This window comes from Fulmarus glacialis, unplaced genomic scaffold (assembly GCF_000690835.1).
Source record: "Fulmarus glacialis isolate BGI_N327 unplaced genomic scaffold, ASM69083v1 scaffold10657, whole genome shotgun sequence".
Taxonomy (NCBI): domain Eukaryota; kingdom Metazoa; phylum Chordata; class Aves; order Procellariiformes; family Procellariidae; genus Fulmarus; species Fulmarus glacialis.
In genome coordinates, this window is record NW_009222640.1 from 1 (window position 1) to 62,295 (window position 62,295).

The following is a 62,295-nucleotide window of genomic DNA, read 5'->3' on the forward strand; positions in this document are numbered from 1 at the left end:
AAGTTCTCTCTGGGGCTTAAAGCAGCCCTAAAGTGCTGACTGTCCTCAGCAGCAGCTATTGGCATTTTAAAAGCGACTTCTTTCTAGTGCTGGGCCTGTAGAAAGCAACAAGCATCTCCCAACGAAGTCTCTAACTCCTTGGAGCCACCTTAAATTCGCTGCTGCCTGCCCCACCTGTCCTCCTTGGGTAACACGGGTGGGGAAAAAACCCCATGATTTCTGGACACCCCTGACTCCCCAGTCTGCAAAGCAAGATGCTCCTTACCTCGATAAACTGTGCCATGGCAGCTCTCGAGCAGGAGAAGAAGAGGGAGGAAGACCTCACCCAGGAGAGAGGATGCTGCAAGGGTGGATCCCACGCCATCTTCTCTTCCCGGTATATCTCTGACTTCTGCGCTGTAGCCCAAAGCAGGGGAGGTTATGAATAACCCAGCCAGCTCTCAGCAGCGTTCAGCATTTACCAGAAGCGGTCGCGTGCTGTCCTGGCCCTTCTTTACTGCCTTCCTTTCTAACCCAGCAGCCACAGAGCTGACGCCGGGGAGTCATTAATTAATTAGACTGGTGTCGCTTACAGAGTGCTCTGCTGCTCCTCAAGCCGGGCTTCACGAAGGGGGGGACGCGGGGAGCAAAGTAGCGCTCAGAGCTCTCGCTGCTCCCCCAGAGGAAGGTGATTCACTCATTAAGACCCTGGCTTTGCTTTTTTTTTTTTTTTACAGCTGCCTGACTGATTCCAGCTCTCTTGTTCTTGTTTTTCTCCTGGCCTGTTGAGAGAATTCTCTTCCCCTAATGAAAAAGGGCTGTAAGCCAAGCTGATGCATCATCAGCATCATAGCTACCCTATGTTAGCAGAGTCCAGTGTTACTAGAGATGAGTATTTGACATCTCGGTATTTTAAAAGCATCTTTTATCCCTGAAGGATCTTGTGGATGTGTTGCTACAGTCTGCAACTTCACCCAGACTTGATCTCTGAAGGGAGCTGAAGGCAACTGGGAAGAGCATGTGCATAGCAGGCTGTAGAAGCTAAAGCTGCAGGGCCACCATCTCCAGCTCAGCCTCGCTCGAGGGGCTCAAGAAAATTATCTGAATCAGATGGGTAGGGAAAACACAGCTTGAGGGGTTTGAGGAGGCATGGAACTCTCAGCTGGACTGTCCTTCCACCAAGAAGCCAAACAAAACCTTCAGGCACAGAGTGAAAAAGAAAGTCAGGAGGAGAGTGACAGGATGAACCAGGTTTACTGTATTCTCCCATACTCATAATTTCTTGTAGTATTCTTTACTGGGAGAAGCCTGGGATTTTAGGCAAGAAAACAAGCAATGAGATCGGGGAGGATCTAGTCACTTCTGCTACTGTGTTCTAGCACTTTTAGAGACATAAGCACAATTTCAGGAAAAATAGCTCCATAGCAAATTAATATTTTACAAGCTCAAACAGGCAGGCCAGCTTTAAGGTTTGCATTACTGATTAGATTGTGAAGATTAGAGGAGGGTGGAATGATGCCAACATGTGCATTGCTTCGGATGAAAAGCAGCCGTTTGGTTCTCTGCTGCATTTGTGCTCGCTGCAGACTTACACGGTGACTGTTAGCTGCCGTGTTCCCACGCCTGGGACGGTGGGAAACTGTGTGCTCAGAAAATCGGTGTAAGAATTAGGTGCCGTGGAAAGGGAACGCAGGATGCTGTGTTATGAGGTCTCATCAGCAGACAACAGACGGTGGCAGCATCGAGGCAGGGAATTATGCATATGCCTCAGAAGTTGTGCAGCTTGGTCCTCCTTTCCCAGATGAAAATCCAGTCTGGGCCGCTGAGATCCTAAGCAGTGGTTCGCCGAGCTGGTTTTAATGTTTTTCAACTTGTTTTCTTAAGGAAATGGGGCTTTTGGACATGATGCTTGCTTGCCTGTCTCCTCCTCCCTTCGCCCTACCTTCCCTCCTCTGGAGTTCTAAAACTTTGCTGTTGTTTTAATTCAGCTGAAATTGGCTGAGGGATAATGGTCTGGGAGATACTGAATTTCTGTGTATTTCATTTAAAAAAAAGTATGCCACTGGGTAAAAAGTTAAATCAGTTGTGGTCCCCGTGGAAGGAAGAAGGACAGTATGTGGACAATTTCTGCTGGACACCGGGGGATGGACGCTGGGCAGAGACCAGCTGGGCTGACCAGCAAAGCTATGGGGAGCTTTGGTTTGTGCCTGCACCTTGCTAGACACCAGCAAATGCAACCACAGGACATAAATCCACAGCAAACTGGGCTGCCAATCCTGCTGCTTATGGGATTGCTCCCTTTTAGAAAACGTTGTCTAAGCACCAGCCTGCTTAAGAGGAACTTGTGGAAATGCACCTGCCATGCCCTGGGTCAAACATAGTATGAGCTCCCTAAGCCTCTGGGTTGCTATTTCCAGAGTGCAGTTTATTATTAATGCTTCGCCCATGGGATGGAATTCAACACTGCTCCCATCCTTTTGTTTGCAGGTTCTCAAGAAGTGTAGTTTTTTGGTGTTTTATTTTGTTTTTTAATGCAGTGAGCAAGTTAGACTGTGACTTTCCTGCAGCTGACGGGGAGCTATCTCCTCTGCGTGTGCTCATGAACCGGGTCGTGGCATCAAACCACTGCTGGAAAACATTTGTGCCAAGAGCTATGCGAAAATAGCACAAACAAACCTGATCAGGTTTTGTTTTGCAACCTCCAGATTTCTTATTCTATATATGGGTCACTGAAGCAGAGTGCCTCCTTTAGTTTTCAGGGAAAAAAAATGTGGATTTCTGCAGACTCCAGACCTTTCAGCACTTTGTAACTTCATTTCAGCTTCTTTCCTTGGGACAATTTGAAAATACTTGGAGTAGGTCGGAGCAGAATCTCCTGCTGGGATTTTAAATGATAAGATTTCATGTTATTCCTTTGAGCTTTCAGACTTCTTTTTTATTTATGTTTTTAAATTTTCTTTCGTGACAAGGAGGACAAACAAACTCTTTATATGCAAGCATCTACTTCTAATTTGATGACCTGACCCCTTGAGCTGGATATTTTGTAGGGAGGAGAAAAAGAAGTGTTGCAAAAATTCTGAATTTAGCAACAGTGAGGAAGTGGGCTTTGCAGAGAGAGGGGAAATAGTTGTCCTCTCCCATATACAGCCCTTACCAGCAATGACCCCTCACCGGATAAGGTTACTCATAGCCCACATTGCACATGCTGTTATGCACTCACCGATTAGTGGATGACCACCAATCTCCTAGCGAAACCACAGGCGCTGTTAAACTTGTCAGCTTCCCATTTATAGCTTGTGCCTTTTGCATCCTCTTGGGAAATAAATGAAATGTGGCTCTTGCTAAACATGTCACCTCGCCAATTGCTGCGGCGCTGGCGTTGTTGCTACGCAAAAGCACGACAATGCCGTTTGGGAGAACGCCGCGGTCCTGAACCTCGTGAGTTTGCTCAGCATGGCAGCAAGAGCCCCAAGGGTCAAACCACTGAAAGGGGATGTGGCTCTTGCCTGCCTCATCTTCTCCCCCACCCTTTGCTGTCTGCCCACATTTGGGCTGATGGGCAAATGGGACAACGAGCCGTGGGGGACTCGAGGTCTGGTGGAAATGCACCGAGCACGTAAGAAGAGAGCAGGGAAGTGAGTTTCCCTGCTTTATTCTGGCTTTATTGATATCTATATTTGCCAAGTAGCTGGGATTTCTTAACAGAGATTTCTAATGCAAATGTCTTTTGTGAGAAGGCTGCTGAAGACAGAAGTTGTGTGTCCTGCGTGTGCTTGTGCTCGCTTACATGTCGTAGAACTGTTTGCAGGTGCTGTTGATGGAAATCCAAGACTGACCCACTGCATGTCACAGCTCTGTTACACTGCTTGTTCTGCTGGGTGCACATTGATTCCTTTCCTCCATGTGCTTCGAAGCACCTTGGAGCAGTGGTGATGGGCACTGTGTAGGGTTACAGCGTTTGGAGAGAAATAACCCTTTGCCATGCAGAATACACATTCCTGAATGAGTGGGAATAAGGGATTTGGGGGAAGATGTAGGGTCTCCTTTCCTGCCCAAGTGTGGCATCATCTCTGTCCAACCACCCCCAGAGCCCCCATGCCCTCCAGCAATCACTTCCAGGCTTTCTCTGCTCTCCTCACTCTTCCCCTAGAGCAGCGAGGTCCCAAGCCCATGTGCCTGCCTGGTCTCCTGGGTGTTTGGAGATTTCCAGGGAAACCAGGTTCCCAGTTCCCCATCACTCTTCAGCCCAACCTGAGCAAAGAGCAAAGAGGAGGCAGCCCCAGGGCAGGGGAGGAGAGCTGGGAGCCAGGAGAAGGGAGAAGCCAGGAGAAGGGCGGAATGGATCCTCTTAAATACCTTTAGCTGCAGTTTAATCCCCAGAGCATCATGAAATGTTTTTCCCTTCATCTTCACAGCTCCCCTTTAGGTGTTTGAAGGTTGCCGTCAGTCCCTGAAGACTGTGGCTAGGAAACCTCCTTTGTAGAAGAAGTGCGGAGGCTGCGTTTGTTTTCAGATGGCTCCGTCATAACTTGCCTGCCCTGTGCACTGTGGAAGCATGACAAGTTTCCCCACAGAGCTGAAGGCAAACTCAGGAACACCCCTAACGCTTGCCTACGGGGAGCGGCAGCCACATCGCCCGTCAGCAGCTGTCATTTCCCTTTAAATTCTCTAAAAGCCATTCAAGTATTGAGTTGCTTGCTGAAATGTTAACGTGGAGACTGGCCAAGCGACGGCAGCCTGCCAGGGGTTTCCATGTCTACCAAGAATGTTTTGCAGTGCACCTTGGGAGAGGAACATTACTTCCTTGAATTTTTTTTTTTTCTTTTTTTTTTTTTTTCCCCTCCCCTTAAAGTGAGTAAATAAAGTAGCTGAGAAGTTAGGCAGCTTTCATCACCGGCTCTTTCCATTCACATGGCGACATATCCTGGCTGACAGCTCAACTCATGGTAAGACGGACTTTTTGCTCAGGTGGCGTTCGGCTGCCAGGAGATGCTACTAAACTGCTGTTGAAGTGGTCTTGTGGGAGATTGTGGTCCTATTGCAAAAGATTTGTCTCTGTGCCATGATGAAGACCAGGGGGTTACAGCTTTGGAAATGGGGTGATGTCCAGTGCATGACAGTGTCTCTCTCCAAAGTTTATGGCTTGGGTATTTTGTAGGGTTAGGAAAGGATGCATCCGTGTTTAAGATGCAAGACAGTTTGGGGAGGCTGTGAATTCAGCCAAATCCTACCATCTCTGCCTCCATAAAACAAGAATGCTGCTCATTTCCTAGTTGCATTGAGGCAGATATTCACAAAACCCCTGCCAGTGCTGATAGGGTGTGTGCTGCAGGAGCGGGATATAATGGTGCAATTCACTGCAACGCTGTGGGACAAGGTGCCTTTGTTTCTCCAGCACCATGTCTCCAGGCAGTTGGACCTCTTATGTAGCCGATGTGCCTTGCGGTTGCAGGTGGCTTCCAGCCCAGTGGGACAGGGCTATCCCCATTCAGCCGATAAAGGGAGAAGTTGGATACGGGCAATGTGGTGCCGTGGGAAGGTCGATCAAAGGCAAGGAGAGGGCCACGGATCTCATGTGGCTGCAGAAGGAAGGTCACCTCCTCCTGGTTTGCTGTGTCTCCAGGGTCAGTGTTGCAGTCGCTCATCATTGCTTTTACAGCAAAGGTGGTTTGCTGATGAGCTGTCTGGTCGATGCTGCCATCTCAATGGGGGATTTGGGAACTGGGAGGGATAAGAACAGGGGGAAGACTGGGCCAAGGCTTGCTCTGCTCTTCAGAGTTGCTCCTGTGCTGACTGGCCCTCGTCGTCATCTCCCACGCTGCCTGTGTTTGAGGAGAGCCTTTCCCAGCCCTCTCAAATCAAATGGTGGCTTTGTCAGGAGATACCCATCTGGATGATGGGGATGCGGGGGGGGACTGGTCTTGGCCACAAAAATGTCTCATGCATTAAGAAAGAAAATCTAGTTGACTTCTACTCTCCATCCTTCTTCAGTGAGTCTCTCACCTATCTGTAGCTCTGCATCCTTGCTATCTTTCATGCCTCCATGTGCCAGATGCCTCTGGCTATCGGTTTCCTCTGATCCACCGACTGGATGCATCTGACATAGCTTGCCAAGGAGTGGGAAGAAGGCCCCGACATTGCAGCTGGGGTTGTGCCACCCTGCTTGGAGTGTTTGGAAGAACCCTGGTAAAAGTCACTGTCCTCCTGCAGTCAAGCACTATGGACCTCTGTGCAGTTCCCCAGCTGGGCTGTTCTGCAGCCCAAAAGACTCATGCAATTAAGTACTTGCTTATCTCACTGGTACCACTTCTCTGCTCCAACTTAGACAAATTTTCATGTCATTTTTGGAGCCAGAAGGGTTGTAATCATTCTGCTACGAAAGCAGTACAATACTTTTTAATTATTACATAGTTTTCTGGAAACTTATCCATCCAACTAACTACAGAAAGGCTCATGGCATCAGATAACTTTGCAGAGTGGAAGAAGCTGTTCTGAGCTGAAAGATGACAGCCTGGTGCTGACATAGGAAAGTGGGTTTTTTTGGTCTGTTTTCCTGTTTTCTGGTTATCTGCATGTATAGCAGCTCCTATGAAATTAGGACTGACTGCCAGAGGCTAGCGTTTGTTTTCCTCTTTAGCAAGGCCTTTAGTTAGACAAGTTACCACAGAGCAATAAATAGTTTGGAATCATGAGTCATGATTCATTCTTGTAACTAAGTGGGCATCATGGGTTTATTTAAAAAAGGCTTCTTTGTTTCTGTGTTTGTTGTTACAGAAAAGTAATCCTCAAATATAGTCCCTATGCCTCTCTCGGACTGGCCAGCTGTCACTGTCGAACGTAGCTGCGCTAAGGACTGGTATTTCTATCTGTTTTGTTCTGTGGAGTAAGAATTAGAATTGCTTTACTGAGCAGCAAGCACATTAGTTGTGTAATGCCATGTGGTATGATGTCCCAAGTGAGCTTGTGTCTTTGGATATGACATGGGGCTTGGTGCGATTGCAGAGGTGCTTGGTATCTTCCCAAAGTGTCTGTAAACCATCGGGGCTTTGCAAAGTTCACCCTGACTTTTGGATGGCAGCTATGGCCATATGGATGGGCATCCTGACTTGCCCCTCTGACCTTAGGGTAGAAGCAAGTACCACAGGTCACACGGAGGGGGACACACCTTGAAATGGTGACCATCCCCACCATGACCACCTAGTTCTCCTGCCTTGGCAGCCTAATCTTCTGTGCTGTGTAGGACAGGGGGAGGATGGGACCAGTTGGTGCAGCTCATGATGCACAGTTTCAGCACCACCTCGTTGCAGCTGGAGTTTATCCAACAGGCTAAGGAACTGGTACAGCTTGATTAACAGGCACAAGGAGACATGTTACTCTTGGGTACTTTTTGGTCCTTGGATCAGGACCATGTTTTGTCCCTTATGCTGGTGGCCAGTATGCTCCTGTTTGGTTTTGCCCCCTTCCAGCTCTTCCTTACTCTAAAGACAACCAGGTCCTACCTGGTGAAGGCCATCAGCCAACAGCTGCTGTCTGTCCAGGGTCTTGTCAATGCCTTGGATGACCTTGCAGTTCTACAACTTCTACAACTTCAAGTTGTAGTGAGTCCCTGCCGGTGATGGACCTTTGGCCATGCTGGTGCTAAGAACTGGGTCTGCCATAGACCAGGCACTGCACGGATGTGTCATCAGAGACAGTACCAAGACCAACTGCTGTCTAACAGAGGAGAGCACAGGTGGAATGGACTTGCCAAAGGTCATGTAAACAGCTGGGGAAATGGTATTTAGGTCATCTGGCTGCTCAACTAAGGCTGAAATGTCTAGACTGTGCACACTTCCAGGGATTAACTCTTGACTCTTCAAGCTGAGAGCCTGTGTGGGATCAATACTGTGACATTCAGTTTGCATCTGAGCTCTCTGTCTAGCAGACACTGAGACTGGAGGTTGTAGGAAGAGTCAGTCTCTTAACTTTGTATGGGGCTTTCCTACATAAGGAAATGAGCGTGGTAAGGAAAGATGTCGAGTACATATCAGTATCTTTTGCTGCAATCTGTCCCTGGTCTTGTCTGACTGTCATCTCCGTCTCTGATGAACAGGAATACAGATGCAGACACACGACTATTTGCAATGCCTGTTACCTAATTCTTCTGTGCATCCTGACACAAGTCTGGAGAATTTCTGGAAGCGTTTGATTTCTGTACTGGTTTATTGCTGAATGGTAGCTCAGATGTAGAAAACATGTCTGTACCCATTGTCGATCCCAGTTTCTTGTTCTTGTTTTCTAATCACTCCTGCCTTGCATGCCTCTCATACCCTTTAGGGAAAAGGCTTGTGTTGCTTCAGTGAAAAGAACCTGGACAAGTTTGATTCTCAAGAAGATTGTGAAACTTCTTTTGCATGAGATATGAATAATTGCACACTTAGCTCCTGCTTCCATGCATAGTTTCCCAATGGCATGCACAAATACTGTGCTTCTGGGCTTGCAAGGCACATGAGTTAAAGAATACGTGCTTGGATCAGACATCCACTTCTGTGTTAGACTCCCCTGGGCGAGTGAATCTTGAGTACTTCAGCTCATTGCTCCTCTCTGGGGTGGGTGCTGTGTCAGATCCTTAGCTGGCTAAAGCAAAACAAATCCAATGAGGTCCCAGCTGCCCTATTCCTTGCCAAAGCCTCAGATGGTCCTGTGGCATGCCTGTAGCAAAGCAGCAGAAATATCAAGTTGGTGCTAGCTGCGATTATGGGCCTGGTGCCATCTTAGATTTGCATTGCCTCCTCCATCTCCCAGCTCAGTTCTCTTTTACTTGACGCCGATGTGCTTCTGAAACTCTTGGGATGTCTTGAAGGGTAAATGAAGCTGCTGATTTTTTAAAATAGCTTTTTGGAAGGAAAAGAAAGCTATACGATACTGGGATTTGTGCTAGGAGGAACTGTCATTTGTTGGAGGAAAAAAAATAGTTTCTTTTTCTCACATCTTCAAACAGCCTCTACCCAGGGGTAAGCAGGAGCTGAGGTTTCATTGAGTGCTGCTGTGGGAATGAGAAGCTGCAGGCTGTTTCCTGCTGCTCTGGGGCATGCTTCAGTAACCCTGTATCGCAGCTGGTATAGTCAAGGATATTCTTGTAACTGAGTGAGTCATAAAGCAGCTATTTCCAGAATTGTTGGTTCTTGTAACATGGGGTGGTATTGCCCTGGTGATTGAAAGATGTGCTGGCCAACAGAGCTGACACAGCATCACTGGCCCCAGAACTCAGGAATTTGCCTGGGACCTAGTTTCAGCAGAGGAACCTGGACTATAAATAGGCTTTGGTTAAAAAAAACAATCCAAAACAAAAAATCCTTGATGGAAAAGGCAACTTGTTTCAGGTAAGCTGTATTTGGAGGAAATTAGGAGGGTGGTGAGATACTCAAACAGGTTTCCCAGAGAAGTTGTAGATGCCTCATCATTGGAAGTGTTCAAAGTCAGGTTGGTGGGGGCTTTGAGCAACCTGATCTAGCAAAAGATGCCCCTGCCCATGGCAAGGGGGTTGGATTAGATGATCTTTAAAGATCCCTTCCAACCCAAACCATTCTATGATTCTATGAAAGGAGATATTTCCTCATGAGGTACAAACTGGGGTGAGATTTGGCGGATGTTGCTGTTCTTATGGCTAAAAACCCTAAGCAGGAGGAGCAAGGTGAACTTCTCTTAGAGTTTTCTTGATCAAACCTGGTTTGGTATTTCTAGAGGGGTAAATGCTTCTAATTGCCATAGGTGGTTGAAGGCCAATTTGCTGTGTCATCTATTTAAGGGCAGACCTCTTGGAAACAGTACGTCTGTTGGTGCCACTGCAACTGCCTCTCCCCGATCCCTCGAGTAGATGTCTCTAGTGATGGCATTAAGCCTAGCTTTGAACCACGTTTCCCAGAGTGACATAGGCAAGCATAGGAAACAAAGATTTAAAACTGAGGTCAAGCAGGAGAGCGAAATACAAAGCCTGAACCACCTGCTATTGCTGTCTGTAGAGAAATGAATGCTAGCAGCATCCCCTAAGCTCCTGGCTAGAAGTGATATCATGTGCCCTATGTTTAAGATCTGTGGCTGCAGATAGCCAGCGACAATTTCATTAAAAATGATCTGGTCAGATAATGGGAGAGAGGCCTAGAGCTGATAGGGAAGATTTCTAAAGACTTCTGTAGAAAAACACTGTGTTTATTTAATAAAAACTGTTAGTGGAAGCAGCTTAGTTCTGACAAAACTCTGGTGTAGACTCCTTTTTTCAAAAAGAAAAGCTGCATCTGTCAATGTGTCCCTGATTTTCTTTGTTGTTTCTTTTTTACAGTTGAAAGCCTCTCAGGTCTACTTTTTTTTTTTCGCTTCAAATTTTGAAACCAACAAGTTCCCAAGACCAAAACAGGGCTTTTTGTCATCAGGTTGATCAGGACTAAAACTTAGCTATTTGCAAAATATGTCTTTGGGTATGTTTTTTTTTTTTTTTCCCCTTTTTCCCCCTGAATCAAAGCGGGACGGGGAAGCAATTGCTGTATTACATTTACAAGATGAGAAGCATGTCTCATACACAGCCTTAGATGCTCTTGAAACATCTGTGTCCTCATCACTGTCCTGTCTACTGCAGAAATGTTCTGGACAGCAGAGCATTATTGGCACTTACCCTTTATTGGTCTTTATCTTAAGAAATACTGTCTATACAATATAGGTGATGGACCATGCTGTGTCTCACCCTCCATATCCAACCCAGACCTAAACTGGTCTTGAAGGCTGGAGGTAAAGGTGTCCACAGTGTGTTGAAGGTTCCCATCGTGGATGCAGAGGAGTCCGAGTGGTCCTAGCTCTAGCATGGCTCAGTGGTTGCTCAAGTAGCAGTCATTTTTCATCCAGTGTTTTAAGGCAAAGCAATGAGAATTCATGCTGTAACTTGTGGCCATCTGGTAGCTGCTGCAGAATCAGCTGAGTTGTCCATGCAGTGGGGACAGGTTAGCTCAGGGTGGGAAATATCCTGGTCTGGAAGCTGGAGGTCTTATCTCTGTTGAGGACAGCATCTAGGGGACAGATGTCTTTATCCTCCTGTTCAGAGGAAGATAAAGAAAAATCCTGGCTGGCTGATTTGCTGTCGGAGGCATCCAAAGGAGCAAGGGTGATTAGGGCTGGGGAGAAGTGGAAGAGAAGGAAAAGCAGCAAATGAGTAGGAGCATACCGAGAACTGGGTTGCACAGATCATGACTTGCCTTGTCACATCCAGGAGGAATGTCTCAGACTGAAATGCAGAGGTGCAAACGTCAGGACTTGGGGCTTCTGCTGCTGCTCATTAGGGTTAAGGCTGAGAAGCAGCCTGGAGGTCTCAGACCGAACATGACATTTGTGCAAATTCTGAGCATTTCGGGAAAACTAGCTGAATGACTGGAAACAGAATTCTGCTGAGGAAACACAAGCAAAACCCAAACCGAACTGTTACACCCCTCTGTGTCAGCACAGTTTCAACACAGCTTTACCAGACTGGAGTTAAAAACGGGGGAAAAACATGAATCCAAAGCACGCACAACAAGCCACTTGACCAAAACTGCACAGAAACAAGCCGCAAAGCTGAGCTTGAGGCCCAGACCCAAATGCACTCAAGTAGGTTGAACCAGAAGACCTTAGATGTAAGGTGGGCTTCCCAGTGTCCACCTCCCCCAGCGTGGAGCAGAGCTCCTAGGCCTTTCACGCAATGCTGCAGGGGAGCTGGAGATCCCCAAATCTTCGTGCTCAATAGGGAAATGCTCAGCACTGGGATCTCTGAAACCCTCCCCTCTTTCTGGAGGGTAGGCGCTATCATAAGCTCTGCCAGGCAGCAATCTCCATCTGTATAGGGTCTGGAGGCTGGAAAGCCCTCCTGGGCTCAAGCACCTATGCAAAGACTTTGAAAAGACTTGAGGCACCTGTCTGCCATCTAGTCCCTTGTGGGTGAGCGCTTCCTCAGGATGTGGAAAATCTGATTTCATTCCAAATTTTGGACTGGAAGAAAAAGGTCTGTAATTGTGCCGAAGTCCTGATCACCAGCTCTTTGACTTCACAGCTTGCGGAGCAGGTAGGAGCCCAGCAGTGAGCTCATTGCTCACTCATCCTTTCCATTCCCCGGCTGCATCCTTCCTTGGTATTGTTCCCTGCTGTGTACAAAGATTGCTGCTCTGCCTGCCCATGTGGTGTAAACCATTGTGTTGAGGCAGACAGTGAGTTATGGGCACATCCCTTTCTGAAAAGACCCCAGGAGTCCGGGAAAGTGGGAAGGAAGTCAACACAATAGAAGAACCTCTCCGAACAAAAGGTGATTGAGGCATCTCTTGTCTCCTGTTACACCCTGAGCATCCTCGCTATAGAAACCGACTTGTCCTGATCCCTCAGCCCACAGTAAGTTCCTGTAGTTTGTAAAAGTCCTTGAAATCATATAGCTGGGGAGGAGGCAAGCCGCTGAGTCGTAACATGTCGGAGCGCCTGGCAAAGAATGGGGCTTTGTTAGTGCTCTTCAGCACGCTCTGAAGCAGAAGCGGAGGGCATGGGGCTTTTGTCGGGCAGCGTATCGACTTTTTCTGATGTGGAAAGCGAGTGCATGGTGGCGGCTGCTGCTTTGATAAAATGCTTGTGGGGATTTGCTGTAATTGGGGATCAACTGGAAAAATGCTTTTGGAGGTGGGGTGGTGGCTGAGCTCCAGTAGACGGGCTGGGGAGGACTCTGGGTCCTGCTGATAGATGGACTTGGGGGTTTGGGGTTTGTTTTTAGGTTTTTTTAGAAGGAGGGGAAATAGTTACTGCTGGCTGAGGTGTAGCAGAGGACAGACTTTGCATGCATCACGTGCAGGCTGTCACACGCTCTCAGCAGCAGGCTCTGAATAGCAGGAAACGTCCCGTTTCCCAGGGTTTCCGTCTGCGAGCTACAGCAAGCGCAGAAGTCGGACGAAGGGGAGAGACTGGCAGAACAAGGAGAAAAAGCACAGGAGCTCCATTGGGCAAACTGCTACGGGAATGCACTGTAGGTGAAAAGGAATTAGAGCTGAGAAATGCCACTGCCCAGAGAAAAACACGTCCTGTCCTTTTCCCTTTTGGTTTCCTGTATTTTAAGTTTCCCCAATACATGAGCTGCAAGAGCAGAGATCACAAAATTTCTTGTCCTTTTAAAAAGGCAAATAACAAGCAATTGCTTTAGAAACCCTATTTGTACGGGTTTCGTAACTGTCTCTCTGGGCTCTGTGGGTGTCTCATCTAATGAACAGGCCCAGAGCTGTGTTTCAGCAAACGAGGCGGCTGGTCGTGGGAGGGAGAGGTGGGAGGGGAGAGCGACGGCTCTGGGAGCACCGAGTATTTCAGGACTCGGAAGCTCGGAGGAGCTGCCGCTGTAGCATTTACCACGGGGGAATTTTAATTGGCCGCCTTATGCAAGGTACGTTGCTCTACGCGCTGGTTATTTTTGGGTTTCATGACCAGTGTTCGTTGGTTGGTTGTTTCCCCATTGATCCTGAGGCTCAGTTTTCTGTTTAGACATGTACTGTAGGAGGGGTGTAAGATCAGCCTTAGCACGCTGAAGGGACTGTTGAAGGTAATGTGCTATGGGTAAAAGTCCGGAGGCAGAGTAAAGTTTGGGAGTGTTTTCTACAGGTAGAACTTTTACCTGTGGAAGTGACCAAAGGTGTGGAGTGCGTTTTCCTGGAGTGTAAAATGTACTTTCATGCACCCCTGTGCTTCATCTAGACAACGCGTTGGCCTTGCATAAAGGAGGTATGTTGTCTTTAAGGTATTTAATTCCCAGTATGGTCCAGACTTGTGGCATTAAATCCTCTGCTCGCTCTCACCTTGTGTTTCCCAGAAAGGGATGCTGGAGAAGCACGTGCACGCGCGGTCCCTCTCCTGCAGGCAGCTGCCTGATCCTGTGTGTGTTGGGGCTTGCTCCTGTTATGAGGGAGGGATTTTCCACCCGTGCCAGGCAAGCAGGCAGCCTCACCCGGCAATACGAGCCTGGTGAAGTAAGGCTGGAAACCGTGCATTCACGCTGGGGTTGCACAGCTTGCCTGGCAGAGTAAAGAAACCAATACCCAACTAATTAGTCAGGGCGAGAGAAGCTGATAAGCTCGCCTGGGTTTCTGCAAGAGAGGGAAGCGGTCAAAAGCTTGCAGGTGTCTTAGGTGTTAAGTGAAAAGCCTGGGTCGAAGGCCCAATTGTAGGGGAACAGTAACGCTGAAGACTCTTAAAAACTAACAAACAACTATGTGTTTAGAGCCAGAAGAGGTGGAGCTGCAGTTCACAGGAGGCACTGTTTTTAAACTTTAGCTTAGTTTAATTTGGACCTGAACCAAAGCTGTGTCTCTTTGTCTGTGGAAATTTCCTACGGCCTGGAAGCTTCCTAGACCTTGTAGCTGCTCCCTGAGCTTGGTAGTTTCATTACTGCCACTGCAATGACTTCAATTCCCAATGAGCTGCAAGACAAGATTTTTGAGGATCTTCAAGGAAACCAGGCAGAATTGTCTGTCAAGACCCTGCCTTCTATTTGGTAATGCATTTTGGAAGCAAGCAATATCAGCAAGTTCAAGAGGGATCAGATAAATTCAGGGACAACAGCTCCATAGGCAAATACTAGGAATAGGGTTGCATCCTTTGAGATCTCTAATGCAACAGTTGGTTGTTGGGGGAATACAAGAGGAATGGACCTCAGAAAGTGGCCAAGCTTATGTTTGTTCGCTAAATAACAGCTCTTATTCTTACTGCCAGACTAGCTAGACCACTGGCCTGACCTGGTTGGGTATTGTTTACATTCCTGTTGAATTGGAAAGGGCTCATGCAAAGTACTCTGTGGGCTCAACAAACAGGAATTTTCTTATGAAACAGTTTTGTCAGAGCTTTGACCAGCTCTTCAGGTCATCAAAAGACCTGGGTTTTGGCACTCAAAGCACCTCAGTGAACTGTGGCATCTTGGAATGATGATCAGAGGTTAGCAAGCACCGGCGACTCTTTGCAGCTCTGTCCTGCCTTCAGTAGCTTGTAATTTGTCCTCCAAGAGCACCTCAAGGGTTTAATGAAACACTAGAGGCTTCCTACTACACTCAGTCTTTGGTAAAAGCCTTGGGCACCGGAGGAGAGAGAAGGAAAAATTTGGCAGTTCTTCAGTCAGGATTGTTGTTAATGTTCCTGGCCATGACTGAGTTTAAGGGACCCAAACAGAAAGCAGAGAAAGGCTGGGTGTAGGGATTGAACTAATGCAAGTCTTTTTTTTTTTTTTTTTTTTTCCTCCTCCATTCCTGTTGCTTTGTTGGGACTTCAGCCCTGCCCTATTTCTGGCAGGTATTGGGGATGCCATGCTAAAGGCTGCGAAGTGCTTAGGCTTTGCTTAGGCTCTGCTTGGCAGAGCAGATCTGGGTGGTTTTGTAAGTGGCATTTCATAGTGACACTTCATTAGATTTTGGACATTACCTCTAGCATAAGTAAACATCTGTGAGATGGGGGGAGAGGCAAGTAGTGGTATAAACAGGCAGGGAAGCTAGAGGATGGACCCAGAGCCTCACTTGCGAATATTTGGTGGAGCCAGCCATCTCAAAAGTGGCTATTGTCAGTTGTATGATGATTTTCTGTCTTTTAGCACAAAGGAAGTGAAATCCTCTCTGGTCCTACTCAAGTTCTGGAGGTCCTGAGTGGAGAGGATAGTTCAGGGGGATGACTTTACTGTACATTGAACTCCATCTCATATGTGACTAAGTTCAGCTACCAGCTCTCCCATTGTCCCAAGGGACGCTCCTCTGATATTTTTTGTGCCTCTGGGTTGGTTTCTAGGCTGTAATTCAGACTGATACTCAGACTCAAAACTGCTTCAATGTAGGTGGTAACACTTATTCTAAACCCCAGATGTGTAGCGCTCTGTCATTTTTCTTGCTTTTTGAGGCCATGCTGAAATCCCATTTGCTTTGGAAAAGCAGAGTAGGCATATTGGGAGTATGAAGGAGAAGAGTGGGAGAGGAGCTCCGGCTCCCAAAGCTCCACCAGAGCTGTGACACAAAAATTGTCCCTAGCTGTGGTTGTCTGGCTTTCCCATGTTTCTACGCCAAAGGAGAATTGTTGAGTCCCCTCTTCTCACAATCTCCTTTCCTTTGCTGCCTCCAGACAAATGGTCGTCTGGCTTTCCCATGTTTCTACTCCAATGGAGAATTGTTGAGTCCCCTCTTCTCACAATCTCCTTTCCTTTGCTGCCTCCAGACAACCTGTAGTTTTTTCAGGTTTAGTTTGGAGTTTCATCCAGTCATCCCAAGTCATTTTGTGTCGCGTATGAGTTGCTGGGTCAAAATAGTTATGCTTCTACATGCATAAGCTGCTTACAAGTGATAACGATAATGATAGTGGGAGCTACAAGGCCATGAGGGATTAAAACTCTAAGTAAACATCACCTCACCTGTGGGCCTTATCGTACTTGCCTTGTTATTTGCAAAGGCTGAGCGATATCCTTAATTGTGGTGAGAGTGATCTTCTCTAACCTTAGTTGTCAACAAGTAAAGGGTCTTATTTGAGCTGTTTAATTCTGTAGCTAGTGGAAAGAGACCACGTATGCCCAAAGGCCCGCTCATCTCACTTACGCTGGATTAAATTGAGCTTCTCATGTGCCCCTTTGGGGGTTACAAAGGGAGTCTGGGGTGGGTAGTTCAGCCTTCAGACACCCAGAAAGGGCAGATGGGTTTTGTCCTTTTGAAGTCACCTAGAGGTTTATGGTTGTTTTTGTTGGGCTCAGGAGTGAACTTCCTAGGGAAGGGACATGACCTTCCAATTTGTGTTTGGGGAAGAAGAAAAAAGCTGGGTTGGATAAGATTTGTGTAAAGTTTTTGCATTCCCTGTTTTTGCAAAAAAAAAAAAAAGAGAAAAACACACTCCCCTCCCCCACACATAGCTTCCTGTTTTTCCTGTTTTTCTGTGTTGAAGACAGAAGAAGAAAAAATCTGAAAAAAAAAAAAAAAGAAAGAGGTTCTCCTTGGGCTGAAAAATTAATTATACAGCCTCAGTGCTTTCTGAAGAGAGTACTGAATGCTTGTTTGACCCTTCTTAAGCTCCTGGACACACACTGCTATCCTAAATTTGCTGAGATTTTACTGTGGTCAATATTTTGACAACCTTGCATTGCCTCTTCTTTCAGTGCTTGAGGTCCTACCATGCAGGTGACCAACAAAGTCAGTTTTATGAACGATGCATAAAATCAGCAATATCAAGCCAGGCTATCTCACCTCTCATAATGCAGAAGAACATGCCTGGAGAAGAACACCACAAAAACTGGGAAGGGTTGTAGTAATACTTCCTCCATATGTGCTTCTTGCCTCCTCGGGGAATTCCTGAGCTGGAGTTGATGCCTTTGTTTTTATTAGCTTTTAATTGATTTTTCCTCCACGGATTCGTCCAGCTGCTTTTGAATGCATATAGTATATATATTATACTATATGCATATATGTGTATAGTATATACTATAGCATAGTATTCTCATAGCAACGACAGACTCTTGTGGCAGTGAGTTCCATGGTTTAATTAGACGTGGTGAGGTCAAATGTCCTGCTGTTCATCGTGAGCTGGCCCCATTGCTTGAGGGTAGAGGTGGTTGTGCTCTGCCCCAAATGTTTGCTGTGTGGCCTCGTCTGCATATGAACCTGGACCGACTGAAAGCCTGAGGGTCTTGTGTTCAGGGTGAGAGTTTTGATGGGTTTGTTCATTCTCTCATGTTTTTAAACTACGTGGTGCACTGTGCCTACCTACGTTCATTGCTGAACTGCTCAGCAATTTCCCCTGGTAAAGAAAATGTTGAACCAGATCTTGCCTAGTTCCTTCACATGGCTGTCATCAGCACACTCCCTGTATCCCATGCTAAAGCCTAATCCAAGTAAGTGCTACCTCTGTTGTTCTCTTCCTCCTTTTTATGCCGCTAAGGGCTGTCTTGGGATTCAGGGTTTTATTGTCTTTTTGCCCTGTTTATTTGCAATTACCTCTTAACTCGCACATTGTGTGTTTCTGTCTGCTTATGAGGCAACTCATCCCGACTCATGACCATCTGAGGCTTGACAAGAGCAGAATCTGAATGGGAGAATTTGCTCCAGCATGTTGGTGTTGGTTAAACAAAGCCTGGAATTGTTTTTCCACATGACAGAATGGTCTTTGTGCCAGCCTGAATGCAGACTCAGCTGGAGCGTGACGGGGGATGTCGTTTGGAAACACAATTAGGATGCATGAGGATACTTGGCCCCTAGAGAAAAGCAGCAAAGGTTGGGACAGAAAGAGGAGCAATGTCTTGGCGTTGGCCACCAGAGTTTGCCCCCATGGCCTCCTGAGTTTATGGACTCAGGAGCTCCTGAGTTTATGGACCCTGAGCTGGCACTACTAATTGAATGAGGAGGTCCCATCCTGCTCATGGGCATGTTTATGTGATGGTACATTAAAATATGCTGGGGAACGGATCCAGGTTAAAAAATAATCTGGGAAAGAAGGCTAGGGTCCATGGTCCAAGCTCAAACACATCTTTCCTCTCCCCCCTCCACCCCTTAAGACCGACCCTTAATGTTAATCCATTTTTTCCAAAAAAAACCCCTTATTTTGGGTCATATTAATCATGACTATACAGATGTTGAACTGACCAAGGGGAGGAAATAGTTAGGTCTATGTTCATTCTGGTTTAAGGTCCCAAGATTTGTCTTTTATGTCACACATCACACAGTGATGTGACGTAAAGTGCTGATCTGTATTGACCCAGTCGAACAATAAACTTTTAATAAGTTTATCTGCTAATTTCTGAGGGAGAAACTCCCTAATGGCAGGTTTTATGCAGAACTGTATATTATTCTGCCCTGTAATGTGCATCCTTTAGAGCTATACGCTGCTTGGGGAAAGACATAATACTCATGCAAAGGGTGACTGAGTGGTTAACAGCAGGGGAGGACTTGTGTGTCCTCCTGGGAATCTAGAAGACAGTCTGGCAAGAAGAGAGTTTTAGCTTTCAAATGCCTTAGACTGCATCCTGTTTCAGTGGAGAGGCATTTACCGGTCCAAGCGTAAGTGCCCATGCTCTATATTCCATTCTTAGATGGTTTTAGTTGCTTTAGTTAGAAGCAACACCATTACTGGCATGAGAGAAAGTGGCCTGGAGAGAGAAAAGCAATATCTGAGGAAGAGTTTCAGGTTTACTGTGACAGAGAAGTATCTTTAGTACTTCTTGGCTTCAATTTGGAATGCTTTTATTTTACTTCTGAACTAGAGCTTGAATTAAAGCAGCTTTATCCCTGCCTCTGCAAACATGGCACTTGACATGGGCTGTAGCAGGAAGGTACCTCTTCAGCTCCATGGCAGCAATAACTTGACTGCCTCTCAAAGGGCAGGGAAGGGAAAACTTGGCCTGTTTGAGGACTGTATGTGACAGAGTGATGGACTGGCCTCATTTCTGAGGCAGTCGGTAGTAAAAAGATCATGAACTACAAGGATGGATGAGATTGGAAGGGCTGCAAAGGCACAAAGCCCTTTAAGATGGCTGATGCAGGGGAAGAGAGGAATTTGCTACAGCAAACATGGTCGTGGCATTTACATCCCAGGTGGTTTAGTATTAAAATGCTCTGAGCACTGCCTAAATCTGGTATTGGTCACAGCTGGTTTCTCCCATCTGAGAAGCGCTTTTGTTGACCGATAATCTTAACTTCAGCACAGAGGGGGATTCAGAAGAGGAAGGTGGAAAATGAATAGTCCTTCTGTGGATGTCCAGTTTGTTCCTTAACGTCCAGGAGCTGATAAGATTGTTTGACTAGATGAGTGTTTCCATGAGAAATTTTGTGACACATCTGAAATCTATGGGGCTTTCCAGACATTTTCCTGGTGGAACAGCTGCCTCAGAGCTACGGACTCCAAAGTAGAAAGAGGTTCTATGCAAACCTGACAATGAGGCTCAGCATTTCACCAAAATGTCTCTTTGCTTGGTTTCCTATTTGTTCCACCCACCCTTCTGGCAATTTCCTGAAACTGGAACAACAGTTATGGCTCCTCAAGACATGTATTTTCTTGCTGAAATGTGCATTTAACAGCTTTGGACAAACCCTACTGAGAATGAATGTTTCTCCAGATGATGCAGGCTGCTCCCATCTGTTGGATGCTCAGCAATTCCTTAGGTTGGTATTAGCTGCTGCATCACCCTTTTTTCTGCTCTCATTGTCATGCTCAGTGGACAGGCCAAGAACATGATGAGCCACAGAGATCCAGCGACTCCTACAAAAGTTGTTTCTCAAGGTCTTTTTCCTGTTTCTACATGAATACTATTATGTGACCCTTCTCTAATTACAGACCTGTGCTGTACGGCTTTCTTGTACCTTCATTTAAGGAGAATAAACAGATATGTCTCATACTTTGGAAAATGTTCTCCTAGGGAGATGTCATCATTCCTCATGGGAGCCTGAAGCAGGCTGGTGGCTGTTTTGTTTTGCCGGTGGAAGTCTCCATCCTCAAAGGTCGTAGACTTTCTGATTTTGCACAGAAAACCAGGCACTGTCCTGCTACGTGCAGCTAGTGGACCCTTCCTTGGAGGTGCACCTCCTTCAGTTCTGGCCATCAGCAGTGCACCATCTTCAAAGGTCTTGACTCCTTAGCAGCAGAGCCATGCATGAAGAGCAGACTAAAACCTTGTGAACAGGCTTCAGCGTGGCTTTGCTCAAGCTTGCCTTGCCCTTCATGGAGCAAACACAGAATTAGAAAACCACTGAGTCACGTGAAAGCTGTGTCCAAGCTGGGGGAAGACAGCATGTGACAGCCCCAGGTTTCTGCTCGGTGTTCCCATCACCCAGCGGCACTGCAGTTTGCATTCAGTTTTTCACTCGTGTGAATGCACAACATGACCTCCACGTGCCCTTAGACAGTCCCGATTGTTTCTTTTGCCCTCTATGGCTGAGCCAGCGTTGGTTTTGTTCACTGGGTGACGAACTTCAAATTTGCTTTGCCTGACTGGGCTAGAATAAGTGTGCAAATGCTGTTCTCACAGAACTGACGGGGAAAGCCGGGAAATGGTGGCTGAAACTCATGCTTACCTTATTGGGTGATGTGATGTGATGTGGCAACTTAGGTCTTTTTGTGGTGCCGGAAGAGCTGTTTTGAAAGCTGACTGGTGCTGTTTGCCCATTCAGCAAATGATCCCTGACTGTCATGTTCAGACTGGGAGTAGCCCACAAATTTTCCCAGGCAGGATGAGAACATGATTGCTAAAAAGAAAAAAAAAACACAACACCAAACGCAAAACAAAACACTGTGTTAAATCTGTATCAGGTTATAATGGAAAAGAGCATCCAAATGCTTCTGGTTTTTTGCAGAGTTAGCTTGGGTGTCTGTACAGTGTTGCTGCTGCAGGGGTTTCTCAACCACGTACTGCACCATGGGAATGTTTTGGGGTCATCCCCATAAGGTCTGATCTCAGGTCTTCATGGGTAATAGACCTTCAATGAACCAGGATTGCAGATGGGCAGGAGGCAGAGTGTGGGACCAACTGATGGTTGGAAGGGGCAATGCCACATCCAGATCAGTAGGTCCACCTTGGACATACATAGCTGTTCTTCCAGGTGACCGTTACAGAAGTAACCAAATAACACTTTGGCTGGGGCAGTGATGTTCCTGTGGTGTTGCATGTGTGTTCATTGCCCTGAGGAGGCTCCTCAGCCTCCTGCCTCTGCTTGTGGACTATCATGGTCCTGTGGAGCAAAGCTGTGGGTATCTGCATCCTTGGTTTGAGTCATTCAGTTTACATTAAGCCATCCGTATGTAATGAATGGGTGGCTCCTCTGGTTGTTTTGATAGGAGGAGAGTTTGGGGAAGACTTTCTAAGTTTGGCATCTGGCACCTATTCTTTTTGTTTTGCACAGATAAAATATTTTCCTGCAGAATTAAATAAGGACCAGGTGGAGAACAAGCCCCTCTCATAGCACAGCAATCTGAAATGATGGAATTGTCTTCCCTTCTTCTCCAAAAATAGACAAAATAGTCACACTTAAAAAATATAAATAAACCCCACCAGACTGTTACCCAGTGAGCCTAATACGACCCCACTGACTACCTGCTGTTCTGTTGAAGCATTTGAAAATGAAACGCTGTCACATACCCACCCTGATTTTACTCACTGATTAAGCAAGCTACTTATGCTTAGAAATTTCTAACAAGCTTGAGTGCTCTCTAGGACCTGTGAGAAACAACTTTATCTTTGTGTCTACAAGACAGGGGATTAAGTGGTGGCAAAAAATAAACTTTTAGATCTGTCCTGTCCTCTTGGTGCTCTGGGGTGAGAGATGGCTGGCTGCTGTTTTGTTTTGCTTTTTTTTCTGGCTCCGTTGCCCTCCCTGGGAGGGGCCAGGAAGAGTTTGGATTCCAGCTTTTTGACCTGTTTGCATGCCTAGAGCTTTCCTCTGGGACGAATCGCCAGTGTTCCTGCAAAAAATAGCCTTACGGTCATGCAGACCTTGATGTATGAAAACTTGCAAACAAATGAGATTATGGAATTTTTTAATGCTTCCCATTTTCTCAGACAAATGAAATTTAAGAGGAAGTGGTTACTAGGGAGAAAACATTGTCATTCATCTGTGCAGTCAGTTGTGGCTGGATCTGAACAACCACTTAAAACCAGGCCAGCTAACCATTCAAACTGCAAAGCGTCCCTTGTTCTATGACACCATTTCAGCCCAAGCTCCAGGATGACTTGGAAAGGGAGTTCCTAAGCAGAGTTTGGTGACTTTAGGAAGCTCAAATTCTTATTTAGCAAGGAATCCACCCATGTGTGAAGCTTAAAAATGAGATGTTCCCACCTAACTTAGTCACCCCACCCGAGTGACCTTTTTATAGTCCACGCTGAGATGCTCGAGGTATTTTTTCCCATGAAGTATAAAGCAGGGTTAGGCTTCTTTGTCTAACTTCCCGACATCTCAACACAAGGAGAATGAATTTCACCTATTTTTTGTAGCAATCAGGGTAGAGGTTCTGGATGTCTTAGAGTATGCCACCAGCAGATAGCTTGAGTTCAGCTCTTCCTGGAAACAGTGCAAAGACTCTAGATACGTCTGCATTAGTAAATAAATTATTCTAGCCCCATAGCCAAGTGGTTATTGCATAACCTATACATAGCTAATTTCTCCTTACCCCCCAAAACAGCATGACTATGTGCAAGCAACCTGTTTCAAATGGTCCCTGGACCATACCTGAGAATTGTCTGGGAGAGGCTTACATCAAAACTGCCGAAGTCTCCGCCACCAATTTAGCAATGTAAATCTTTGCAGCATAATGCCATATCCTCGTTTGCTTACTGTTGTGAACGTAGCCTTTGAGCGTGCACTACAACCCGGCTAAGGATAAATGTGGACTGACCATATTCAGTCCCTTGAGTTTGCTGCTTTGCTTCACACAAAGTTAAAAGAATCTCAGAGCTTTGTATTTTTATCACCATGAGTAATATCAGCTGATTATGCCCATAGTATCTTCACCACCCGGCCTTTTTCCAGAGCAGTCTCTTATGACATGCTATTAGCTGGCTGGGGTCACTTCCTCTGATCCATTTCTTTTGGGAGGTAAGGCTGGGAAGGAGGAAGCTACTGGAGCCTGCTCATATGGGTTTGCTGCCTTTTTTTTTTTAAGTGCTGCCCACTTCCACTTTAGGCAAGCTTTCCTGGTTGATGCAGCAGTTGTGACATATAACCAGCAGTGCAGGGTCCTACTCAGAAAGGAGTAACACCAGACCTCTGTTCCTCTGGAGGGCTGGATGTTTGGGCATGGCTGGCGCAGCTCTGCAGCTCCGTACAATAGCTTGTAATGCCAAAAGGTGCAGACTGAGGCACCCGGGCAGAAAACTGGTGAGAGATATGGGAGGAGATGTTCTGCTTCATCCTTTGTACTTCAGAGATTTTCTTCTGGGAAAACGAATCTGGCACTAAGCAGGATTAACACATATCAAGATATTTAGGGGTTTTCCAGTCATGTAGAAGAGGCATTGTGGCCCACCTGAGAAGATCTTCTATTGGGGCATCAGGAAAATGGGCTGTAGCCTCGGTGGTTCTTCTGAGACAGCAGCTTATGTTGAGCTATCGGGTTTCCATTTCCTCTTCTAACATTTTCAAATGCTTTTTGGGGACGGCAATGACGCCTGTGTGTGCTGTCAAGAGCCGGAAAGGCTGATGGTTTGCAATAAGCACTGAAGCCTTGGCAGATGGATACTCTTGCAAGGAAGTTTATGTGTGCCTTCTGTGTTGTGTCCAGGACATGTGCACGGCTGAAGTAACTGCATCTCTGCTCCAAGTGGAAGAAACCTTCTCAGCATGCCTGGCACGGATAGATGCCCTCATCCTCAAGCCTCTGCTCCAGGCAGGTAGGTCAGAGCAGACTACTATTTTGTCGCTAGTTCTAGCCTTGAGTCACTGGCACACCTATGAAGGGAATTATAATTGAAACTCCATGGCTGAGGACTTTGCTGGGGGCTGGTTTGCTGGAGTAAGTGGTATATAGAGTTGTTTCATTTAAGATAGTGAGCTCTTAAAGATGCCTATGGCTTTTCATTCAAGCCTTGGACTGTGGTTCCTGTTGTTTTTAGAGGTTAATCCAGATTCTAACCAGTACACCTGCTCTGAGGCTTGTTTCCAGCATGGTGCGTGGAAATCCAAAATGCATCTCACGTATACACGACCCCTAAACTGTGCCCATTCTACCTCCCTGCTCTCTGTCCATGGTCATGCCCATCTTTGAAGGTAAAACTTGTGGGTGCAGGTTCTGAGCTGGCAGTATATCAGAGCAGCTCCACTGAAATAACAAATCCATATAAATATTCACAAGCCCGTCTGGCCAAAAGTGGTGCGACTGGATTAGATCCGTAGGTGGTTCCCTCTCATGTCACCACCTTTTTGGTCTAGCCTCCAAGGAGATCGGGAACAGCCCTTTGAGCCAGGGGCAGAAAATTTTCCTCTGGTGCTCGCGTCTGAGCTGGGGCTGAGCCTCGCAGGCTGCCCTGGCCACATGTCCCACAAGAATGGGAAGGACAAAGCCTTAGCATGGAAAGCCCATGCAGTTATTCATAGGGACCTAATTAATCACCATCTCCTTCCTCCCTGCCATTGTTTTCCTATAAGAATATATGTGCTTTACACTGAAATTTGGGCTGAGTATTAAATACAGGCAATGTTTTCCACAAGATTTCTTGGCATCAAGGCTTTCTGATAGCCTTTTTTCCCCCATCTTTTCCTCAAAGAGCCTAGTGACCAGAAGGGAAAGGAGAACTTTAAGCTCTTCCTACTCCTGAATGATCGATTTCAAGCTCTCTGGAACCTCACAGAAGAAAATTACCGGATACTGAAACAAAAATGCAGCACCTCTGAGTCGTTCTGCATCCAGGACATTTATACTGTCTGGAAAGGAGACCTATTTCTAAGCCTCTACATCCAGTAAGTACAGAAGCATTTTGGAGCAGTGTAAGGGACCAAATTTATCAACTAACTGGTAGGTTGGTGTGATTAATTTATGCATTTAATTTGTTCAGTCCTGTCCACTAGTCTTCAGTCATTACGTCAGGGAAGTGATTGCATTCAGTGCTCACAAGTGCTACAGAATACAGTGCCTGTGGAGACAGAATAATAAGTAGCCTTTTTTGTAGCTGTGAGTATGCTTGTAAGAGGCAGAATTTTCTTCTTGCAAGTAAAGTTTTTTTAATGCATCTTAAAAATGGGAAGGGGGGGTTAGAATTTGTGCCTGGGTAATTTATGAGAGCGAAGCTTGAGCTGTCATCAGGAACAGAAATGTACGCACAAGCAGGTTTAAAGGACTCATAGGGATGAGGAGAGGAAAATGTCACCAGACACAGTTCATATTACATGTTTCTGCCATGTTTTTATGCTTTTAGCAAGGGATATGATAGCAAGTGATGGATGTAGCGTGCTGTGAAAAACATACTGCCCCATTGCTGTTTCTATAATTAATTACATCTGCTCCCCATCTGTCTGCAACGCAAAATAAAATGTTTACCAAAAGCACTGTAGCATGTGTTGATGTCCTAGCATGAAAAATGGTTTATAGACATTTAAGATGACATAAAGATCAGATGGTGTTCAATCCTTCATTCATCACATTGGCCATAAATGTGGCCAAGCCTTTGCCAGATGGGCTTGTACCGTCTGTGCAGTTTGGCACCCGCACAGGAATGGGAGATGGGCACACTGGCTCCTGGATGTTGCTGTTCATCTAGTCTTGGTCTTGGTGGTTGTTATGACTGTGGAGGAAGGAGGAAGGAAGGACTGCTTTTTGTTTTGTTTTTACTTGGACGGCATCATTTTAAAAAGTGATGCACAACAAATTTTGCCTTTATGTGAATGGAGTTTGGAGCAGTGTGTGTTGTTCTTTTGGGAACTGATTCAGCGAATTAAAATCGGTTTGCTTTAAAAAAGCGTATAAAAGATGAAAACTTGTGCTGAGGTTTCAGATGACACAAAAGAGAAGTTTATCTTAAGATCTGATTTCCTCTCATTTTGAAATTAAAACCTGTTTTTGTTGGGCGTCATGCAAAAAAAAGAGCTGGTTCCTACCAACCTCTGCTGACTCAGCCTGTGCAGTCCTGATCCTACGTCGTCTCAGGCTTATTGGAGTGATATAGGAGGAAGCAAAGTCCCTGTTCAGGGGCCTGCAAATCAGCAGTAAACACATGTCCCAGAAAGATGTAATAAATGATAATTAGTCTGGGCATTACACATGACTTATCTGAAAACACTACTGGAAGAAAGCGTGGTATTTGCTGACAAAATATGGCTCGATCTCCCTCTAGTGTGAGATGAGATACATTGGCGTGGGACACCTTGACTTGAATTTACCACCAGTAATACAGACCTGATACTTTTACTTCAACCAGCAGAATTTCGTACATCCGAAGCTGGTATTTTAAGCTCAGCCTTTGTAGATTTGCTTTCCAGGACAGTTGCACAAGTTTAGTTCAGCTTATGCTAAATGCCAGGACGACTTAAACTTCCTGTAACGATGCTAGTGCAAAAGTCAACGAGGCAGTTAAACCAAGGAGCTAGCGAAGGGGACAAAAGGGGAGTGAGCCAAGGTGAGAGGTAGCTACGTCTCTCTCTGCCTCCCTTGGAAAGGTGGACCTGACCTGACATTTTCAAATGAGCTTCTTCCCTCTATCGCTTAAACCTCGTAGCTAACGTGCATCTCTAACTCAGCTCGTGCTTGTGTGTGTTTGGTTTTTTTTCTTGCCAACAGGTATTTCGTCACTTTTGCGAACTACATTGTAGTCCACGGCTTCGAACATGCCGCGAAGAGCAAAAGGTTAGTGGGCTGAAAAATGCTTACTGAAGGGGCTGATAGGAACACAGTGACATTGTGTGGGTTAAGACACTAAACCGGAGTGACCAGCACCTCGCAGCGATCTCCTTTTCATGGCCCACCTCCCTCTCCTCTGAACCGGCCATACTGGCTGCTCCTGCCATCTTCTGAGACCACAGCAGCAGCTGTTGAAAGGTTTTCTCTACAGAGGAAAGCCATGCACAACTCCTTTTGTAGGAGAGGAAGCCTGTAAATTTGGAATTTGGGGGTTCAGGTGAGGGGTGGGACCTGAGAAAGGACGATGTGGGAATCTGGCAGGAAATTTCCACTGCTCGTCCCAGATGTTGTCAGAGTCTCATGGAAATACCAGATGCAAACATGAGCGCTAGACATGAGCAGATTCATAGCCACTTTATCTGAGTCACCCTCTTGGTGTGCAAACCATCACGACAGTCATACTATATTCTGGATATCTGTGGGTGTGGTTCCTATTTGCAAAGACCGCTGAGCCAGAGGCGGGATGGATGCAGCTCTTGTTTGCCTCACTGCCTTATTTCTGTGTGTTCAGTGTGCAAATATATTTGCACTATGTTATCTCCTGCTTTTTCACATCTTTCTATACCCTCTCTGGGAGTGAGGTAGCATATGAAGTTTGGACGGCAGAAGAGTGGCAATTTGCAGAAAAACTAATTAATGAACCTTTGTCTTAATTCACCATCTTGCAGTGAAGCCTGGAAGCACCATAAGACAGTGCTGAAACAGTTTCTCACAGACTTCACCTCTGAGACCTCCATGTCACTGGCCTTATACACTGTTCTTCACAAACCTATCCGGGATCACATCGAGCAATATATACTGCTCCTTACCAAGCTGAATGAGGTTCTCAAAGAGGTAGGAAGCTTTATGTGATGTTACTTGACTGCCTTATGCTAAAATCTTACGCAGGGCTTGTGGGGCTTTGTGGTGGTGTCATTGAATCCAAAGTTGGCTGGAAGTAAATGATTTCTAGTGGACAGCTGGGGTGGTAGAAAGGAGCACTGGTGGAGTGCAGCCCACCTGAAGGTCTCGAAGCAATGAACAGTGGCCACTCCAGCATAGTGCAAGCTATTCGTCATATAGAGGAGCTGCAAAGGGTCAAGTAACTCTTGCCTAAGGTTGCACACTTCTGCTGGTGGCAGAGCTAATGCTAGATTTGGGGGGCTTTCCTTGGAAATGGGGTTGGAGGGTTAACTTTCATTAGAGCTTTGGATTCAGAACTGCTGAGGCTTTTCTGCAGGTGTGGCCTAGAGAGTGGATGTCCTGCACAGCCGTGCCTAAAGGTTGCTCAAGCCCTGCCTTCTTTTATCAGGGCTCTGAAAAGGATGTGGTTACCAGCGCCATCAAGGAATATGTGAAGCTGGAGTCTTTCATCAGCCAAGTCCTGGATGAAGCTTGTTTTACCAAGTCTTTATGGAAATCCTTGGGCTACAAATTCACAGTGAGTCATGGATGTAGAAAGTGGCTTGATGGGGAGCTTTTTTGAAGGTCTTGCACTTCTGCTTACACATGGAGGAAATTTAATACAGATCAAGCATTTGAGGCTTGGTTTGGAAGCCAACAGAGCAGGGCAGCGTGGAAGCCTTGGAGAAACGTATGGACGCTGGGTGCTTTAGAAGTTGAGCCCTGTGTCCAGTTCTGCTGTCGCTGTCAGCTTGTGCCACGAGTCAGATAGTCTCTGGAGGAACTGTTGGCTTGAGTTGTATGTCCTCTCCCAAATCCTGATGTTTCCTGATGCTTTTGATCCACCATCTTGTCCCTCTGCAGGACATGCTCTGTGTACCTGAAAGGAGGCTGCTGGAAGATAGCAAAAATCTTCCCATTTCTGCCAGCACAAATCGATCAGACCGGATCTTGCTCTTCGATGATGTCCTTGTGCTAATTCAGGTGAGTCTTCAGTCTTTCAGAGGGATTGGAAGGGCAGCACAGATAAATGACAGTAAAATTCAGATTCCTTTGATGTTGAAAATGCAGCAGAGCTTGGCTGTTGGCAAAACCTTGTCTCAGATCCCTGCACCTGTGGTTTGCACTGGAGAATAAAAGAAAGCCTAGTGAAGAAGGAACAGAGGAGCATCCACATAACTTTTTCCCCAGTAAATATGTACTATCCAATCACCACAGGCACCTTTTTAGTAACCCAAGCCCATGCCTGCATATCAATCTGTTGATTTCTGTCCTTGCTTACTCAAGGGGGGCCTGATGGGTCAAAGGTATTACACTGTAAACACTCACGCATAGCACTAAATAAGATCTTTCATGGTTGACTCTGCTAGGGGTATGGGAGAAGAAGAAGGTGTTCTTGGGGCTATTTCATGTATTTAGGGCCTGGGTGTGGGGCAGACAGGGAGTGTCTGCAGCCGTGGATAGCTAGATGAATAATATGTGTTCAAAGCTGTTCTGCAGCATGTTAACGAAGTCCAGCTTGGCTTGCTCTGACTGACAGCTCCTACAATCTAGCACAGCTCTCTTCATGTGCACCTCTCTCTGCTTGCTCTTTAGTCATGTGCCAGCCCCTCAGGTGTCCAAACACGACTGCCTCGTCAGCTGATAGATCTTACGGCTCTTCCAAACATGAGCCTTTATGGTAACGCTGGGCAGTCCTACGCAGCTTGCAGGGTCTAGGCCTGAGGAAATAGGGTGGTGATTATCTCATCCAACTTTACATTGTAGATTTCTCAGCACCGTAGTGATCCTGCTGTGAGCAAGTGCCCCCAGGCTCCCTTTATAGTCAGGGGAGAGAAACATGCACTGTCTGGGTGTGGTTCATCTGACCTATTTTAGATGCCAAAATTAGGATTAGTTGAATCACGTCCTCCACTCCATTGACTAGGACGAGAGCACAGGGTAGCCAGCTCACACGGCGATATCTACATTGTAGACATCTCTGTTCAGCCAACGGTTCCCACCCACTATGTCTCATCTGCTGCTATGACTGTTATTGAGGCTTGTGGAGATATAACTGGACTGGGATTGAACTGGTTAGCTTGGGCTGCTAGCAGGGGACTGCCGATGAGGGCTCTGGTGCTGGGAATCTGAATCTCCCTCCCTTCCCTATTCCCCTCAAATCTGGTAGATACATGGGTGATTAACTCGTGGTGGACTCCATAGTGCTAGTACTTAACCTTGGTCAGCTACACCCTTACAGACAGCAGCTCTGTAGTGTGGGCACCTGGACTTTAGACAGGGAAAGGAGATGTGATATTAAATGCAGTCTTTACTTAATATTTCAACCATTTTAGCTTCTTCTGTTTGATGTGCTATTGATCACAATAGTGACTCCTTAAACGTTGTACTTGTGGGCCACTATTGGCTGTGCCATCTGGAGTCCAAATCTTAGATAGATCATAAGCAAAACTAGGGCATACTGGGTGCCAGGGATGATTTGGGAGTGTTGTCATGTGATAGGGAAGAAACTCTTGTGGAGGTAAGTGTCGTCTAAGAAGGTCTGTCACCGTTAGTTGTAGCCATGGCATTACGGAACATCACTTATAAGTGGTAAACTAAGAACTTTTTTCCTTCTCCTACATTTCTTCAGTCCCCGAGGTCTGTCATCATCATGTGGGATAAGTGTGTGGACCACAAAAGAGGGAATTTAGAGTGCTGCCAGTCTTGCTCTGCTGTTCAATGGAGTGACAGAGCGGGGGCAAAGTGTGATGTTTACATCAATAACAGGAACATCTCGTCCCTTTTGTTCCAGGGGAACAGCTTTCAGAGTTTTGATCTGAAGCTTGTCTGGGTAGATGAAAACTGCAGGGAGAAATCAGCTCCAGGACTGTAAGTGAAAAATTTCCACTTGGAGGGGAAAATAAAAGTGTTCAACTTGATTGTGAAACTGAGACAACAATTTAGATCTTTGTCTCATCTCCTTTCCACCCGGTGGCATGGGTTCTGGGCTACGGGTAATTGCAACACCTCTTCGATGGGATCACAGCAGCTTGGACTTACGTTGCTTGCATTTGCTGACATCTTGAAATCAATCAGTAATAGAATGGTTTTGTCTGCAGTCTTAGAGAACAAAGATGAGTTGACTAGTTGAGTACTTCTTCAGAAGGAAAAACTGACTGCAAAAGCACCGTTATCTTCTGAAGAGGAATGGGAAGAGCAGGAACTGCTATTTCACTGAGAAATGTGTTTTTCGTAGTCTCTCTAATGTCTTCTGCTTCACAGGTATGGACTCCGCATTATAACCCCAGAAGAAACGTTCTTTCTCTCTGCCAAAGACCCGCAGATGAAGGTTAGCAGTGGGCAGGGTGTTTCTGTTCCACTGAAATACCATGTACTGAGCCTTGAAATAGAGGAATGGCATAGAGGGGATGGCAGCTCTGTGTAATGGGGGCGAAACATTGACTACAGAGTAGAAGTTGAAATCTCATTAAGCATCAGGATTTTACCTTTCTAATCAGAATACAGATGCATGGGATCTGCACCTGCTTAAATAATGCAGCCGAGGCATTTCCTCTGTGATTTTTGCCATTTTTTTATTAATTAAAGCAGAATAACAAGCAGTGTGGCCTTTTTTTTTTTTTAACTCTGTGGAGCCAATACTTGATGAGATGGCCAGAGGTGGCTTAGACACTTGATGGTAGATGAAAAATACCTAGGTGCTGGAAGTGGTCTGCCCTGGGCAGTAACGTATGCTGCAGAGCTTGGGACAGTACTGCCCCATTAGCATCATCCTGTGCCAAGACCAATTAGTGGTGGTGAGAGTCAGACTTAAATGACATGGAAGTGTTGTGCATTGGTGCAGTATCCAACTTGCAGGACCCAAGATAACACCTCCTGTTGATGCTCTAGATGGGCCATAACTCACCAGCCCAGCCAGCTGAATGGCACAGAAGTGATGGGAACCCAACAGCTTCTTGCTGCTTCTCCTGAAGTATCTCTTGTTGGGAGCTGTTTTGCTTTCTTCACTTGTTAGTCCAGCACTCCTCTTCCTCTGCCCCCAGGCTGTTTGGCAGTGGAAGCTGAACCAGGCTGTCCGCCAGGCACTGAACGGGAAGCGAGATTTCCCATTGTGGGGCAAGACTGGTGAAGGCACCGAGCCCCCGTCCTGCCGCTTCTTCACCTACGTCTTCAGGCTGGAGGGCAAGTTCAAGAGCGCATCCTACGAGGGCGAGTGGCACTGGGGAAAGCCGCATGGCAAGTAAGGAGCCTTTTTTGCCCCTTTCCTAAGCAAGAAGATGCAAGGATAGCCCTGCTGTCTTTATATAGCACTGCCTGGATCCAGTGGATGCACAGGTGGAGGTATAGATGCCACAGGGTGGCTGTGGACATGGGATGATTCATCCCATGCTGAGGGCCAGGACCACAGACTCTGGGCTGGTGATCTCCCAGGGTGTGCCAGCCTCTCTGGTTCCTGCCTCACTTGTCTCCAGAGGGAAATCCGGTACTGAGGACAGGTTCAGGGGGCAGTTGGGACACATTTGCTTGCTTTCAGGGCTTGGTCAAAGCATGAGTTGTGCCACTCTTGTATTGTAGATGTCTCGCTAGTGATACTGGTTTGTGCAGTAAATTGTAGAGGTTGCCCCTAATAATGTGGTAATGATCATATTGAAGATGCTGCATTGGCTTATACCTGTAATTAGGACTTAGACTTGAGCTAATGTTTATTTTCAAGATCTCAGCCTAAGGCATATAATCTTACCGTCATGATGACAAAAAAAACCCAACAAAAAGCCTTTGCTTGCAAGTGAAGGAAAAGTTTTATCCTATGCTATCAAAGTATATTTTAATATCCAAACTATTATCAAAGGAATTAAAAAAAAAAAAAAAAAAGAGAAGTCAATAAATACAAAAGGTGCTCAAATGCGTTTCTTGGGAACACGAGACCTGTTCACTAAATCCAACTGAAGTTTGAGTGAGCTCTGCCAAAAGGGAATGGTCTGTAAATCAAGGTTAAATGGTTCCAACCGAAATCTCTTTGACATAGGATGGGGCACAGTCTCTGTTTTTGTGAAGAAACATGAAATATGACCAACGTCCTCAGACACCAAAACAGGCTGATTTGGAAGTTTTATACAGTTTGTTTACAGTTGCTATTGAAGCAAAAAGGATGTAGAGACTTGGTTTGAAAGAACCTTAAAATAATCTCAATTTCCAAAATCAAAAGCTTAATCCTGAATCTTCTGTGGAAGAGATTGTGCCTTGCCTCATAATAGCATTAAATAAGTGTTTGGAGTAGAGCTATGCCTGAGGCAGTCCTTTACATCATCCCCACCTTCCCCAGCACCTGCACTCCTAACAGAAATCTGAAAATTACTGTGTGCAGACACAGAGGGACAAGCACCTCTCCTCGCTCTTTGTCTCCTCCTGTCTTAGGGATGGAGAAATGAGATGAATAAATACCTCTGCTGCTCCAGATTAAGTGACTTGACTGAGACATCCCAGGAAATTCGTGGCAGAAACAAGTGACTGCAGGTGCTTTTAATTCCTGGGCTTTTAATTGCTTAATTACTAAGCTATCCTTCCCAACCCTGAAATTGCTCTTCTATGGGAATTGCTAACACAAGGTTACAGAGCAGCAAAGCTGGCCTTGATGGCTTGTCCACCTCTGAGTGAGATGCTGGCATGGAAAGCACGTGAGCAGAAAGCTGCAGCAATGTGAATCAGGGCTCTTCAGCAAAAAACATCTGCGTTCTTCACTGTTCTGTCCCAGTACTCCTGATAACCTGGTGTGGATGAAGGAGATACTCCCACTGAGAAGCAGCTTAAACCATTCCCATGGCTGGAGCAGGCATTCTCTGTGGTTTGCTCCCCTTTGCTAGCATTCATACTAGCAAAGCAAAAGGATATGTATTTTAAATCCACTTAAAATTAATCTGACCACTTCCCTGTGCATACCAGAAGAAGAGCCTGTCTCATGTAGGTGTTTAAAGCAACAACCTTGGTGAAAGTCAAACAAATGCGTCATGGATTTGGTTCTGCACCATCTTCTATTGTCTTTGGTTGGGGAATGTGTAGGGAGCTGGCTGTGTCTGGGATGATGCAAGAGTCAAAACAGTGAGTGGGTGTGGGTGGAGTGGGAGATGGGGAGGAAGGGAAATGCATTCACAGCTGGGCATGGCCGTGCAATACTTTGACCATCGTGTTGACCGTTCCAGTCTCGTTGTTGCATTGTTAACTCGTGTAATCATCTCTACAACCCCCACACAAAACAGAGGGAAAGATATGATCCCTCTAGGCCAGTGCTTGTCTCTTGTTTTCATAGTGCTTGGCACAACAAAGTTCTGGACCGTGGTGTCATTATGTTGTCTACAGGGATGTGCCATGCTGGAGCTTCAGCTGGTTTAATCACATGCTGCACTGCAATTACAAAAGGATCATGTGCAAGGTCCTAAATGGATGACCCAGCAACTCTACAAAATGCTTTTGAGATTACGGAACTTGGAAGAGGTTTCTTCCCACTCATTCCAGGACATGAAAATATTATGGTATTAAATCCTTACAGTGCAAGCCAAGATCCCAGAGGTGCCTGGAGAACTTCTGTATCTCTGTTCCCTGAGGAAATGTTTTGGTGTTAGCCATTTCTAGTTGTGCCTTGATACCAGCTGCAGCTGTGAATGTTGCTGGTGATCTCCCTTGTGTAATGCTTGCTTCGAATTGCAGGGGGACACTGAAGTGGCGTGATGGACGCAACCATGTTGGAGATTTCAAAGAGGGCTTGGAGCATGGGTAAGCTTTAAGAAACAGGGCATTTTCTTGCTTTCAAAACAAGCTAAGAAATGGTACCTCCCAGAAGTACAGGGACACTGGTGTCTTGTTAGGGGGCCTCTATTCACAGTTACAGCCCAATTCATCTAACCTTTTTTAGACACCTGGCTCAAGCTTGAGTAGGGTGTAACCTGGAGTGTGTGCAGATGACCTGTTCAGATGCCATCATCTCCATTCAGCTGGATGAATCTGACTCCTGATCTCTAAATCTAGGTGAATTTATTCACATGAAATACCTTGGAAAAGTTATTTTTAGATATCTTTAAAAACCTCTCTTAAATGAGGAGTTTTCAGGGGAAAGAAGCCATACTATGAAATTCAAACATTATTGTTCTAAAACTTTTTGAAAGTAAGACTTCTAGATTTCTCATTTCTACATGAGTTCCAGAATAGGTTAGATTTTTAAATGGAAAAAATGTCTCAAATACTTTGCGTTGGGATTAAGAAAACTTTTTGTTTGGACCAAAGTGATTGCTTTGGTAGTCTAACTCAGCCCCTAAACTGGGGAAGGGATAGAGAGGGGAAAAAACCAACAACATTGGAAGTAGCTCTGTAGAAGAAGCAATAAGAAACTGTGACTGCAGCTCACAAGGAAATGGGGTCTTCCTTGGATCAAGTCCGTCGACACCTAGAAGTAGTGTCAGAGGTAGAGGTGATCCCAACCATGTAAATCAGTATAGGAATCTGGAAGGTCCTTAGTTTTTAAACTTCATCCAGTACAATGAAGTCGCATTTTCCTATGCTGACCTCTGCCATATGCACCCTGTAGGTTTGGAATATGTCTTGTCCCACGCCGATCTGAAGACCGGTATGACTGCTATAAGTGCCACTGGTATGCAGGCAAGATGAGAGGCTATGGAATCTGTGAGTAAGTAAAACCCAAAGACGGACTCTGGGGGGAAAAAGGGGACTCCACATGTTTAAAGGGTGAAATGTTCCCACCTCACTGTGGAAGCCTCAGTCACAGTGTAAAACCCAGAGTAATTCAGGTGCCAGAAGCTTTTGCTTTGGAGATGGGCAGTATGGCTTCTTCACAAGCCCTGAGTCTCCTGAGCATTAGAATAGTAAAAGCTTCTCTGCAAGCTATGGCCGTTGTAACTGCCTGACGTAGCATTCTCCGTGCCCTATAGGTGAGGATATAATTTTGCATTCTTGCTTGTGGTTGCAGAGCAGAGAGGTCATGGTGTGCCATCAGCCCTGGACAGACTTGATGGAGCACACAGCCCTCTGTCTCCCCTGGCCATGGTATCTGGACTAAATCTTGTAGAGAGTAGTTCCTTAATGATGGAAGGGATTGTTGGTCGGGGAGCCATAACTGTTATCCTGAACTGCTGAAGGGGGCTGGTTCCCCTAGTTGGCTTTTTTTGCTCACTCGAATTCTGAGCTTAAGCCTAGAGCTTAACTTGGAGCTTAATGGAGCCCGAGGCTTTCTTTTTTACTCATCAAAATGCTTCTGGAAACAGTCATTTGCACACCTGCGTCTCAAAGCGCTGCTGGGAATTTGGATGGAGCCCAGTCTGTAAGCACTGTATTGTGGGCACATAGTGGTGTCCCTGCCTTACCCACCGTCTACCTTCCATGAAGGCCAGAAATGGCAGCAGAGGCCTGCTCGGCAGGTTGTAGGTATAAACCGGTTTCATTTGCAGCCTACGGGGTTAAGTGGACAGGGCCAGCTTGCTTCGTTTATGTGGCAGTGAGCGCAACAGCATCCTCGTCTTTGCTTAGGTCACCCGTGGCTTGTAGCCAAATGGGTTGGCCGATGTGAAGACTGGACTGCCCGTTGTTACTGCACATACTTACCCCTGCTTTCACTGAGCCAACGGTGGCAGAGGAAAGCACACAGCCCAGCTTTCCAGCTCTTTACTATGGGATAGGCCATCTTCCTTCTTACAGCCTGCTTGTTGTGCTCCTTATTTATGAATCAAACTCAGAGTACAGGACATGCAGAAATCTCCAGGGAACTTGGAGCCAACTGAGCAGTGCTGTGCTAGTGTCTCCGGTGTCCAATGTGAGAGCATGTTGATAATTATAGATGATAGCTCTGCTTGGCGTAAGTGCCTTCTCTGTTGTAGCAGTGAAGATGACATGGACAGAGCTAAGGGTATCTCTTCTCAGGGGGATGAGCCCAGGAGAAGGGGTGGTTGGCAAGCATAGAAGGGTGAAGGCAGATCTGGCTTCCTGCTTGATCTGATCTACTCCCACTCTGGATTAACCAGTGGTCACTGTGACGTGGCTGGTGAGAAGTCAAGGACTGAGTGGCCTCTCCCAGGACAACCACAAGCCTAAGTGTCGTGTCCTTAGATAATAGTGAAAGCTAACTGTGGAGTGACTAGCTTGGGTGAAGCGTGGCCAGCAGGTCGAGGGAGGGGATTCTGCCCCTCTGCTCTGCTCTGGTGAGACCCCCCCTGCAGTGCTGCGTCCAGCTCTGGGGTCCTCAGCACAGGACAGACATGGACCTGTTGGAGCGGGTCCAGAGGAGGCCACCAAAATGATCAGGGAGATGGAACACCTCTGCTATGAGGAAAGGCTGAGGGAGTTGGGGTTGTTCAGCCTGGAGAAGAGAAGGCTCCGGGGAGACCTTGTTGCGGCCTTTCAGTACTTAAAGGGGCTTATAAGAAAGATGGGGACAGACTTTTCAGCAGGGCCTGTTGCGACAGCACAAGAGGGAATGATTTTAAACTAAAAGAGGGTAGATTTAGACTAGATATAAGGAAGAAATTGTTTACGATGAGGGTGGTGAAACACTGGCACAGGTTGCCCAGAGAGGTGGTAGATGCCCCATCCCTGGGGTCAGGTTGGACGGGGCTCTGAGCAACCTGATCTAGTGGAAGATGTCCCTGCCCACGGCAGGGGAGTTGGACTAGATGACCTTGAAAGGTCCCTTCGAGCCCAAACTACTCTATGATTCTATGATGCATATTCTTAATAGTGAACAACTACAGGCTCTAGATCTATCAGTCAAACATTTGGAATATTTAGCAGGCGGATGAGCTTAATCTACTCACTTTCCTGGCTTCCTCCTCCAAGAGTAGCTATCAAATAGTCACAGTCTTAAATTCTGTCTGTCTCCCCCCCTGCAGGTATGGGAATGATATGGTCTACAAAGGTTACTTTAAAGACAACGTGCGCCAAGGGTTTGGGATACTGGAGAACCTCTCAGCTGAGCATCCATTTAAATACACAGGACAGTGGGAAAATGACAAGAAGAATGGATACGGAGTCTGGGAAGACAAAGATAGGTAAAGGTGGTATAGATCAGAGCTAGCTTTAGGTGCCTGACAGTTTTGTCCCTCTATTGGCAGGGGTAAAGCTTCATGTTTTGATGGGGGGACTTGGGGATGAAGGGGGATGTGCTCAACCTCTGCTATAAGGCTTGAACTCCTGGAGAAGCATTTTATGAATTGAGTTTGTGCAGTACATCTGGCACTTGTGCTGCATAGAGCATTATATCAAATAAAATCACTAGCCTCAGTAAATGATACATCAAATTGACTAAGATCTAATAAAACAGGGAAAAAAACATTATTTGTTTTCTGTTGCATTCCAGAGGGGAGAGATACATAGGGACATGGCTCGATGATCACAAACATGGACAAGGCATTGTAGTAACCCAGTCGGGTGTCTGCTATCAAAGAACGTTTCATGCTGATAAAATGGTGGTGAGTACCCATTTTCAGTGGACTCTCTAGATCAGTGGGACATGGAATTCCCCATCAAGAGCAAGATTAAGATTTCACCTTATAATTAATCTTCAAGGGAAAATAGAAAGCAAGAAAGCTTAAGCATTGATATTTTACCACAATAATGTTTTTGAAGAACAAGGCCTAGATGAAGTCTTGTTTCTTATCACCTTCTTGAGGTGCAGGTAGGAACTAGATGTGAGACTGTCACTTCTCCTTGCTCATGCTAAGACACATTATAGGTTTGGTCTATCAGGTCACAATTATAGACCAGAACTTACATGTGAAGTGCTGTGCAGTTATATATGATATTACATCTATCTTGGAGATCATTAAGTCTTTACCTTTCCAATGTGAGCTTACCCATGACAAGTTGACTGTCCAGTTCATTGAAAGTTTAGATGTTGGTGCGGAAAGCAAAAGGGATTGGCATTGCTAGAACTGGCTTGGAAATAAAAGCATTTCTTCTCATGAAAAATATGCACTTAAAAAAACAAACAACCCCTTCCCCACTCACCAAATTAGGACAAAATGTTTAGCATGGAAACTCTGTCGGAAGGGCTTTCCATAAAAGCTCCATCTGCGGGGAATCAAAATAAAGCTGTCTTTTGGTCTGCCAGCTGCCAAAGGCTCCTTTAACTTCACAAGGCTTCCGGGTTGGGAGCAGTCACTTCAGTTTTCCTAGCGGAAAATTGGTATGGCCAAGAAGCTTCCTTTGGAAACCTTTTATTTTTGCCAGAAAGGGCGCTTTCCATCAAGAAAACCATTCCAGCGGAAAATGTGTTGCAGCTCTAAAAGTGACCACATTTTCTGGCTGGTGTGGGTACATATAAACTTTCAGGCCTAAACCGTGGGCTAAGCCCCAACAAGAAGAATCTTCCCCCATTGGTATAAATTATCCTGTGTCTGTTCTGCATCTTGGTGCTCCTCCTTAAAGGTCTTTTCCAACCTAAGTGATTCTGTGATTCTATGAAATGTGTGCTACTGTAAGCAGCTGTGGGAGTTGGGAGGTAATGGAACGAGTCATTTTACGAATGCTTAGGAGCAGCTCATTAAAGCCCCGTTGACTGCATAGCAAGGGACAAAGTTAATTCTACATAGCAGCTGCCCTCCTCTTTTCTCTTAATAGTGTTGCAAAGAATGACACAATTGTCTACAGTCACTTAAAGGTCATAGAATTGGGAGCACCATGAGTTTGATCCATATGGCAATTATTGGTGACCATTCTTAGAACAGGAGCCTGCCTTTTGTTCCTTCTTCTAGGGAAATGAATATAATAGTATTGTTGTTTAAAACCTCCTGACTAGCCAGTACTTCTCCTCTGTGCAGTGATGCCTAATGGTTTATCTCTAGAGCACCTCCTTGCTTTTCTCTTGAGCATTGCAATGCTATGTTGGGCTTTCAAAAAGGTTCTCGGAATCGGCAGCCCATAAATATTCCAAGCCAGTGGCTGTTTCTAGATTAACTTGAGTAGGTAGGAAGTTAATGTCATGAATTCACTAGTTCTGCTTTCAAATGAAGGGTTCTGGGATTCTGCTCTTGGAAGATGACTCTGTCTACGAAGGGAACTTCACGGAAGATCTAACATTTGTTGGAAAGGTGAGCACATCCTTCATCTCAGCCTTTCTATACAGTTCCTTGCTTTCCAGAAGGGCTGACAGATTCATCTTCAAAGTTCATACCCTCCTGCTCTATTCCCCCAGTCCCTTAGAAAAATAACATTTTCCTGTTTTTTGTGGGTGTTTTTGTTTTTCCCCCTCTTATCAGTCTCATTCACTGAAGGAAGGCTGCAGCTGAGAGACTTCAAGTAGCTGGGGGCTTTGTGGATTGTTTTGGTTTTTACTGTTTTGTTTACAGTGAGGGTTTGGGGTTTTTTGCTGTTGGTGGGACATTTTTGGCTGTGCTTCACAGCTGCAGTTGGGATGCTTTTGTATTGTTAGAACAACTGTTTTAGCCTTTGTGGTGGTTGGGAACACAGGAAACGATGTATAAACCAAACGGGGTTGCAGTACCAGCACTACTCTAACGTAGTTGTTTTCGAGATGTTAGCATAGCTAAGGGATCTTGGAAGCTTAATTTTGCAATCTGGACACTGCGCTGACACGTTCAACATCTTGTGGTTGATCTTTAGCAGCAATATCTGGTCAAAGTGTTCATAAAGTGCCCCGTTGCAGGGAAAACTAGTCCTCCGGCTTGTTACAGAAATCTATAATGAGTCTGACAGGAAATGTGTGGTCATATCAGACTGAGTGGATGTCAAAATAGACACTTGATAATGATTGCAAATGAGCCCTGTCATTTACTGACTTGTCATGGGAGGAAGAGTTTGTCATCATCTTCTGCAGCCAGAAGACTCGGGGTGGATTTTGCGGAGTCTGATTATAGTGCTTAGATACTGCTTCCTCAAAATTAATGTTTAGTTTGAGTGATTAGTCTAGAAAAATCTGTTCTTTATCTAAGGATGGAGTGCCTCCTGCTATTAGCAATGAGGATTTCAGGCTCATATTCAAAGCCAGACTAGCTACGATATTATTTGGCTTTGGATTTGATTTAATTAAAACCTCTAAGTTTGAGTCAAGCAACTGCATGTCTTCTGTATTTGCCTCGGAGAATTTAAGGTTTTTCTTGGTAGCAGCAAACATTTTGAAAGTGTTTATGGTGAATATCATGTGATTCCTCCTACCTGTGAGGCCAAACTTGCTTGTGGTTTTAACAAGCAGAGGGAAAACAGAGGAGAAATTGAAGTTTCATGTGTTCACTCTAGGTTAGAAATAACTATTGTCAAATTTAAGCCAGAAAATTTTATAAGTCAAAGAAGATATTGGGTATTTGTGAAGCATAATGCAAATGTTTTACTCTGCGATTGTGGCGGTCTTTCCCCTCCAGAATCCTACCCGTTTCATTCAATAGCAAGGACGTGTTGTCTCCAGCGACTGCCACCTTAATGACACTATTGCTTTGGATGCTGAAAATGTGCACCTCCGTGCTGGAAGTTGTTCTTAGCCGCAGTTTCAGGAGCTGGCTCTGTTGAAAAGAGAATTTGAGATCTTGGTCCAGCTTGTTTCCTCTCTCTAATGAGATCTTGGCAGAATAACCCTTTATTTCTCCATTGCAGGGAAAGCTGTCATTTGCCAATGGCTTCATTTTGGAGGGAACCTTTACTAACAAATCGGGCCAAGGCCTTCAGACGCACGGCATCCTGAACACGTCGAACGAGCAGCCGGATGACAGGATAACCAAAGCGTGAGCAACAAGAGCTGACTTCTTGGGTCATGGCTTGTATTTTGACTCTACCTAGAGGAGGATCAATCCCTGCAGGGATCAAGGCAGTCCTTGCTGAAAGAGTTGATCTAAAAAAACTGGTTTATATGCAAGGAGAGAAGGAGGAAAGGAGAGCGCAGTTTGTTGTTTAATCTGAATGCCACACAGGAAGCAGAAAACAGATGTTCTACTCCCATCCTGCCACCGTCCACCTAGAGATACTCCCATCCTCAGACTGGAGAGAGTTTTAGAGGCTTAACGTTTCCAGTGATCCGTGCCTGTGTGTGCACGCACACACGCATTTCTGGGTATACACACAGACAGGTCTGGAGCTATAAAGGCAAAGCTGGGCTGCTAAAATGCATCACTTGCTCCTTTCCTGTCCCTCTGTGCTACTACGTGAATATTACCAGCAGATATTGTAGGAAAGCTACCAAAAATCAAGAAGTGAAGCACAGCACGTGAAGCTCTGAAGAGCTTGAATTGGGTAGTGCTCTACGAGGAAGGCTGTGGAGCCAGGATCAAAGCTTCGCAGAGCACTGATGCTGCTTTGGCAGGCAATGGTGCAAATGCAGAGCAGGAGTAACTGAGCTGAAGCTGTCAGGCCACATCCTTTGGTAGAGACTCTTATCCTCAGGGCTGAACCCTGCAAAGGGATGCTCTGGTTGCCAGGCTGGAGGGCCTGGGTTCAGCCAGTTTAACCCAAATGAGAGCGTCCCAGTGGGAAAGACAGCTGCCTGTCCCCTGCGGGGAATCCCTCCTGCAAAGCCCAGTTCAATTTTCTCTTCTTTCCTCCTCAAAACATTTCCAGTCCATCAGAGTATCTATGTTGCAGAAACAGCTCCTGTTTCCCGTGCTTTTCAGACAGAAGTAACTACTGGTGGTGGTTGCTCAACTGTCTTCTTGCTATCAGTGTTTTCTGCAGGCTTTCAGTTGAAATAAATAGTCAATATTTAGAAACATCCGTAAGTGGAGCAGAAAGCCTGTGATCAATTCACCAGCAAAGATTCAGATTATTGATGTTCCACAAACCAGGAGTTTTCCTTCACCCAAACTATCTCGTTGTCAGGACAATAGACTTGAGTTGCTTTTCACTGAATTACCAGTTAGGCACTGCCATCTTTCTCTGCTCCCATAGTTCTTGTGTTAAAATCCGATTCTGGAGAACCTTCCATATTTGAAGGTGAAGTCTGAAATAATTGAGGAGGGATGCAGAAAAGCCTAATGCCATGTTATGTTGTGCAGTCAGCTGGGCCTCGAGGAGTTCCCAGTAGAGAAGAGATGGAAGGGAATCTATGACCAGTTCCTGGAGTTCATCCATTCTGGCTGCAAAGAAGAAACGGAGGAGTCTTTCACGGGGTTCCACATACAAACGAGCAAGGAGCTGCGGAAATCTCAAGAGTACCTCTTCTGCCAAAGGTATGAGTATCGCATGCCCTCGTTGCAACAGAGGAGCCCGTTTTTGTGGAGAAGACAGTGGTTTACATTAGGGTCTGCCATGTGGTAAAGTTACGAACCCAAGTGTTATCCAGTTGTTCCTGCTTGTGAGACAGGAGGATGAATTTTAAGCCTGAATTTAACGTTGTGCTGTTGAGACTGATTCTTACAAGTGAAAACTTGGATGGGATTCATTTGATTAAATGTAAGCACCTGCACATGACCCAGTCATTGCTGGCTCCTCTTGTATTTGAGGGAGACCTAGCTGACCTCATCAGCTGATGCAGAACAAACTCATCTCCCCTTAAGAAAATATCTAAAACAGATAAGATGAGGATGTGCAGGATGCAACCCAGGCTGGTTGTAAGGGGAGCCGAAGGCGACGAATTTAGATAATCGCAGGTGTTGTAAGTCAGTGGGACAATTCCATTGAAAAGGGTAGAGAAAAATTCATTTGTTCTAATAGTCTTATTGCCCCCTTGGTATCCTCCTGCAATACCACTTGGGATTTATCCCACTGCTTCACTGTGTGGTTTTCCTTCCTCACCTCTCATTTTTCAGGGGGACTGAGGATGTATCCTGGAAGATAGAAGGTATTCTTGAAGAGCTTGTCCAGCACCAGGGGCTGGAGTCACTACAGAGTTATTTAGAGAAGGTAAAGTTTAAAACCATAATGATCCACATCTGTCCACCAGACACGGACACAGGTTGTAGCAACTTTCTGTTGCTTTTTGGTAGCGCATATAACATTGCCAGTGATTTCAAGAGTCTTCTCTAAGTTATGTTTGAATACTTATGCTTGTGAAGAAGAGGGTTATCCTTCATGCTTTTTGGACACTCGCTATACAGGCCAGGAAGTGATGATAAAGCTTCACTCTTGGTTCTCAAACCGTGTCAGGGAATAACCAGCTGCTGGAAATTATTAATAAACTTCCATGCACTCTCAGTGCTTGTTTTTCACTCAGCCAGCCTTTCCCTGAAGCACCCTTTGCTCTTTCTTGAATATCACAGCAAATCTCATCAGAACAGCAAGTTCTACTAAGCATATTTCTGCCTGATAATGGGAGGAGAATGGGCTTGTGGCAGCAAAAATAGACCAAAATTATAGTTGATTACCTCCAGGCTTGTTCTCCTTTGCTGACAAGAGACGGTTGGGTGGCCTTTCAGTGTTATCCTCTACTAATGGCAAGGGCTGACTTGTAAAATTTAATTTTCCTCTATCATGCAGGCATTGAAGTCTTCCCTGCACCCACTGGGAAAGCTGCTGAAGGCCTTGACGATAGCTTTTCAGGCAACATATTCTGGGATTGGGGCCAACAGACACTTGCTGACTATGGCACAAGAAGAAGTCAAGTACTATGCAAAGAAAATATGGGAGTTTTACCAGTAAGTCAAGCACGCCGAGTCCTTCCAATGGGTATGAGCATAGAGGGATTGTGGAGTAGACCATTGGGATAATTTTTTCAGGTGACCGGACTGCTTTATTTCGCAGCATATTTCTTGGGAGAGTTGCTTCAGAATGGTGCTAGGTAAAGAGTTATTTGCAATAACTAAAGTCACATGGACCTAGGAAACCTTTATTATATCCATTGCTCAGTACATGACCCAGGGGCTTTAATGTGACTAAATCTCACTGAGTTATGGCAGCTTAATGAGCTGTTGCCCATAATAGACTTCATTTAGACAAGCACAAATATGAGCAAGAAACCTCACTAAGTAACAAGGACAGCAAAGCATATCAGAGCATGCAACAGTGGTGTTCAATATCTATGTTTGAAAGAAAAATAGCTTAAGCTTAACATGCCTTAACTCAACAGAAATTAAGAACACGCAGTGTAAGCGCATTGTTGAGGCTCGGCTGATGTGGGTAGTGACTCTAAAATGAGGTTGTTCAGTTGTGTGGTTGTGCCCATGGGTAATTAAGGACTGGATCAAAGGCACGATTGGGGTCCTGTTGGTGTTTGAATATCTCTTAGGAGAAGATACAAGAAATGCCACAGTAGGCAGAGGTGGGGAGCTCTGCCTCTGGCTGCACTTGGGGGAGGTATTACCTTAAAAATAAGAGGTTGGATAAAAGCTCTGTTGTTATCAGTGTAGCCTCGTGTGCTTGAGGAAGGCTGCCAGCTCTATGATGAGGGGTTGTCTGTCCCGGAGCAGTCTGAGAACAGCAGCACAGCTGATGGGAACATGTCTTTGTCATGCAACTTGGTGTAGCAGAGGGATCTGAGCTCTGTTCATGAATAGTACAACAGCGCTGATGACCCAAGTGCTGGCTCATGTGAAGGTGCTTCTGAGCTCGGTGCATACCTTGGAAAGCTCGCTTCATGTCTCAAGACCTTTCGGGTGCAGTATGAGGAGGGAGACCCACCTTGTTCTTCTGCGCCCCTGGCTAAGTTTCCTAGGCTGATACTTCTACACCAAAAAAAGGCAACCTCTCCCTAATCTGCATTTTAACATTATGAAGTTTTGGCTTGGAAATATCAAGACAACCCCAAGCTACTTTTTCAGAGTAGAGTATGAACATCCTCTAATGTTCATTCATAGATTAGAGAATTGGTTGGTATGACAGGTCCTGAAACCTCGTGTCCCTTGGGTGGGAATACAAGGAGATGGTGCTCAATGCAGACCATAGTTAGAGTGACCACCCTACTCTTCAGAAGCTATGGAGATTTCTGAAACACTTACTCATTCCTGGCGGCTTCTGCTGGTGATGGAGAAAGCCCTCAAATAGTGAAACTTGAATACCAAAAAAACACTGCAAGGATTACAGAGAGCTTTACTGATGCCCCACTTGGTGCTGGGACAGCTGAGCTCCTCGCTTGCGAATAACAATGTACCTGTAAAAAAACGGAGGCGGGGGGAACTAAACCTTGGTTTTGCTCCTCTTCTAGGGGTTTGCTCCATCTGGCACTGGAACAGAAAGGCCAACTGCCTGCAAAGTGTGTAGATGGAGAGACAAGGTATGTGTCACCACTGGTTATTTAATTTTAAGCTGCTTGGACATATGGGGTGCCTTCCAAAATACATTAAGTGCTGAACTGATTGTATTTGTCCATTTGAGTCAGGTTTAGTGCCCACACTTCTCTGAATGATAAGCTTTCAGTTGTTCTGCTTGAAGCATGAGAGCAACTTCTAATCATGTTCTGTAGCAGAACAGAGTGGTGAGTTGGAGGTGTGTGGGACACAGCCTTGCAAGATTGCCCACACCAGCTGCTGTGCAGTAGCAGGGTTGTGTGCGAGACAGCAGTCCCAGCGCTACCATGTGCTTTGCGTTGGTCACAGGAACTTGTTCACTGTGGGAATGGTGGCTTCCTTACCAGCATTGCGAGGAAGGTAGGCCTGGAAATAGGGAGTACAGTGTGGGAAATGTGGCAGAAGAGACAGAAGACATGATGTTCCTAGAATAGAAGGTAGGAATAATTGTGGAAGACCTAGGTTTAGCGTTTTTGGGGGTGGGAAGAAGCATCTTTGTTCAGCTGTGGCCATTTGGACTGGATTCCTCTTTGCTGTAATCTGCAGCCATCCCCCCGAAGGAGGATGAATTAAGTCAAGAGGTTGGTGGAATGGTAAGCTTTATCTGAATTTATTTGGTCTTTGCCCCTTAAGTGCTCTACTGAAACAGCTCAGAAAGAACAGCTGGAGATAGGTCTCTGGTGCTCCAGGCTTCTCCCAGTGACTAAGGAGATCTTGTGGAGAAACTGTACCCTGTCCTGTCCTACAGCATAAGATGCACTTGCATCTTCAGCTTGTGGGCACACGCATGAGAGTGTTATATAGGTCACTAGCGTCCAACTGTGACATTGAACTCAAAGGTAGAGGACGGAGGGGAGAACAAAGAGGACACCTTGCAGTCTCAGAAGCTGCCTCTTCCATTGTGTGCTGTGTGGCTCTTGGTAATATCAAGGTTATAGGTCTCACTGTAGGACTCTGCTTCGCTTTTCTCTGCCATAGTGACCAGAAGGCATGCAGTGTGGTCCTGCCGCTGATCTTGCCCTGCTTCTATCCCGAGCTTTTCATGCTCTACATGCTCTATCATGAAAGAGAAGATGATCTCTACTGCCAAGGGATTGTGGACCTAAGTCTATTTCCTGACATTAAGCTGCTGGAGTTTCTGGATGTGCAGAAGTAAGTGACATTTTTTCATCCCGGGATGCAACTCCATGATACCAGCTGGGAAGGTGGCAGCCAGGGAAAGCTCTGATGGCACAGGAGGAAAGGACATATAACCTGTTCCTGGGTCCATCATTGGCTGCAGCACTGAAGTTTTTCCTGGGCTGCCAGAGGAAGTCCTGTCATGGAGTGCCTGCTGTCTGGAAGGACAAGGTTGACTAGTGGAAAGCTGCTATTATTTATACTAATTTTCATTTTTGTGTAGCAAAAATCTTCTTTTCTAGCTCACAAAACAAATGGTTTGCTCCGACTCAGGACCAACCAGACAGAGTTTATAAATGTGTCTTAGAAATGGCTATAGTCCATCCAATGATATTTGCCGTAACAATGTAGGCACACAGTCTCAAGACAGGGGAAAGGCTGTGGAGCCAGATGTTTCCTTCACCCATTCCTGCAGCTGGATCCATCTTTGGAAGTGATATGTGAGGACCAATGACTCAGACTCAAGAGGCATGTGAGCTTTTCTAACACAGCATCATCTGCAGCTCAAGGACTTAAGCAGGGTAGCAGGAGACCCAGAGTCTCAATTTGGCAACTTGATTCAGTCTAGACTCAGCGAGAGCAATTGAATCTGAAAGTGCCAAAACTCTCCACTGGTTATTACAGGAGCACCTGTGAGTAAAATGAACCCTACACTCAGGTCAATGAGTCTGAGCTATTAATTCTTCCTGTAGCAGTGTAACGAGAGGACCAAACTCAGCTTCATGCACCTACAAGACTTTATCTTCTCATTCAAAGTGATGCTAAAACCAGTCAAGACTGACTTAAGGTGGAGTTAAGACATGGATATCTGCCTCCTAAATCTTCTCTTTGTAATCTCCTTTCAGACACCTCTGGCCTCTGAAAGATCTCACCCTGACAACCAACCAGGTAAGAAATAACCCTAAGAGGTAGCTTTGGTGTGTCAGTGAGATGGTATTGGGGCTACATGTTGGTGCTGGCTAATGATGGAGCTTCACCTAAGTAACCACAGGGCAGACTGCACTCAGAAATCAGATACATGATGTGTGTTGATAGTTATCACCTGTAGCAATTGCATCTGAATTTCCATGGATGGGAATATGAGCTCTGCATAGGATTGCTTTGTAATGCTCTGCTTGGTGGCGTTTCAAAGACATCTGGGTTCAGAGTGGCACTGTAGACATCTAAGTGCGTTCAGAGTGGCACTGTCTACGACAGCTTTATTTTGCCCTTTTCAGGGGCAGCAAACATGCTTGTTTTGGGTCCGGAGCTGAGGAGCCATGTGGTGGCTCTTGGAGAGATGCTCTTACAGAGGCACAACTCTTTGTCTCCCTTTCAGAGGCGGTCCCTTATCAAAGACAAGTGTTTCCTGTCCGCCACAGAGTGTTTGCAGAAGCTGATGTAAGTCACCATCCATAACCTCCAAGTGATAACCAGACCTGAGGGGGATTTTCTGTATTCCGGGAAATGCTGTAAATTTACACCTGTTTACAAAAGCATATCTGGGTCAGCCTGCAAGATAATTTAAATAAAAGCTGTTTGTGATATTATTTCAGTTGAAAAGAAAAAGTAACTTCTATAGAACTATTTTTTCCCCCAAAAAATATCAAGACAATATCTAGTGTATTTAAATGCAACCCTCCCTGGCAAATATCTCCCCTTAATTTTGCGGAGACATTCCTACACAAAATCTGACTTTGATGAAATGGAGTTCACTCATGTCAGTGTGCGTAGCAAATTGGGCCTGGCTGTGACTGCCTGGTCACAATAGAGCCCATTGCTCTGGACACATGGAGCTACAAGAGGGTTATCCAACCAGTGTGGCATCCTAAGATGTTAATGTAGCAAAGCAGAGCTCAATTTAAGAAGCTCAGCTTGATGTATTGGCTTGAAGTCCAGCCTAGGTGCTGCAGTAGTGAGTGGGAAGGAAGATAAAGGGGAGCAGGGAAGTGTGGTTGGATCCACCAGACAGGAGCTCTCAGGTCCCTAAGTACACTAGTCCTGGTGAAAGCCTCCCTATGAAAGTCAACATGACTTCTGGGGAAGCCAGCACAGGCTACGTGTACCTTGGCAGGGCGTTACGGGCAGAAAAAACAACCTTATAGATGCGACAACTGCATTAGTCCCTCGCAAGAATATTTGGATAGAACTGCCCAAAGTGATTCATCTCATACTCTTTAGCTTTTATTTGAGGGATTGTATTCAGGTTAGTCCTGTCTAAAATGAAAGACTGACGCTAGGGCGAGCAGGTCATGCTCAGGACTTGGGAAGACTCAAGGTCCATCTGGATGATGTTACACCCTGGTGATGCCTCCTGGCACAACCTTGTTGACCCCTTTTTGGTGCAGCCATTTGAGATGATTTACAGGCCTTTTTTGTAGCATGATGGTCTGCTCTGAGATTTTTTTAGTTCTGCTGCTTTATCTATTTAGCTCTGTAGTGGAAGCATCTTTGACGTGGCTATTTTCACACTGACAGCACCACGGTGGATCCCCGGGAAAAGCTGGTGATCCTCCAGAAGACATATGAGGAGATAGAGAGCACAGTGTCCCGGGTGGTGGAGAAGGACTACAAGCTCCCCATGGATGACCTGTTGCCCCTACTGATGTATGTTGTATCCCGAGCAAAGTAAGTGGAAGCTTTTCATTTCCCAGTCCCATTGTTGTGTGATACCTCAATCAGAGAAAGGACAGCCATGTTTCCAGGCCAAATACTTTAAATGAAATCTGGGGTTTGTGTTTTAACATGCTTTTTCCTGAGCTGTATGGGGGTTTCTGTGTGCTACTGTCTGCCAGCTGTGGTGTGATGATGTTGGCCATGATATAAAGTGGCCAGTGGCTAGCTTCCTGAGTGTCCATCTCTTATCCGAGAGGATAATTCAGGGTTGTCATGGGAAATGCAGTCTTACCTGCATCTCAGATTGCTGTAGAAAATAAGAACATGAAGCCCTTGAAGGCCAATTGTTGATGCCTTCAAGGCATCATCTATATATCATACATCTTCTATTTTCCATTCTCAATGGGGCACTGTGATACAGTTTGGAGACTAGGAAGGTCTTGAACACTGACGATCTAGTAATTAGACTTTTCCTATGTAGGAATGACTGTAAACGTAACACATTTCTGCCAAAGAGGCTCTGTCTGTGCTGCTTTCACTGGAACTGCAGGAACCTGCTTACATCCAGTAGAATGAAACTGTACTTTTTTTTTCCTGGCAAATTTGAGTCAAAATCCTTGATTGACTTCCTGGATACGCTTGGTCTCCAAAAAAGAGTGAAATGTTTAAACTTGGGGCCGTTTTTTTTTCCCCTGCAGTCATGTTGGATGATACAGGTTTGTTTGCTAGGCAGCTTTCTCAACTGTAGATGAGAGAGGAGGGGGATAAGAGAGACTGTGAAAAATGGAGAAGTTGAAATTTTCTTATGATTGAGCATCTTTGCTGAGATCCAGTCATGCTGGATACCTCAAGGACTTAGCCTCCAGAAGATCAAGGTGATGCACAAGGAATCAGCAATGGGCTTCCAGATCCGAGCCTCCCTCTCTCCATAATTTGATTTCCAATCATAGAATCACAGAATCATTACGGTTGGAAAAGACCTCTAAGATCATCGAGTCCAACCATCAACCCAACACCACCATGCCCACTAAACCATGTCCCTAAGCACCTCATCTACACGTCTTTTAAATACTTCCAGGGATGGTGACTCCATCACTTCCCTGGGCAGCCTGTTCCAAGGCCTGACCACTCTTTCAGTAAACAAATTTTTCCTAATGTCCAATCTAAACCTCCCCTGGTGCAACTTGAGGCCATTTCCTCTCGTCCTATCGCTTGTTACTTGGCAGAAGAGACCGACCCCCACCTCGCTACAACCTCCTTTCAGGTAGTTGTGGAGCACGATGAGGCCTCCCCTCAGCCTCCTCTTCTCCAGGCTAAACAGCCCCAGTTCCCTCAGCCGCTCCTGATCAGACTTGTGCTCCAGGCCCTTCACCAGCTTTGTTGCCCTTCTCTGGACACGCTCCAGCACCTCAATGTGCTTCTTGGAGTGAGGGGCCCAAAACTGAACACAGTATTCGAGGTGTGGCCTCACCAGGGCCGAGTACAGGGGCACGATCACCTCCCTACTCCTGCAAATGTATGCCCGCAAAGACCAGTGCCCAGAGATTTGTTCTAATTGTGACTTTTTTTTTTCCCTAGAATACAGCACCTGGGAGCTGAAATCCATCTGATCAGAGATTTGATGGACCCCACCAATCAAGGAGGACTGTACGACTTTCTGTTAACAGCATTGGAGGTAAGGAAATGTTTCCAACAGTGACAGTTGCAAGCTGCATGAGCCTTTCTTGAGTAGTAGAGACACTGATGTGTTATGCTCTCATTTAGAGGGCTGTTTATATGCCTAGCACAGGTTATTTTCCTTCTAGTCTAGAGAATATCCTTATCTTCAATTTATAATGTGCAGATTTAATGTTTTGCCTAGCCTATGGGGCAGCACAGCTTCACTTTGTGTGCAAAAGACCAGATTTTGACCCGAAGTTCCAAAACTTCTCCTTAATGGGTTGCTCTGTTCCTTGCCCAGTCATGCTACGAACACATACAGAGGATGAGACTCCACCAAAGAGAGAACTGCCACATCACTCACAGCTCCTGAGCCCGAGGAAGCGGAGGGAGCCTCCTCCTGCCGCACTTTCTTGACCAAACACTGTTGGATGAAGAAGCAATGAAGTCCCTGCTGTTCTGGCTGCCTTTAAAAAGGAAAGAACGGTTATTTATCAGATGAGGGTTTCTTGCTGGGTTTTCTCTTGGACTAGCTATGGTCATAAAGCACAGACATACAGATGCTGTGGGCTAAAAGCCTTCAATATGCAACCTCAGCTTGTGTTTGGGAATCTCTTTGCGGAAAGTGGCGAAGGTTTCTTTTGCCCTATAGTTTTATTTCACTTTCCTGCAAATAGCAATTTGCCTTGAAACCTTGTTTAACTGTTCTCTCAGATGCCATGTTTGTTTTGCACTGGTGAACTGACATAAGGGAGAAGAGGTTATTTTATAGAAAGCAGTCAAATGAAACCACAAGAACTGTTTTGGTGGGACTATGGACAGGAGAGGCCATCTCCATGCTCCTAAACAACCTGTTCCTGGAGCGCGGTGGCTTTTCCTGTATCTCTGAGAGGAAGGTTTTTCCATTCCTCTTCCTACCTATGCCAAACTCAGTACCTCTCCATTGCATTGTAAAGCTGCTATTGACTAACATCCTTGTTTTATGATACTTGCAAGTGTATATTTATACTCTGCAGACTCCTGTTAAATCTCAGGGATACCACACTTGCACCTTGAACATGCTAGTGCTGCTTTGTAATTCTGCAGGGGTTCCTGTGTGCCTAATAGAAAGGACATACATTGTCCTGGGGTGAGAAATCTCAAATCCTGGTGAAAGAAAACGTAAAACGACCTGGCTTTCTGCACTGACAGAGCTGCAAAAACACTGGTTTTCCTAGGTGCACAGCTTCGTGCTGACAGATCACCCACTGACACCAGTGGGGTACAAATCAGACTAGAATTGGGCTGGGTTTTATGCTGCCTTTATAAAAGGCAAATGGATATTTGGTATCCTGTTCCTATCAGACAAAAATAGTAATGTCTGAGTTGTATATTTAGAGCAAAAGCTCTTTTGAACTAGATTTTAACCTGCTTTTTTTTTTTTACAGTTTGACTTTAAATTGTCCAGGTCTGTGACTTCAGGAAAACAAAACAAAACTCTACAGTCTGTTTCCTCCTGTTTATCACAAGTATTATGCTTTAATAAATAGTACACTGATTACAATAGTTAATATATTGGTATGAGAGTATCCTAATGTATGTTTTACAGTAACTTTGTATTTAAATAAAGCTGTTTAATTTTTAAGAGAGATTCCAGGCTTGCATACTTCTTATTCCAATCTTGTTGCTTTCTTCAGGCATTTGAGAATTTGCTTTCCTCTCTTTAACTTTAGAAAATACGTGGTTCCCTTACTGCCTTGATCATTCATAGGAATGGAGAATTTGAACTACAAATTAGTTTCCTAATGTAATTGTAAGAGAGACTGAATCAATAGAACTAATTTTTTCTTCTGTTCCCTGCCGAATCAGTAAGGAGAACATGGCTTAAAATTTAAGACCATTTCCTGCAATTAAACTACTATTTTTTACCCCATTGTCTCGCACTGATCACACTAAGCCTTAGCAGGCCTTATGAAGAAGGGCTGTTACACACCTTCAGAGCTGAAGACACTGTGGTGCAGGGACAGCTCAGGTGAAGTGATTCTTTCTTACCAGTGTTCACTCTTCAGAGAAGAGGAACTAACTGCAGAAATGATGCCTCTTCCCTGACAACTGAATTTTTGCATCACAGCAAACTCATGCCAAATGAGGATGCTGGACAGTACAGTGTCTAAACTGGTCCTGGGTATGTTCAGATACTGGGTTCTCAGTGTAAAAGCTAGACTTGTATTTTTGCTGTTTTCACACAGCAAAGCCAAGCAGTTCCAGCTTCATGGGACATGAAATGAAAAGTACTGTTCATCTAAGCAAACCCTTTATAAAATTGCAGTGTTTAAAGCGGTTGGTGCCAATACCAGTTACACAGCATGCAGGGAATACAAGACCAATACACTGATTGTCAGCTTTAAACCATTTTCCCTCACCTCTATGAAATCTCACCTTGCTCATCTAAGGAAGAAAGCTTCAGCTGCCTGTCTTTGGGAATGTAAACAGCCATAAGTAACAGCTGTGAACTTTTAATTTCGGAGTTGCTTAAAACTGGCAGTTTTCCAGTCCAAAGAAACACCCTGCCAGAAGGTTGAATCACTGAGATGTAGTCACAGCTGTTAAAAAAAAAAAACAAAAAACAAAAGAACCAAAAAAACCCAACCCCCCAAAAAAAAGGTCTGTTTCCTCCATACTGCATTCTTCCATGCTCTGGGTATTTATTTTTATTTCAGGTACCACTTTCCTACTCAAAATGCAGAACTTCCACTAAAAATAGGACATGCAAAATACATGCATGTACAAACTCCACAGGATTATCTAGAAAACAGTAAGATTTTTCAGCCTACTGAAGATTTCTACTATTGCACTTTCTAAACATACAGTTATTAGTTGCTCTTACTGGTCACCTGGTTGAAAATTGAGGAAGTTCTTGAGCTATAATTCAAGTGAGCCCTAAAGGGGCAACTAAGGTAACAGTGTGCAGCCATTTGTGCTTCTAGGCTTTCTTACCAACCAGTAAAAGCAAAGAAAATACTGGAAATACTCTTTTAGCCCAAGCGTAGCATTCAGGTTGCAAATTGTGCTATGTAACCATGCGGTAGTGCTATTTGGTGTGTTAACAGCATGGCTTTTTTAGGAGATAACATGAGGCTACTTGCTAGCTTCCCTGATTAATCAAATCTCTGCTTGATAAAATACTGTGCCTTGAAATAGTGCGTAGAAATGTGAGAGTACTTTCAGGTTCCTCCTTTTGAGCTTGGGTGGATCTTAATTACTCTAATGAAATGCTGTCAAAAAGTATTCAGTTTTCTTATGAATGTACTCTCTCCCCACTCTATATTAAGGCTCTTTGTACTTAAACTGCAACAGCTATTAAACAGGGAGGAGTCAGTCTTCCACAAACACCCATTTTGCAAGAGGTTCATTTTACAAAGAACTGAATAAATAGGAAGTTAGAGTAGCGCAGTATCTATTGCTGCTTTCAAGTGGTGGAGCAATGCCTCCGGAGGTGGAGAAAGTGACGTCAGGTCTAGTTTCTTGAAATCTTCATTAGCACTCAATGATGTTAACACCTTCACAGTCCTCTTTAAATCAAATACTGCATGAAGCATGCCCAAGGTGGAAATGGCAGCTTTTGGAGTGTTCTTTGCCAAAGCTTCGTCATCAAGGCCCTTTTCCAAGACAGAAATTCTGTTCTCTGCAATAACTTTGAGGAAGTTGTAGAACTCCTTGTAGTCTATACCTGTGCAAGACTTCATGATCAACTAGGGGGAAAAAAGCAGCATTGAAATGGAAACAACTCTCTTTTATTTACAGTAAGAATTAGAGAAACATATTTTATCAAGCTAGTAACTATCTGGAATCATAGGTAGCCATGTTTAATCATATTTCTTTAATTCTCTGACGGCACTAGAATTCTTTATCGTACTTGAAATGGCACTAGCCCCAAAAGCAACAGTCTGTTTCTTCGAAGTACTAACTGGCTGTGTTTTTTGAAACTATTTTTGAAGGACATCAACCTAGTAGCAGTAACAGCCTCCGGAAATAAACTTTACCTTTGTTTCATGCTTAAGATTTTGGCAGCATACAAGATAGAACCTGCTCAGTACAGTTATGTGTTCTGAAAGCATCACTTTGCAGACACAGAAACCTGCTGCCACCTTCACCTTAATTTTGCTTGTTTCAGATTCATGGTTTCATTATGAATGGTCTTCAAACCAGTTCTACTGTGTGGGGGTCTGTCTTATCAGTTCTTCCGTTTACAGGAAAAAGCACTTATGTTTTTATAAAGGGGAATGTAAATACTACATATAGGATTGATCTCGATGCTAATACTAACCTTGATAGTTGAAGAAGAGCAGTTGAAGCATTAGTTTTTCAGACAACATCCTAACCTCTTTGACATAGAAATACACACTGGCGTAAGCCTTTCCCTATCTTACTAAAGTAATATTTGATTTCCTGCAAAATGAAGCTGTCACCAGTTCCTACTTCCATATGAAACATATACTAATTCCAGGTATGAGGTTAAGGACTTGTGTGTCTTAGAACTCATAAGGTGGTGCAATGCACCCTGGAAATATATGATCCTCTAATAGAGAGTCAGGCTGCCAGCATCATGTTGTTTTACCTGGCATTGTAGGTGCCAATCATCCATAGGGTCCTTCCATTCATTGATTTCCCGCTGGACAGCTGCTAATTCATCCTGCAGGAAGCACCACATTATAGCCACATTGCAGCCATTCACCCAGTTGTGGTTAATGGAAATGGTATCCTCCTGAAGGAATAATTTAAATGGTTACTAGGCTCAACATAGAAAAGTGCAAGAAAACAGCTGTAACAACACCGATGCTGCAAAATGTAAAACCATATTCCTCAGCAAGGGAAATGCTTCTTTGGCACCAATACCACCACTGTGCTGAAAGGCTGTCTCTTTCTAATGCCCTGAACAATAAAATCTTGTTTCACTCTGTAAACTGGCAAATGTCTCTAGTTCCTCTGTCTGAGCATACCTTTTAAGGGCACAAAGGTGGGAGAAGGTGGTGGGGAGAAAGAAACAAGGTTGTTAATTTTGGTTTGTAATCATGAAGACCAATTTGTTAGCATTTTCCATTATTAAATTACAATTTACAGTTAGAAACCAAGATTAACAGCTTCACCATAAGTCCATCTCACCTAGCATCCTATTTCTCAGTGACTAGTTGCATCCATTGAGGAAAAGCATAAGAAAAGAGGGTTCAGACAGCTTCTTTAATTGTACACTCTTCCAGCTTCTAGTGGTCAATGACCCAAGGAGCTTATGAGTTTAGGCTTGCTTTTAGCCATGATCTTGAGCAGCCACTGATAAGACCTTTCCTCCGTGAATCTCTCTAAACTTTTTTGCAGCCCAGTTACTTTTGGCATCCACAACATGCTGTGGCAATAAAAGTATGATCTGATTCAAGCCTGCTGCCTGATTATCTCTCTATGTTATTAAAAAGTTGGTATGGGTTATCTTACCAGATTGTAAACTTGATGATGCCATCCACTGGGGATGAAGACTATCTCCCCTGCTTCCTGCACAATTTCAACAGGGGGTTGACTTTGGTTGTAGCGAGGGTAAACACTCCTGTCCCGAAGACTGGGTGCAGTCACGTCGAAGGGCAAGTTGCCATGGCGGTCTTTCAGGTACTCCTCCTGTCCCGCGGGGTACAACAGCCATTTCTTTCTCCCGCATATATTGGCTGACCAGCTATAGGAACGGAAGACATCAGCATGGAATGGAGTCCTGTGGGGCAAATCAGAGCTTTAAGTAAAGATAACGCCTAAAAGCCGTAAGATGAATTAAAGTCTCTGAGACTCAGACATACACATAGAAATCAACCTTTACTATGCAAACCTGATCCCAAAGTGTTATCCTCTTCATTTAATTTTGATTGCTTTAATTATTAAAAGGCCACTATACCTACATAGTATTACAGTGTTTTATAGCTTCTCCATCGCTTAGTTTTGAATGTGTCCCACAAATACCTCAATGGCAGGAGATTCTGTGATGTGAACTGATGAGAATACCGTAAATGCAACTTTATCACCAATACTGGACTTAATTTTTCACCTGCAAAATGTTTGACCAACTCACCAGCACCCCTCCAAGACTTCTGTCGACTCTGTAAATCACAAGTGGCTGATGAACCCCTGGGATTTCTGCTCTAAAACCTTATATAAGCTAGCTGACAACTTTTGCAGATTTTGTGAGCACAATTCAGGGCTTTTTGAAGTGCAAAAGCACTTTAGCTGACTGCAAAAGGACAGCTCACATCCAGAACCAAATGAGCTGCTTGAGAAACAAGACTGGCTGGGTTCAGGTATAACACTATACTGTACGGCCACACACTGCCTCTGCAGTATGATGCTATCCTGAAGTACAATGTGATAATCCCCTGTAATACTAAATCTTAAAAATGAGTATGTAAGAATGACAGAAACCACACTGCCTTACCATGAACCTTTAGGTCCCATGTAGACAAACCGGTAATCATCCACAGCTATAGCATCCCAGTATTCATTCAGCCAGTCGGATGAGAAATACACAGGGGTTGTGTAAACATCTTGCTCGGGGAAAGCTCTTAAAAAGATAATGTGTTGGAAATTGGTCTCAGAAAAATGCAGCATTGCTCCTCCTACTTCAGTTCCCAAAACCCAGATACAGAGATGGATCAGGTCTCTAACAGGCCATTAATACTTTGCTGCCGTCTCCTTTATATCATTGACAACTCTGAGTTGCACGCAAAATGCACACAATAGTGTGCATTTCTGTCTCCCAGGAAAGCTGTGAAGGTGAACTACTATTTGGGAGACTCCTAATTATGGAAAAGACAGTTTCTAATAAACACATTCTCTTTAGATGAGACACCTGCAAGACTGGTTGTCCAACTGGATGACAGGTTGGGGGTGTGAGGGTTAGGAGTGAAGCCAGGCTGTGGGATTTTGACAAGTGCGTGGCCTCCTCCCACAGGATATGCTGCCCCTTTCCCATCCGAGGCTGCATGTGCAGACTTTCTGTAGCAAGACACAGCACCAGCTGTGTCTGGGAAAGCAGACAAACAGAAGCAGAGACTGACAAACTTCCTCTGTTGTGAGTCACTGGCACACTCAAAAATGAAAACAAGAGGTGATCGCAAGAAAGTTGGATTAAGAGCAGGGTAGGTTTAAGGAAGCAGAGATTTGAGCAAAAAGATATAAAAGTCTCACACTGGCATGGGGAATGGACAATGCATCCACCTTGCAAGCAGCAGGCTGGAGGAGAAGGAAAGCCAGCACAGGGTGAAGAGAACTTTAATGACTGCAAAGGTTAACAGAAAAGAAAATGGATACTAAAGGATTATAACTCACACATGCTCACTGAATTAAACATAATTAGAAATGTCCCCCTTCTTTTTAAGAAGGTTTGCACTGTAGCAGTTAAACAAAAGCCAAATGTTACAGCCACACGGTTTCCACAGGGATAACATACAGTCATTTAAAATGTAGATGAAAAGGAAAGCGCTCAAGAATGTCAGCCTCTTCAGGAAACAATGACCTGTTTAAGGATCTTGTTGTGTGAAGCACCCCAAGAACAGCGCAGTATAGGACTGATATTTTGGTGGACAGGTGCTAACAAACAGCACTGCCAGCATTTAAACGCTCAAGCATTAGAAGATGAGCATTAAGGCTCCGCGGCAGCTCTTTGCTGTGCGCGGCATGCAGGGGTTTCCACAGCGCTCTCTTACCTGCTCAGGTGCCAATCCTTTAGATAAAGGCACCCTCGGGATGAATGGTAGTCATTTTTAATGTACTCTTTCCAGTACTTTATATACTCCTTGAAGGGGAGCTGCTCCTTCGGGTTAGAATTGTACTCCTTGACATCACAGTTGGCAACAGGTACTACAGCCTCTCCTGAAATAGAAACTCTTTGAGCCCACTAGGGACAGAAAAACTGATGCTGAACTCCCTTAACCTTATCCACTGCAGCAGCCTCTGATATCTGGGCCCTATCATGCTAAGTTCAGTACAAACACATAAAGCAACAATCCCTAGTCCAGCTCTCACACCCAACACCATCATTCTAGGCAAACATGATTCAGACCAGAAGTTATTTATTTAATGTGACCTGAATTTTCCTCTTAAACTACATTAGTGTGGTGGTGCATTTCCCCCCTTCCCCTGGGGCACTCTACGATCTCAGGAACTCCTGTCAGGCCTTGGCCACTGTGTAACGAGGTGGGCGGTGGAGCATCCCTTGGCCGTACCAGGCACTCTTGCATAGCTGAGGTGGGGAGCGACACGGATCGTACCAGGAACGCCGGCTATCTGATCAAGGTAGGGAACATCTCTGACAGCCCTGAAGTATTCCCTACCTGGATCATAGCTATCCGGACCACCCTGGATAGTGGCCAGGATGGAAATTTACTGATGACTAAAGCCAATCATCTTGCAAACCTATAAACAGCGGTCCCAAGCGAGACCCTTTGAGCTCTCCTGGACCGCAGCGGGCTGCGCCCAGAGTCTCCCTCTGCGTGGGATGCCTCTCAGAGCTCGCAAACTCTCAAGTTTGTGATATTCGGAGGACTGCTGGGACCTGGGCTGAAACACTCACTCCTCGGCCGAGACACTCCTCGGGGCTCAACCCTTCGCCCGTTGAGAAATGCCAAGACATTTAACGTGAGTATTTCACAGACTCGAGGCGGATTTTTAACAGGAACCTTTATCTAGCTGTAGGCCTATATGTGTGTATTGATCTAGATCTTTTGTGTGTGTGTGTGTTTGTGTGTATTGATTTAAATAACCAGTAATAAGCATAATCTGTAATCAAGTTGTTTTAGTAACTGTAGTAAACTTGATTAGCTCGCTTTATAACTGTTAAATTAGTCAATGATTAAGTACTGTTAAAATCTTATTATCTACTTTAAAACTATGAATGAACTTTAGGTCACTGCTAAACATATACAACCTCTTAGGCATAAACCATTGCCCAGGTCTGAGACTAGGGGCAGATCCAGCCGCACCTAGACTCCTCTCTGAGAAGGAGTTTAGAAAGCAAGCGGGTCTGCTCTGAACCTCGTGACTCAGCGGAAGGGTCTCCTTACCTTTTTGTTCTCGATCTTTCTGTAAATCATTCCAACACAATTCTAACATGATTTCCCCTGTGTATACTTAATCCATGTAATGAGTAATAGAGTGAATCTCGCCATTGAATTCTTTTAAGTCGCGCTTTTATAAATTTCTATTAAAATCACTTTTGCCAGTGGTTCTTTAAGTGGCCTCAAAACCACTCATTCACAACAGTCAGGAGCGGGGTATTGATTCCTATTAAATATACTAATATTTTACAGCCTGAAGAGATATTTCACTGTAACTACAGAATACTTTCCCCTTGCCTGGCAAAAGTGTCAGGCTGCTCCTCTGGTTAAAGTTAAGCAGGCATATAAATTGGTATGGTTAAATTATACAACATTTTATTTCATTATGGGAATAAATTCGAGATTGGAATACGCGAAACATGAAGTGTGAGTAAGTATAGCAAATGAACATACTGGCTTAGAAAAAAGTCTGGAGAATTGCTTGGTTTTGTCTAGCAGTTCTATTCCTAAGATTAAAAAAGAGCTGCGTCATTTAGCACACATGTTTTAATTAGGTATTAAAAATGCCATGACTTACCAAACTTCTGCAGCAGATGATCAAAGTTAGGCTTTCCATCCCAAGTAACCCAATTTCTCCTGCTGCCCCAGTCTTCAGTGAATTTAGCTGAGAAAATACAGGGATGGTTGGGAATCAAATAATCCCGGAAAAAGTCTGAGTAAGTGAATGATTCTACTTTTTCAATAAAGTCAACGTGTCCTCCAGGGAGGCAGAATGCACCCTGAGATGAACTGTTGTAGTCACGAAAAAAGGCAGTGGAACAGGCGAATGTTGCCCTGTCCATGCAGGCTGGATACCCTTCCTGGCTTAGCCAAGACAGCGTTGACCAGATGCTATCCTGTTATGCTATGGCAAAAAACCCCTGCTTTAAAATGTGACTTGAGTCTCTAAATCCATGAAAACTCACAGGAAAATATAAACGGCCAGAAGTAAAACAAGAAGTCATGCAGGAGCATCCCACCACCTTGGGCTAATTAAGATCTTCCATAGTTTATAAAGTTTAATGCCGGTGGGATATCTGACAACAAAGTCACCCTACGGATGGTGAAGATGTTGCTTTTTCCCTCGCCACCTTCTTGCGACCACGCTCTCTGGGGACGACTAGCAAAGGCTGGTTCCTTCCTAAAACAGCAGAAACATTAATTTCAGTGGGATATCCCCGAATTGAATGGGATATAATAAATGAATTAATTGCAGGGGCGGAGGGAAGGAACACTCCTAAATATTTGGCGCCCTGGGAAACCGCTGCAGCCCAGCGGCTGTAGTGGGACTCACCCCTTTGTCAGGAGAAGATATAAGCTCAGGCACCCCCCCACCCTCCCCAGACTTTTCTCCATGGCCCAGGCAGCAATTATAGGTTAAAAAAAAAAAAAAGGAT

The 62,295-nt window shown here is 45.1% G+C and overlaps 2 protein-coding genes across 2 annotated transcripts; one reads left to right on the top strand and one right to left on the bottom strand.

Annotated features, from left to right (window-relative positions):
* The first annotated feature begins 24,216 nt into the window (after window positions 1–24,216).
* On the top strand, window positions 24,217–52,399 carry ALS2CL (ALS2 C-terminal like). Its single transcript, XM_009581516.1, has 25 exons — window positions 24,217–24,322; window positions 25,196–25,388; window positions 27,202–27,267; window positions 27,990–28,155; window positions 28,613–28,741; window positions 29,068–29,187; window positions 30,998–31,074; window positions 31,468–31,534; window positions 32,247–32,443; window positions 34,906–34,971; window positions 35,780–35,878; window positions 38,091–38,249; window positions 38,558–38,669; window positions 40,212–40,289; window positions 41,806–41,933; window positions 43,197–43,370; window positions 43,950–44,043; window positions 44,617–44,774; window positions 46,280–46,348; window positions 47,340–47,513; window positions 48,386–48,428; window positions 48,859–48,920; window positions 49,998–50,147; window positions 51,714–51,810; window positions 52,096–52,399. Exons 1-25 carry the CDS (start codon window positions 24,217–24,219, stop codon window positions 52,165–52,167), a joined length of 2,856 nt encoding a protein of 951 aa, XP_009579811.1. The 3' UTR covers window positions 52,168–52,399.
* A 2,720-nt stretch (window positions 52,400–55,119) lies between these two features.
* On the bottom strand, window positions 55,120–61,714 carry JMJD4 (jumonji domain containing 4). Its single transcript, XM_009581517.1, has 6 exons — window positions 61,437–61,714; window positions 59,510–59,675; window positions 58,240–58,365; window positions 57,261–57,528; window positions 56,392–56,538; window positions 55,120–55,525 (listed from the first exon to the last, which is right to left on the bottom strand). Exons 1-6 carry the CDS (start codon window positions 61,699–61,701, stop codon window positions 55,214–55,216), a joined length of 1,284 nt encoding a protein of 427 aa, XP_009579812.1. The 5' UTR covers window positions 61,702–61,714; the 3' UTR covers window positions 55,120–55,213.
* Between the last annotated feature and the right edge of the window lie 581 nt (window positions 61,715–62,295).

Bases quoted from the DNA above. Each gene is read 5' to 3' on its own strand.
- ALS2CL (XM_009581516.1), top strand. From the start codon at position 24,217: ATGTGCACGGCTGAAGTAACTGCATCTCTGCTCCAAGTGGAAGAAACC. The intron at 44,044-44,616 runs GTAAAGTTTAAA...TCTATCATGCAG, and splicing joins TACAGAGTTATTTAGAGAAG to GCATTGAAGTCTTCCCTGCA. The intron at 47,514-48,385 runs GTAAGTGACATT...ATCTCCTTTCAG, and splicing joins GAGTTTCTGGATGTGCAGAA to ACACCTCTGGCCTCTGAAAG.
- JMJD4 (XM_009581517.1), bottom strand. From the start codon at position 61,701: ATGGACAGGGCAACATTCGCCTGTTCCACTGCCTTTTTTCGTGACTAC. The intron at 58,366-59,509 runs GTAAGAGAGCGC...TATCTTTTTAAG, and splicing joins AAGGATTGGCACCTGAGCAG to AGCTTTCCCCGAGCAAGATG. The intron at 56,539-57,260 runs GTAAGATAACCC...TTATTCCTTCAG, and splicing joins ATCATCAAGTTTACAATCTG to GAGGATACCATTTCCATTAA.